This window comes from Durio zibethinus, chromosome 16 (assembly GCF_047325235.1).
Source record: "Durio zibethinus cultivar Kanyao isolate XHJ-2024 chromosome 16, ASM4732523v1, whole genome shotgun sequence".
Lineage (NCBI taxonomy): Eukaryota > Viridiplantae > Streptophyta > Magnoliopsida > Malvales > Malvaceae > Durio > Durio zibethinus.
In genome coordinates, this window is record NC_143177.1 from 12,176,269 (window position 1) to 12,248,357 (window position 72,089).

The window sequence follows — 72,089 nt, forward strand, 5'->3', positions numbered from 1 at the left end:
AGGTTTGCTGCCAGTAGCCATTAAAGTGTCTGAAAGGGGAAAATACTTTTTTCAAATGGTCACAAAATCTTGTACACTTCGAGTTTTTAGCTGAATTTTTTTGTGCATGCCAACAAAAATACAAGGATCACGTCTATCAAGTTTGTGGCCAAAACTCCTTCCAAAAAAAATTTAAAAAATCTCGAACCGTAAAAAGTTTTAAAAATCGTGAAAAATAGAAAACAAGTCATCTTGCCATGAAACTTCATGTGAGGGCTTAAAGGACCATTGTATGAATTTACAAGCCATAGAAATGGCATTGGCATGTAGAAATATGAAGATGTGCCTAAACCCACCTACCACCCTACCGAGCCACGGCTTACGCATCCCGTCTCTCTGGATGGAGTAGTACCCGCCCACCTGCCCGCTCATTTTGTCGGTTCGCTTAGGCATACAGAGTCCATTCCCAGTCTAAGATCGGACCGGATCGAGGGTTGCGGCAGCAGGATCGGTAGCATGTAAATGGGGATCCGATCGATCCCCGGCTTGTGCATCTCGCCCCTCTGGCTGACTGAGCGCCCGCACGCTCGTTTCGTGGGTTGACTTAGGCATATGGAGTTCATTCCCAGTCTAACCACATGGAGTTCATTCCCAGTCTAAGATCAGACCGGACCGAGGGTTGCGGCAACAAATGCTGGGCTCAGGCATGTGCTGGTGTCATATTTTTCTTCGTCGGGGCACCATTACCGGAGCATCGTCGGAGAACCTGACCGGTGGCATTGGGGTTCCAACGATCGGGAAGCCTGGAGGGGTGTGCACACATGGCATTGGCACACAGAAATATCAAGATGTCCCTAAACCCACCTACCACCCTATCGATCCACGGCTTCCACATCCCGTCTCTCTGGCCGGCATATGCCCGTCCGCTCGTTTCGTCGGTTGGCTTAGGCATGCGGAGTTCATTCCCAGTCTAAGATCAGATCGAACTGAGGGTTACGATAGCAGGATCGACAGCACACAGAGGGGGATCCGACTGATCCCCGGCTTGTGCATCCTACCCCTCTGGCCGCTGAGCGCCCGTAAGCTCGTTTCGTGGGTTGACTTAGGCATACGGAATTCATTCCCAGTCTAAGCATACGGAGTTGATTCCCATTCTAAGATCGGACCAGACCGAGGGTTGCGGCAGCACATGCTGGGCTCAGGCATGTGCTGGTGCCACATTTTTCTTCGTCGAGGCACCATCGCCGGAGCATCGCCGGAGCATCGCCGGAGAACTTGACCGACGGCATTGGGGTTTCGATGATCGGGGGGGCCGGGGGGTGTGCGCACATGATGTGCGATAGGTGCTGGTACTTGGCCCTTATATTGGCCCCCTATCCTTCATCAAACCTCAAAAACTTACACCCCCTTAAAGAGCATTTTAGAATTTACAGGTTTGCTCCCAATAGCCATTAAAGTGTCTGAAATGGGGACACTTTTTTCAAATGGTCACAAAATCTTGTACACTTCGAGTTTTTAGCTAAATTTTTTTGTGCATGCCAAAAAAAATAAAAGGATCACGTCCACGAAGTTTGGGGCCAAAACTCCTTTTGAAATAATTTTACAAAATCTTGAACCGTAAAAAGTTTTAAAAATCATGAAAGATAAAAAACGAGTCATCTCACCATGAAACTTCACGTGAAGGCTTAAGGGACCATTGTATGAATTTAGAAGCCATAAAAATGGCATTGGCGTGCAGAAATATAAAGATGTGCCTAAACCAACCTACCACCCTATCGATCTACGGCTTGCGCATCACATCTCTTTGGCCCACGTAGTGCCCGCCCGCTCATTTCGTCGGTTGGCTTAGGCATACGGAGTTCATTCCTAGTCTATGATCGAACCAGACTAAGGGTTACGCTAGCAGAATCTGCAGCACATAGAGGGGGACCCGGTCGATCCCCGACATGCGCATCCCTCCCGCACGCTCGTTTCGTGGGTTAACTTAGGCATACGGGGTTCATTCCCAGTCTAAGCATACGGAGTTCATTCCCAGTCTGAGATCGGACTGGACCGAGGGTTGCGGCAGCACATGCTGGGCTCGGGCATGTGCTGGTGCCACATTTTTCTTCGTCGGGGCACCATCGTCGGAGCATCACCGGAGAACCTGACCGACAGCATTGGGGTTCCGGCGATCGGGGGGGCCGGGAGGTGTGCGCACATGATGTGCGATTGGTGCTGGTACTTGGCCCTTATATTGGCCCCCTATCCCTCATCAAACCTCGAGAACTCACACCCCCTTAAAGAGCATTTGAGATGTTACAGGTTTGCTGCCAGTAGCCATTAAAGTGTCTGAAATGGGGACACTTTTTTCAAATGGTCACAAAATCTTCTACACTTCGAGTTTTTAGCTGAATTTATTTGTGCATGCCAAAAAAAAGACAAGGATCATGTCTACCAAGTTTGGGGCCAAAACTCCTTTCGGAAAAATTTGAAAAAATCTCGGACCGCAAAAAGTTTCAAAAATCGTGAAAAATAGAAAACGAGTCGTCTTGCCATGAAACTTCACGTGAAGGCTTAAGGGACCATTGTATGAATTTACAAGCCATAAAAATGGCATTGGCACGCAGAAATAAGAAGATGTGCCTAAACCCACCTACCACCCTATCGATCAAGGCTTGCGCTACCCGCCTCTCTGGCTGACGTAGTGCCCACCCACCCGCCCGCCCGCTCGCCCGCTTGTTTGATCGGTTGGCTTAGGCATACCGAGTTCATTCCCAGTCTAAGATTGGACCAGACCAAGGGTTTCAGTAGAAGGATCGGTAGCACGTAGAGGGGGACCCAGTCGATCCCCGACTTGGGCATCCTGCCCCTCTGGCCTGCTGAGCGCCCGCACGCTCGTTTCGTGAGTTGACTTAGGCATACGGAGTTCATTCCCAGTCTAAGCATACGGAGTTCTTTCCCAGTCTAAGATCGAACTGGACCGAGGATTACGATAGCACAGACTGGGCTCGGGCATGTGCTGGTGCCGCATTTTTCTTCGTCGGGGCACCATCGTCGGAGCATCGTTAGAGAACCTGACTAACGACATTGGGGTTCCGGCGATCGACGAGGCCAGGGGGTGTGCGCACATGATGTGCGATGGGTGCTGGTACTTGGCCCTTTTAGTGGCCCCCTATCCCTCATCAAACCTCGAGAACTCACACCCCCTTAAAGAGCATTTGAGATTTTATAGGTTTGCTGCCAGTAGCCATTAAACTGTTTGAAATGGGGACACTTTTTTCAAATGGTCTCAAAATCTTGTACACTTCGTGTTTTTAGCTGAATTTTTTTGTGCAAGCCAACAAAAATACAAGGATCACGTCTACCAAGTTTGGGGCCTTCCCAAAAAATTTTAAAAAATCGTGAAAAACAGAAAACGAGTCGTCTTGCCATGAAACTTCACATGAAGGCTCAAGGGACCATTGTATGAATTTACAAGCCACAAAAATGGTATTGGCACATAGAAGTACGAAGATTTGCCTAAACCCACCTACCACCCTATCGATCTACGGCTTGCGCATCCCGTCTCTCTGGTCGGCGTAGTGCCCACCCGCCCGCTCATTTCATTGGTTGGCTTAGGCAAACGGAGTTCATTCCCTGTCTAAGATAGAACCAGACCAAGGGTTGCGATAGCAGGATCGACAACAGGCAGAAGGGGACCCGACCGATGCCCAGCTTGCTCATCCCGCCCCTCTGGCCGACTGAGCGCCTGCATGCTTGTTTCGTGGGTTGACTTAGGCATACGGAGTTCCTTCCCAGTCTAAGATCGGACCGGTTCGAGGGTTGCGGCAGTACATGCTGGGCTCAGGCATGTGCTGGTGCCATATTTTTCTTCATCGGGGCACCATCACCGGAGCATCATCGGAGAACCTGACCGGCTGCATTGGGGTTCCGACGATCGAGGGGGCTCGGGGGGGTGTGCGCAAAAGATGTGTGATGGGTGCTGGTACTTGGCCCTTATATTGGCCCCCTATCCCTCATCAAACCTCGAGAACTCACACCCCCTTAAAGAGCATTTGAGATTTTACAGGTTTGCTGCCAGTAGCCATTAAAGTGTCTGAAATGGGGACACTTTTTTCAAAGGGTCACAAAATCTTGTACACTTTGAGTTTTTAGCTGAATTGTTTTATGCATGCCAACAAAAATACAAGGATCACGTCTACCAAGTTTGGGGCCAAAACTCCTTTTGAAAAAATTTAAAAAAATCCCGAACCGTAAAAAGTTTCGAAAATCATGAAAAATAGAAAAGGAGTCGTCTTGCCATGAAACTTCACGTGAAGGCTTAGGGGACCATTGTATGAATTTACAAGCCATAAAAATGGCATTGGCATGCAGAAATATGAAGATGTGCCTAATCCCGCTTACCACCCTATCGATCCACGGCTTGCGCATCCTGTCTCTATGGCTGACGTAGTGCTCGCCCGCCCGCCTGCTCGTTTCATCGGTTGGCTTAGGCATACGAGGGTTGTGGCAGCAGGATTGGTAGCATGCAGAGAGGGATCCGACCGATCCTCGGCTTGCGATTCTGCCCCTCTGGCCGGCTGAGCGCTCGCACACTCGTTTCATGGGTTGACGTAGGCATACGGAGTTCATTCCCAATCTAACTATACGGAGTTCATTCTCAGTCTAAGATCAGATTGGACCGAGGGTTGTGACAGTAGATGCTGGGCTCGGACATGTGCTGGTGCCGTATTTTTTTTCACCAGGGCCCCATCACCAGAGCATCGCCGGAGAACCTGACCGACGGCATTGGGGTTCCCGCGATCGGGGGGCCGGGGGGGTGTGCACACATGATGTGCGATGGGTGCTGGTACTTGGCCCTTATATTGGCCCCCTATCCCTCATCAAACCTCAAGAACTCACACCCCCTTAAAGAGCATTTGAGATTTTACAGGTTTGCTGCCAGTAGCCTTTAAAGTGTCTGAAATGGGGACAGTTTTTTCAAATGGTCACAAAATCTTGTACACTTCGAGTTTTTAGCTGAATTTTTTTGTGCATGCCAACAAAAATACAAGGATCATGTCTACCTAGTTTGGGGCCAAAAATACTTTCGAAAAAATTTTAAAAAATCTCGAACCATAAAAAGTTTCAAAAATCATGAAAAATAGAAAATGAGTCGTCTTGCCATAAAAATGGCATTGGCACGCAGAATTATGAAGTTGTGCCAAAACCCACCTACCACCCTATCGATCCATGGCTTGCGTACCCCTTCTTTCTGGCCGGCGTAGTGCCCACCCGCCAGCCCGCCCGTCCGTTCATTTTATCGGTTGGCTTAGGCATACGGAGTTCATTCCCAGTCTAAGATTAGACCGGATTGAGGGTTGTGGCAGCAGGATTGGCTGCACGTAGAGGGGGACCCGACCAATCCCCGGCTTACGCACCTCGCCCCTCTGGCTGGCTGAGCACCCGCACGCTCCTTTCGTGGGTTGACTTAGAAATACGGAGTTCATTCCCTGTCTAAGCATATGGAGTTCATTCCCAGTCTAAGATCAGACCAGACCGAGGGTTGTGGCAGCACATTCTGGGCTCGAGCATGTGTTGGTGTCGTATTTTTCTTCGTCGGGGCACCATCGCCAGAGAACCTCACCGACGGCATTGGGGTTCCGACGATCGGGGGGGCCGGTGTGGTGTGTTGACATGATGTATGATGGGTGCTAGTACTTGGCCCTTATATTGGCCCCCTATCCCTCATCAAACCTCGAGAACTCACACCCCCTTAAAGAGCATTTGAGATTTTACAGCTTTTTTGCCAGTAGCCATTAAAGTGTCTGAAATGGGGACACTTTTTTCAAAGGGTCACAAAATCATGTACACTTCGAGTTTTTAGCTGAATTTGTTTGTGCATGCCAACAAAATTAGAAGGATCACGTCTACCAAGCTTGGGGCCAAAACTCCTTATGAAAAAATTTTAAAAAATCCTAACAAGCAAAAAGTTTCAAAAATTATGAAAAATAGAAAACGAGTCGTCTTGCCATGAAACTTCACGTGAAGGCTTAAGGGACCATTGTATGAATTTACAAGCCATAAAAATGGCATTCACACACAAAAATATGAAGATGTGCCTAAACCCACCACCACCCTATCGATCCACGGCTTGCGCATCCCGTCTCTCTGGTCGGCATAGTGCCCGCCCGCCCGCCCATCCGCTTGTTTCGTCGGTTGGCTTATGTATATGGAGTCATTCCCAATCTAAGATCAGACCAGACCGAGGGTTGTGGTAGCAAGATCGACAGCATGCAGAAGGGGTCCCGGCCGATCCCCAGCTTGCGCATCCTGCCCCTCTGGTTGGCTGAGAACCCGCACGCTCGTTTTGTGGGTTGACTTAGGCATACGAAGTTCATTCCTAGTCTAAGCATACGGAGTTAATTCCCAGTCTAAGATCGGACCAAACCGAGGGTTGCAGCAGCACATGCTGGGCTCGAGCAAGTGCTGGTGCCGCACTTTTCTTTGCCGGGGCACCATCATCGGAGCATCGCCAAAGAACTTGACTGACGGCATTGGGGTTCCGACGATCGGGGGGGCCAGGAGGGGTGTCCGCACATGATGTGCGATGGTTGCTGGTACTTGGCCCTTATATTGGCCCCCTATCCCTCATCAAACTTTGAGAACTCACACCCCCTTAAAGAGCATTTGAGATTTTACAGGTTTGCTGCCAGTAGCCATTAAAGAGTCTGAAATGGGGACACTTTTTTCAAATGGTCACAAAATCTTGGTCCTCTTCGATATTTTAGCTGAATTTTTTTATGCATGCCAAAAAAAAGACAGGGATCACGTCTACCAAGTTTGGGGCCAAAACTCTTTCCCAAAAAATTTTAAAAAATCCCGAACCGCAAAAAGTTTCAAAAATCCTGAAAAATAGAAAATGAGTCATCTTGCCATGAAACTTCACGTGAAGGCTTAAGGGACCACTGTATGAATTTACAAGCCATAAAAATGGCATTGGCACGTAGAAATCTGAAGATGTGATTAAACCCACCTACCACCCTATCGAACCACAGCTTGCGCATCCCGTCTCTTCGACTGGCATAGTGCCCGCCCACCCGTCTGTTTTGTCGGTTGGCTTGGGCATACAGAGTTCATTCCCAGTCTAAGATTAGATCACACCGAGGGTTGTGGTAGCAGGATCGATAGCACGCAGAGGGGGACCCGACCGATCCCTGACTTGCGCATCCCGCCCCTCTGGCCGGCTGAGCGTCCGCACGCTCGTTTCGTGGGTTGACTTAGACATACGGAGCTCATTCCTAGTCTAAGATCGGACCGGACCGAGGGTTGCGGTAGCACATGCTGCGCTCGGGCATGTGCTGGTGCCGCACTTTTCTTTGCCGGGGCACCATCGTTGGAGCATCGCCGAAGAACCTGACCGGCGGCATTGGGGTTCCGACGATCGGGGTGGCCGGGGGGTGTGCGCACATGATGTGCGATGGGTGCCGGTACTTGGCCCTTATATTGGCCCCCTATCCCTCATCAAACCTCATGAACTCACACCTCCTTAAAGAGCATTTGAGATTTTACACGTTTGCTGCTAGTAGCCATTAAAGTGTCTGAAATGGGGACACTTTTTTCAAATGGTCACAAAATCTTCCACACTTCGAGTTTTTAGCTGAATTTTTTGTGCATGCCAACAAAAATACAAGGATCACGTCTACCAAGTTTGGGGCCAAAACTCCATCCGAAAAAATTTTAAAAAATCTGAAACCGTAAAAAGTTTCGAAGATCGTGAAAAATAGAAAATGAGTCGTCTTGCCATGAAACATCACGTGAAGGCTTAAGGGACCATTGTATGAATTTACAAGCCATAAAAATGGCATTGGCATGCAAAAATATGAAGATGTGCCTAAACCCACCTACCACCCTATCGATCCATGGCTTGCGCATCCCGCCTCTCTAGCCGACGTAGTTCCCGCCCGCCCTTCCGCCCGCTCATTTCGTCGGCTGGCTTAGGCATACAGAGTTCATTCTCAGTCTAAGATCAGACCAGACCTATATTTACGGTAGCAGGATCGACAGCACACAGAGGTGGACCCAGCCGATCCCCAACTTGCACATCTCGCCCCTCTGGCCGACTAAGCGCCCGCACGCTCGTTTCGTGGGTTGACTTAGGCATACAGAGTTCATTCCCAGTCTAAGCAAACAGAGTTCATTCCCAATCTAAGATCGGACGAGACCGAGGGTTACAACAGCACATGTTAGGCTCAGGCATGTGCTGGTGCTGTATTTTTTTCATCGGGGCACCATCGTCGGAGCATCACCGGAGAACCTGACCGGCGGCATTTGGGTTCCGACGATCGGGGGGGCCGAGGGGGGTGTGCTTACATGATGTGTGATGGGTACTGGTACTTGGCCCTTATATTGGCCCCTTATCCCTCATCAAACCTCGAGAACTCACACCCCCTTATAGAGCATTTGAGATTTTACAGAGCATTTGAGAAATATGAAGATGTGGCTAAACCAACCTACCACCCTATCGATCCATGGCTTGCGTATCCCGTCTCTCTGGCCGGCGTAGTGCCCGCCCGCCCGTCCACCCTCTCGTTTCGTCGGTTGGCTTAGGCATACGGAGTTCATTCCCAGTCTAAGATTAGACCAGACTGAAGGTTGCTGCAGCAAGATTTGTAGCACGCAAAGGGGGACCCGACCGATCTCGGGCTTGCGCATCCCGCCCCTCTGGTCGGCTGAATGCCCGCACGCTCATTTCATGGGTTGACTTAGGCGTACAGAGTTCATTCCTAGTCTAGCATACAGAGTTCATTCCCAGTCTAAGATCGGACCAGACCGAGGGTTGCAGCAGCACATGCTGGGCTCGAGCATGTGCTAGTAACACATTTTTCTCCGTCGGGGCACCATTGTCGGAGCATCACCGGAGAACCTGACCAGAGGCATTGGGGTTCCGACGATCGGGGGGGTGTGCGCACGTTATGTGCAATGGGTGCTGGTACGTGGCCCTTATATTGGCCCCCTATCCCTCATTAAGCCTCGAGAACTCACACCCCCTTAAAAAGCATTTGAGATTTTACAGGTTTGCTGCCAGTAGCCATTAGAGTGTCTGAAATGGGGACACTTTTTTCAAATGGTCACAAAATCTTGTACACTTCGAGTTTTTAGCCAAATTTTTTTGTGCATGCCAACAAAAATAAAAGGATCACGTCTACCAAGTTTGGAGCCAAAACTCCTTCCAAAAAAATTTTAAAAAATCCCGAACCGAAAAAAGTTTTGAAAATCGTGAAAAATAGAAAACGAGTCGTCTTCCCATGAAACATCACGTGAAGGCTTAAGGGACCATTGTATGACTTTACAAGCCATAAAAATGGCATTGGCACATAGAAATATGAAGATGTGCCTAAACCCACCTACCACCCTATCGATCCACGACTTGCGCATCCCGTCCCTTTGGCCGGCGTAGTGCCCGCCCGCTCGTTTTGTCAGTTGGCTTAGGCATACGGTGTTCATTCCTAGTCTAAGATCAAACCGCGTCGAGGGTTATGGCAGCAGGATCGGTAGCATGTAGAGGGGGACCCGGCCGATCCCTGGCTTGTGCATCCCGCCCCTCTGGCTGACTGAGCGCCCGTACGCTCGTTTCGTGGGTTGACTTAGGCATACGGAGTTCATTCCCAGTCTAAGCATACGAAGTTCATTCCCAATCTAAGATTGGACACCGAGGGTTACGGCAGCACATGCTGGGCTCGGGCATGTGCTGGTGCCACATTTTTCTTTATCGGAGCATCGTCGGAGAACCTGACCGGCGACATTGAGGTTCCAACATTCGGGGGGGCCAGGGGGGTGTGCGCACATGATGTGCGATGGGTGCTGGTACTTGGCCCTTATATTGGCCCCCTATCCCTCATCAAACCTTGAGAACTCACACCCCCTTAAAGAGCATTTGAGATTTTACGGGTTTGCTGCCAGTAGCCATTAAAGTGTCTGAAATGGGGACACTTTTTTCAAATGGTCACAAAATCTTGTACACTTCGAATTTTTTGCTGATTTTGTTTGTGCATGCCAACAAAAATACAAGGATCATGTCTACCAATTTTGGGGCCAAAACTCCTTCTGAAAAAATTTTAAAAAATCTCGACCCGTAAAAAGTTTCAAAAATCGTGAAAAATAGAAAACGAGTCGTCTTGCCATGAAACTTCACGTGAAGGCTTAAGGGACCATTGTATGAATTTACAAGCCATAAAAATGGAATTGGCATGCTGAAATATGAAGATGTGCCTAAACCCACCTGCCACCCTATCGATCCACGGCTTGCGCATCCCGTCTCTCTGGCTGGCATAGTGCTCGCCTGCCCGTCCACCTACTCATTCCGTCGGTTGGCTTAGGCATATGGAGTTCATTCCCAGTCTAAGATTGGACCAGACCGAGGGTTGCGGCAGCACATGCTGGGCTCGGGCATGTGCTGGTGCCGTATTTTTCTTCGCCGGGGCACCATCGTCGGAGCATCGCGGAGAACCTGACCGGCGGCATTTGGGTTCCCGCGATCGGAGGGGCCGGGGGGTGTGCGCACATGATGTGCGATGGGTGCTGGTACTTGGCCCTTTTATTGGCCCCCTATCCCTCATCAAACCTCGAGAACTCACACCCCTTTAAAGAGCATTTGAGTTTTACAGGTTTGCTGCTAGTAGCCATTAAAATATCTAAAATGGGGACACTTTTTTCAAATGGTCACAAAATCTTGTAACTTCGAGTTTTTACCAGAATTTTTTTGTGCACGCCAACAAAAATACAAGGATCACTTCTACCAAGTTGGGGCCAAAACTCCTTTCGAAAAAATTTAAAAAAATCTCGAACCGTAAAAAGTTTTGAAAATCGTGAAAAATAGAAAACGCGTCGTCTTGCCATGAAACTTCATGTGAAGGCTTAAGGGACCATTGTATGAATTTACAAGCCATAAAAATGGCATTGGCATGCAGAAATATGAAGATGTGGCTAAACCCACCTACCACCCTATCGATCCATGGCTTACGCATCCCATCTCTCTGGCCGGCGTAGTGCCCGCCTGCCTGCCCACCCGTTCGTTTCGTCAGTTGGCTTAGGCATACGGAGTTCATTCCCAGTCTAAGATTAGACCAAACTGAAGCTTGTGGCAGCAGGATTGGCAGCACACAGAGCGGGACCCGATCGATCCCCGGCTTGCGCATCCCGCCCCTCTGGTCGGCTGAGCGCCCGCACGCTTATTTCATGGGTTGACTTAGGCGTACGGAGTTCATTCCTAGTCTCGCATACAGAGTTCATTCCCAGTATAAGATCGGACCAAACCGAGGGTTACGGCAGCACATGCTGGGCTCGAGCATGTGCTGGTGCCACATTTTTCTTCGTTGGGGCACCATCGTCGGAGCATCGTCGGAGAACCTGACCGACGGCATTAGGGTTCCGACGATCTGGGGGGCCTGGGGGTGTGCGCACATGATGTGCGATGGGTGCTGGTGCTTGGCCCTTATATTGGCTCCCTACCCCTCATCAAACCTCAAGAAGTCACACCCCCTTAAAGAGCGTTTGGGATTTTATAGGTTTGCTGCCAGTAGCAATTAAAGTGTCTGAAATGGGGATACTTTTTTCAAATGGTCACAAAATCATGTACACTTCTAGTTTTTAGCTGAATTTTTTTGTGCATGCCAACAAAAATACAAGGATCACGTCTACCAAGTTTGGGGCCAAAACTCCTTCAAAAAAAATTTTAAAAAATCCAGAACCGTAAAAAGTTTCAAAAATCGTGAAATATAGAAAAAAGTCCGTCTTGCCATGAAACTTCACGTGAAGGCTTAAGGGACCATTGTATGAATTTACAAGCCATAAAAATGGCATTGGCACGCAGAAATATGAAGATGTTCCTAAACCCACCTACCGCCCTATCGATCCATGGCTTGCGCATCTCATCTCTCTGGCCGGTGTAGTGCCCGCCCTCCCGCCCGCTTGTTGCGTCAGTTGGCTTAAGCATACAGAGTTCATTCCCAATCTAAGATCAGATCAGACCGAAGGTTGCGGCACCAGGATCAGCAACACGCAGAGGGGGACCCGGCCAATCCCCAGGTTGCGCATCCCGCCCCTCTGGTCGGTTGAGTGCCCGTACACTCATTTCATGGGTTGACTTAGGCATACGGAGATCATTCCCAGTATAAGCATACGGAGTTCATTCCCAGTCTAAGATCGGACCGGACTGAGGGTTACGACAGCACATGCTGGGCTCGGGGATGTGCTGGTGCCGCATTTTTGTTCGCCGGGGCACCATCGTTGGAGCATCATCGGAGAACCTGACCGACGGCATTGGGGTTTTGGCGATCGGGGGGGCCGGGGGGTGTGCACACATGATGTGCGATGGGTGCTAGTACTTGGCCCTTATATTGGCCTCCTATCCCTCATAAAACCTTGAGAACTCACACCCCCTTAAAGAGCATTTGAGATTTTACAGGTTTGCTGCCAGTAGCCATTAAAGTGTCTGAAATGGGGACACTTTTTTCAAATGGTCACAAAATCTTGGTCCTCTTTGATATTTTAGCTGAATTTTTTTATGTATGCCAACAAAAAGACAAGGATCACGTCTACCAAGTTTGGGGCCAAAACTTTTTCCCAAAAAAATACAAGGATCATGTCTACCAAGTTTGGGGCCAAAACCCCTTCAGAAAAATTTTAAAAAATCCCGAACTGTAAAAAGTTTCAAAAATCGTGAAAAATAAAAAACGAGTCGTCTTGCCATGAAACTTCACGTGAAGGCTTAAGGGACCATTGTATGAATTTACAAGCCATAAAAATGGCATTGGCACGTAGAAATATGAAGATGTGCCTAAACCCACCTACCACCCTACCGATCCACGCCTTACGCATCCGTTTCTCTGGCTGGCGTAGTGCCCGCCTGTCCGCCCGCCCGCCCGCTTGTTTTGTCGGTTGGCTTAGGCATACGGAGTTCATTCCCAGTCTACGATCTGATCGGACCGAGGGTTGCGGCAGCACATGCTGGGCTCGGGCATGTGCTGGTGCCGTATTTTTTTTCATCGGGGCACCATCAACGGAGCATCACCGAAGAACCTGACCGACGGCATTGGGGTTCCGACGATCGGGGGGTCGGGGTGTGTGCGCACATGATGTGCGATGGGTGCTGGTACTTGGCCCTTATATTGGCCTCCTATCCCTCATCAAACCTTGAGAACTCACACCCCCTTAAAGAGCATTTGAGATTTTATAGGTTTGCTACCAGTTGCCATTAAAGTGTCTGAAATGGGGACACTTTTTTCAAATGGTCACAAAATCTGGTACACTTCGATTTTTTAGCATAATTGTTTTATGCATGCCAACAAAAATACTAGGATCATGTCTGCCAAGTTTGGGTCCAAAACACCTTCCAAAAAAATTTTAAAAAATCCTGAACCGCAAAAAGTTTTGAAAATCATGAAAAATAGAAAACGAGTCGTCTTGCCATGAAACTTCACGTGAAGGCTTAAGAGACCATTGTATAAATTTACAAGCCATAAAAATGGCATTGGCACATAGAAATATGATGATGTGCCTAAACCCACCTACCACCCTATCGATCCACGGCTTGCACATCCCATCTCTCTGGCCGGCGTGGTGCCCGCTCGCCCGCCCACCCGCTCATTTCGTTGGTTGGCTTAGGCATACGGAGTTCATTCCTAGTCTAAGATTGGACCGGACCGAGGGTTGCGGCAGTAGGATCTGCAGCACGTAGAGGGGGACCCCGCCAATCCCTGGCTTGCGCATCCCGCCCCTCTGGCCGACTGAACACCCGCATGCTCATTTCATTGGTTGACTTAGGCATATGAAATTCATTCTCAGTCTAACAAGTTTGGGGCTAAAACTCCTTCTGAAAAAATTTTAAAAAATCCCGAACCGCAAAAGATTTTAAAAATCATGAAAAATAGAATGCGAGTTGTCTTGCCATTAAACTTCACGTGAAGGCTTAAGGGACCATTGTATGAATTTACAATTCATAAAAATGGAATTGGCACGTAGAAATATGAAGATGTGCCTAAACCCACCTACGACCCTATCGATCCACGACTTGCGCATCCTGTCTCTCTGGCCAGCGTAGTACCCGCCCGCCCGCCCGCTCGCTCGTTTCGTCGGTTGGCTTAAGCAAACGGAGTTCGTTCCCAGTCTAAGATCAGACCGGACCGAGGGTTGCAGTAGCAGGATCGGCAGCACGCAGAGGGGGACCCTTTCGATCCCCGACTTGCACGCTCGTTTCATGGGTTGACTTAGGCATACAGAGTTCATTCCCAGTCTAAGCATATGGAGTTCATTCCTAGTCTAAGATCAGATCGGACCGAGGGTTGCGCAGCACATGCTGGGTTCGGGCATGTGCTGGTGTCGCATTTTTCTTCGCCGAGGCACCATTGCCAAGGCACCATCGCCAAGGCACCATCGCCAAAGAACATGATGTGCGATGTGTGCTAGTACTTGGCCCTTATGTTGGCCCCCTATCCCTCATCAAACCTCGAGAACTCACAACCCCTTAAAGAGCATTTGAGATTTTACAGGTTTGCTGCCAGTAGCCATTAAAGTGTCTAAAATGGGGACACTTTTTTCAAACGGTCACAAAATCTTGTACACTTCGAGTTTTTAGCTGAATTTTTTTGTGTAAGCCAAAAAAAAATACAAGGATCACGTCTACCAAGTTTAGGGCCAAAACTCCTTCCAAAAAAATTTTAAAAAATCTCGAACCGTAAAAAGTTTTAAAAATCATGAAAAATAGAAAACAAGTCATCTTGCCATGAAACTCCACGCGAAGGCTTAAGGGACCATTGTATGAATTTATAATCCATAAAAATGGCATTGGCACGTAGAAATATGAAGATAAGCCTAAACCCACCTACCACCCTATCGATCCATAGCTTGATCATCCCATCTCTCTGGCCGGCGTAGTGCCCGCCCACCTTTCCCAGTCTAAAATCAGACTGGACTGAGGGTTGCAGCAGCACCTGCTGGGCTCGAGCATGTGCTGGTGCTACATTTTTCTTCACAGGGGCACCATCGTTGGAGCATCGTCGAAAAACCTGACCGGTGGCATTAGGGTTCTGGCGATCGGGGGGTCGAGGGGGGTGTGCGCACATGATGTGCGATGGGTGCTGGTACTTGGCCCTTATATTGGCCCCATATCCCTCATCAAACCTCGAGAACTCACACCCCCTTAAAGAGCATTTGAGATTTTACATGTTTGCTGCCAGTAGCCATTAGAGTGTCTAAAATGGATTGCGATAGCACATGCTGGGCTCGGGCATGTGCTGGTGCCGCATTTTTCTTCGTCGGAGCATCGCCGGAGAACCTGACCGACGACATTTAGGTTTCGACGATCAGGGAGGCCGGGGGGTTGTGAGCACATGATGTGCGATGGGTGCTGGTACTTGGCCCTTATATTGGCCCCCTATCCCTCATCAAACTTGGAGAACTCACACCCCCTTAAAGAGCTTTTGAGATTTTACAGGTTTGCTGCCAGTAGCCATTAAAGTGTCTGAAATGGGGATACTTTTTTCAAATGGTCACAAAATCTTGTACACTTCGAGTTTTTAGCTGAATTTTTTTATGCATGCCAAAAAAATACAAGGATCACGTCTACCAAGTTTGGGGCCAAAACTCCTTCCAAAAAAATTTTAAAAAATCCCGAACCGCATAAAGTTTCAAAAATCGTGAAAAATATAAAACGAGTCGTCTTGCCATGAAACTTCACGTGAAGGCTTAAGAGACCATTGTATGAATTTACAAGCCATAAAAATGGCATTGGCACCCAGAAATATGAAGGTGTGCCTAAACACACCTACCACGCTATCGATCCACGGCTTGCACATCCCGTCTCTCTGGCCGACGTAGTGCCCGCCCGTCCGCCCTTCCGCTCGTTTCGTCGGTTGGCATAGGCATACGGAGTTCATTCCTAGTCTAAGATCAGACCAGACTAAGGGTTGTGGTAGCAGGATCGACAGTACGCAGCGAGGGACCTGGTCGATCCCCGGCTTGTGCATCCCGCCCCTCTAGCCAGCTAAGCACCCGCACGCTCGTTTTGTGTGTTGACTTAGGCATACAGAGTTCATTGCCAGTCTAAGCATACGGAGTTCATTTCCAGTCTAAGATCGGACCGGACCGAGGGTTGCGGCAGGACATGCTGGGCTCGGGCATGTGCTGGTGCCGCATTTTTCTTCGTCGGAGAATCACCGGAGAACCTGACCGGCGGCATTGGGGTTCCGGTGGTCGGGGGGGCCGGGGGGATGTGCGCACATGATGTGTGATGGGTGCTGGTACTTGGCCCTCATATTGGCCCCCTATCCCTAATCAAACCTTGAGAACTCACACCCCCTTAAAGAGCATTTGAGATTTTACAGGTTTGCTGCCAGTAGCCATCAAAGTGTCTGAAATGGGGACATTTTTTTCAAATGGTCACAAAATCTTGTACGCTTCGAGTTTTTAGCTGAATTTTTGTGTGCATGCCAACAAAAATACAAGGATCACGTCTACCAAGCTTGGGGCCAAAACTTCTTTCAAAAAAGTTTTAAAAAATCTCGAACCGTAAAAATTTTTGAAAATCGTGAAAAATAGAAAACGAGTCGTCTTGCCATGAAACTTCACGTGAAGGCTTAAGGCATGCAGAAAGATGAAGATGTGCCAAAACCCACCTTCCACCCTATCGATCCACGGCTTGCACATCCCGTCTCTCTGGCCGTCGTAGTGCCCGCCTACCCGCCTGTCGGCTCGTTTCATCGGTTGGCTTAGGCATACGAAGTTCATTCCCAGTGTAAGATCGGACAGGACTGAGGGTTGCGGCAGCATGATTGGTAGCATGCAGAGGGGGACCCGACCGATCCCTGGCTTGCGCATCCCACCTCTGTAGCCGGCTGAGCGCCCGTACGCTCATTTCGTGGGTTGAATTAGGCATACAGAGTTCATTCCCAATCCAAGAATACGGAGTTCATTCCCAGTCTAAGATTGGATCAGATCAAGGGTTACGACGGAGCATCGCCAGAGAACCTGACCGGCGGCATTGGGGTTTCAACGATCGGGGGGGCCGGGGGGGTGTGCGCACATGATGTGCGTTGGGTGCTGGTACTTGGCCCTTATATTGGCCCCCTATCCCTAATCAAACCTCAAGAACTCACACCCCGTTAAAGAGCATTTGAGATTTTACAGGTTTGCTGCCAGTAGCCATTAAAGTGTCTGAAATGTTGACACTTTTTTCAAATGGTCACAAAATCTTGTACACTTCGAGTTTTTGGCTGAATTTTTTTGTGCATGCCAAAAAAAATACAAGGATCACCTCTACCAAGTTTAGGGCCAAAACTCCTTCTGAAAAAATTTTAAAAAATCCTGAACCGCAAAAAGTTTTGAAAATCGTGAAAAATAGAAAATGAGTCGTCTTGCCATGAAACTTAACGTGAAGGCTTAAGGGACCATTGAATGAATTTACAAGCCATAAAAATGGCATTGGCACACAGAAATATGAAGATGTGCCTAAACCCACCTACCACCCTATCGATCCACGGCTTCTGCATCCTGTCTCTCTAGCCAGGTAGTGCCCGCCCGCCCGCTCGCTTCGTTGATTGGCTTAGGCATATGGAGTTCATTCCCAGTCTAAGATCAGATCAGACTGAGGGTTGCGACAGCAAGATCGGCAGCACGTAGAGGGGGACCCGACCGATCCCCAGCTTGCACATCCCGCCCCTCTGGCTGGTTGGGCGCCTGCACGCTCATTTCATGGGTTGACTTAGGCATACAGAGTTTATTCCTAGTCTAAGCATACGGAGTTCATTCCCAGTCTCAGATCAGATTGGACCGAGGGTTACAATAGCACATGCTGGGCTCAGGCATGTGCTAGTGCCACATTTTTTTTCATCAGGGCACCATCACCGAAGCATCGCCAGAGAACCTGACCAATGGCATTGGGGTTCTGGCGATCGGGGGGGCTGGGGGGTGTGCGATGGGTGCTGGTACTTGGCCCTTATATTGGCCCCCTATCCCTCATCAAACCTCAAGAACTCACACCCCCTTAAAGAGCATTTGAGATTTTACAGGTTTGTTGCCAGAAGCCATTAAAGTGACTAAAATGGGGACACTTTTTTCAAATGGTCACAAAATCTTGTATACTTCGAGTTTTTAGCTGAATTTTTTTGTGCATGTCAACAAAAATACAATGATCATGTCTACCAAGTTTGGGGCCAAAAATCCTTCCGAAAAAATTTTAAAAAATCCCGAACCGTAAAAAGTTTCAAAAATTGTAAAAAATAGAAAACGATTCGTCTTGCCATGAAACTTCATGTGAAGGCTTAAGGGACCATTGTATGAATTTGCAAGCCATAAAAATGGCATGGGTATGCAGAAATATGAAGATGAGCCTAAACCCACCTACCACCCTATCGATACACGGCTTGCGCATCCCGCCCCTCTGGCCGGCTGAGCACCTGCATGCTCGTTTCGTGGGTTGACTTAGGCATACGGAGTTCATTTCCAGTCTAAGCATACGTAGTTCATTCCCAGTCTAAGATCGGATCGGACCGAGGGTTGCGGCAGCACATTCTGGGCTCGGGCATGTGCTGGTGCCACATTTTTCTTCGTCGGAGCATCGTCAGAGAACCTGACCGACGGCATTGGGGATCCCATGATCGGGGGGTGTGCGCACATGATGTACGATGGGTGCTAGTACCTGGCCCTTATATTGTTCCCCTATCCCTCATCAAACCGCGAGAACTCACACCCCCTTAAAGAGAATTTGAGATTTTACAGGTTTGCTGTCAGTAGCCATTAAAGTGTCTGAAATGGGGACACTTTTTTCAAATGGTCACAAAATCTTGTACACTTCGAATTTTTAGCTGAATTTTTTTGTGCATGCCAAAAAAAATACAAGGATCATGTCTACCAAGTTTGGGGCCAAAAATCCTTCCAAAAAAATTTTAAAAAATCCCGAAACGCAAAAAGTTTCAAAAATCACAAAAAATAAAAAACGAGTCGTCTTGCCATGAAACTTCACGTGAAGGCTTAAAAGACCATTGTATGAATTTACAAGCCATAAAAATGGCATTGGCACACAGAAATATGAAGATGTGCCTAAACCCACCTACCACCCTATCGATCCATGGCTTACGCATCCCGTTTCTCTGGCCGGCATAGTGCCTGCCCACCCGCTCGTTTCGTCGGTTGGCTTAAGCGTATGGAGTTTATTCCCAGTCTAAGATCGGACTGGACCGAGGGTTGCAGCAGCAGGATCGGCAGCACACAAAGGGGGACCCGATCGATCCCCGACTTGCGCATCCCGCCCCTCTGGCCGGCTAGCGGCCGCACGCTCGTTTCGTGGGTTGACTTAGGCATACGAAGTTCATTCTCAGTCTAAGCATACGGAGTCCTTTCCCAGTCTAAGATCGAATCGGATCGAGGGTTGCGGTAGCACATGCTGGGCTCGGGCATGTGCTGGTGCCGCATTTTTCTTCGCCGGGGCACCATCGTTGGAGCATCGTTGGAGAACCTGACCGGCGGCATTGGGGTTCCGACGATCGGGGGGCCGGGGGGTGTTCGCACATGATGTGCAATGGGTGCTGGTACTTGGCCCTTATATTGGCCCCCTATTCCTCATCCAACCTCGAGAACTCACACTCCCTTAAAGAGCATTTGTGATTTTACAGGTTTTCTGCCAGTAGCCATTAAAGTGTCTGTAGTGGGGACACTTTTTTCAAAAGGTCACAAAATCTTGTACACTTCGAGTTTTTAGCTGAATTTTTTTATGCATGCCAACAAAAATACAAGGATCATGTCTACCAAGTTTGGGGCCAAAAATCCTTCCAAAAAAATTAAAAAAAATCTCAAACCGTAAAAAGTTTCAAAAATCGTGAAAAATAGAAAACGAGTCATCTTGCCATGAACTTCACGTGAAGGTTTAAGGGACCATTGTATGAATTTACAAGCCATAAAAATGGAATTGGCATGCAAAAATATGGAGATGTGCCTAAACCCACGTACCACCTTATCGATCTACGGCTTCCGCATCCCATCTCTCTGGCCGTCGTAGTGCCCGCCCGCCCACCCGCTTGTTTCGTCAGTTGGCTTAGGCATACGGAGTTCATTCCTAGTCTAAGATCAGACTGCATCGAGGGTTGTTGCAGCTGGATCGGTAGCACATAGATTGACCCGACCGATAACTAGCTTGTGCATCCCACCCCACTGGCCGGCTGAGCGCCCGCACGATCGTTTCGTGGGTTGACTTAGGCATATGGAGTTCATTCCTAGTCTAAGCATACGGAGTTCATTCCCAGTCTAAGATTTGACTGGACTGAAGGTTGCGGTAGCACATGCTGGGCTCGGGAATGTGCTGGTGCCGTATTTTTCTTTGCCGAGGCACCATCACTGGAGCATCATCGGAGAACCTGACCTGCGGCATTGGGGTTCCGGTGATCGGGGGGCTGGGGGTGGTGTGCGCACATGATGTGCCATGGTTGCTGGTACGTGGCCCTTATATTTCCCCCCCATCCCTCATCAAACCTTGAGAACTCACACCCCCTTAAAAAGCATTTGAGATTTTACAGGTTTGCTGCCAGTAGCCATTAAAGGGTCCGAAATTGGGACATTTTTTTCAAATGGTCACAAAATCTTGTACACTTCGAGTTTTTAGCTGAATTTTTTTGTGCATGCCAACAAAAATACAAGGATCACGTCTACCAAGTTTGGGACCAAAACTCCTTCCGAAAAAATTTTAAAAAATCCCAAACCGTAAAAAGTTTTGAAAATCGTGAAAAATAAAAAACGAGTCCTCTTGCCACGAAACGTCACGTGAAAGTTTTAGGGACCATTGTATTAATTTACAAGCCATAAAAATGGCATTGCCATGGAGAAATATGAAGATGTGCCTAAACCCACCCACCACCCTATCGATCCACGGCTTGTGCATCCCGTCTCTCTGGCCGGCGTAGTGCCCGCCCGCCCACCCGCTCATTCCGTCGGTTGGCTTAGTCTTACGAAGTTCATTCCCAGTCTAAGCATACGGAGTTCATTCCTAGTCTAAGATTGGACCAGACTGAGGGTTGCGGCAGCACATGTAGGGCTCGGGCATGTGCTAGTGCCGCATTTTTCTTCGCCGGGGCACCATCGCAGGAGCATCGTCGGAGAACCTGACCGGCGGCATTGGGGTTCCGACGATCGGGGGGGCTGGGGGGGTGTGTGAACATGATGTGCGATGGGTGCTGGTACTTGGCCCTTATATTGGCCCCCTATCCCTCATCAAACCTTGAGAACTCACACCCCTTTAAAGAGCATTTGAGATTTTACATGTTTGCTGCCAGTAGCCATTAAAGTGTCCGCAATGGAGACACTTTTTTCAAATGGTCACAAAATCTTGTACACTTCGAGTTTTTAGCTGAATTTTTTTATGCATGCCAACAAAAATACAAGGATCACGTCTACCAAGTTTGGGACCAAAACTCCTTCCGAAAAAATTTTAAAAAATCCCAAACCGTAAAAAGTTTTCAAAATCGTGAAAAATAAAAAACGAGTCGTCTTGCCACGAAACTTCACGTGAAAGTTTTAGGGACCATTGTATGAATTTACAAGCCATAAAAATGGAATTGCCATGGAGAAATATGAAGATGTGCCTAAACCCACCCACCACCCTATCGATCCACGGCTTGCGCATCCCGTCTCTCTGGCCGGCGTAGTGCCCGCCCGCCCGCCCGCTCGTTCGGTCGGTTGGCTTGGTCTTACGAAGTTCATTCCCAGTCTAAGCATACGGAGTTCATTCCCAGTCTAGCATTGGATCGGACCGAGGGTTGCGGCAGCACATGCTGGGCTCGGGCATGTGCTAGTGCCGCATTTTTCTTCGTCGGGGCACCATCGCAGGACCATCGTCGGAGAACCTGACCGGCGGCATTGGGGTTCCGACGATCGGGGCGGCTGGGGGGGTGTGTGCACATGATGTGCGATGGGTGCTGGTACTTGGCCCTTATATTGGCCCCCTATCCCTAATCAAACCTCGAGAACTCACACCCCCTTAAAGAGCATTTGAGATTTTACAAGTTTGCTGCCAGTAGCCATTAAAGTGTCCGAAATGGAGACACTTTTTTCAAATGGTCACAAAATCTTGTACACTTCGAGTTTTTAGCTGATTTTTTTGTGCATGCCAACAAAAATACAAGGATCATGTCTACCAGGTTTGGGGCTGAAACTCCTTCCGAAAAAATTTTAAAAAATCCCGAACCGTAAAAAGTTTCCAAAATCATGAAAATTAGAAAACGAGTCGTCTTGCCATGAAACTTCACATGAAGGCTTAAGGGACCATTGCATGAATTTACAAGCCATAAAAATGGCATTGGCAAGCAGAAATATGAAGATGTTCCTAAACTCACCTACCACCCTATCGATCAACGGCTTGCGCATCTCGTCTCTCTCGCCGGCGTAGTGCCCGCCCGCCCGCCCACTCGTTTCGTCAGTTGGCTTAGGCATACGGAGTTCATTCCCAGTCTAAGATCGAACCGGACCGAGGGTTACAGGAGCACATGCGGGCCTCGAGCATGTGCTGGTGCCACATTTTTCTTCACCGGGGCACCATTGCCAGAGCATCGCCGGACAACCTGACCGGCGACATTTGGGTTTCAACGCTCTAGGGGGCCGGAGATGGGTGTGCGCACATGATGTGTGATGGGTGCTGGTACTTGGCCCTTATTTTAGCCCCCTATCCCTCATCAAACCTTGAGAACTCGCACCCCCTTAAAGAGCATTTGAGATTTTACAGGTTTGCTGCCAGTAGCCATTAAAGAGTCTGAAATGGGGACACTTTTTTCAAATGGTCACAAAATCTTGTACACTTCGAGTTTTTAGCTGAATTTTTTTAAGCATGCCAAAAGAAGTACAAGGATCACGACTACCAAGTTTGGGGCAAAAATTCCTTCCAAAAAAATTTTAAAAAATCCAGAACAGTAAAAAGTTTTGGAAATCATGAAAAATAGAAAACGAGTCATCTTACCATGAAACTGCACATGAAGGCTTAAGGGACCATTGTATGAATTTACAAGCCATAAAAATGGCATTGGCATGCAGAAATATGAAGATGTGCCTAAGCCCACCTACCACCCTATCGATCCACGACTTGCGCATCCCGTCTCTCTAGCCGCGTAGTGCCCGCCCCCCCGCCCGCCCACTCGTTTTGTCGGTTCGCTTAGGCATACGGAGTTCATTCCCAATCTAAGATCGGACCAGACCGAGGGTTTTGGCAGCACATGCTGGGCTCGAGCATGTACTGGTGCCGTATTTTTCTTCGCTGGGGCACCATCGTATGAGCATCGTCGGAGAACCTAACCGGCGGCGTTAGGGTTCCGGCGATCGGGGGGTCAGGGGGTCGGGGAGGTGTGCGCACATGATGTGCGATGGGTGCTGGTACTTGGCCTTTATATTGGCCCCCTATCCCTCATCAAACCTCGAGAACTCACACCCCTTTAAAGAGCATTTGAGATTTTACAGGTTTGCTGCCAGTAGCCATTAAAGAGTCTAAAATGGGGACACTTTATTCAAATGGTCACAAAATCTTGTACACATCGAGTTTTTAGCTGATTTTTTTTGTGCATGCCGACAAAAATACAAGGATCACGTCTACCAAGTTTGGGGCCAAAACTCCTTCTGAAAAAATTTTAAAAAATCCCGAACCGTAAAAAGTTTTGAAAATCGTGAAAAATAGAAAACGAGTCGTCTTGCCATGAATGTTCACGTGAAGGCTTAAGGGACCATTTTATGAATTTACAAGCCATAAAAATGGCATTGGCACGCAAAAATTTGAAGATGTGCCTAAACCCACCTACCACCCTATCGATCCACGGCTTACGCATCCCGTCTCTCTGGCTGACGTAGTGCTCGCCCGCCTGCCTGCTCGTTTTGTCGGTTGGATTAGGCATACGGAGTTAATTCCCAATCTAAGATCAAACCAGAATGAGGGTTGTGGCAGCAGGATCGATAACAAGTAGAGGGGGGCCTGGCCGATCCCCGGCTTGCGCATTCCGCCCCTCTGGCCCATTAAGCGCCCGCACGCTCGTTTCGTGGGTTGACTTAGGGATACGGAGTTCATCCCCAGTCTAAGTATACGGAGTTCATTCCCAGTCTAAGATCAGGTTAGACCGAGGGTTGCGGCAGCACATGCTCGTCTCGGGCATGTGCAGGTGCCGCATTTTTCTTCACCAGGGTACCATCGCCAGAGCATCGTCGGAGAACCTGACCGGCGGCATTGGGGTTCCGACGATCAGGGGGGCCGAGGGGCATGGCACATGATGTGCGATGGGTGCTGGTACTTGGCCCTTGTATTGGGCCCCAATCCCTCATCAAACCTTGAGAACTCACACCCCCTTAAAGAGCATTTGAGATGTTACAGGTTTGCTGCAGTAGCCATTAAAGTGCCAGAAATGGGGACACTTTTTTCAAATGGTCACAGAATCTTGTACTCTTCGAGTTTTTGGCTGAATTTTTTGGTGCATGCCAACAAAAATAAAAGGATCACGTATACCAAGTTTGGGGCCAAAACTCCTTCTGAAAATTTTTTAAAAAATCCCGAACCGCAAAAAGTTTTGAAAATCATGAAAAATAGAAAACGAGTCATCTTGCCATGAAACTTCACGTGAAGGCTTAAGGGAGAATTGTATGAATTTACAAGCCATAAAAATGGTATTGGCATGGAGAAATATAAAGATGTGCCTAAACGCACCTACCACCTTATCGATCCACGGCTTGCGCATCTCGTCTCTTTGGTGGGCGTAGTGCCCGCCCACCTACCCGCTCGCTCATTTCGTCATTTGGCTTAGGCATACGGAGTTCATTCCCAGTCTAAGATCAGGCCAAAATGAGGGTTGCGGTAGCAGGATCGGTAGCATGCAGAGGGAGACCCGACCGATCCTCAGCTTACGCATCTCGCCCCTTTGGCTGGTTGAGCGCCCGCACGCTCGTTTCGTGGGTTGACTTAGGCATACAAAGTTCATTCCCAATCTAAGCATACAGAGTCCATTCCCAGTCCAAGATCGGAATGGACCGAGGGTTGCGACAGCACATGCTGGGCTCGGGCATGTGCTGGTGCCGCATTTTTCTTAACCGGGGCACCATCAAGTGAGCATCACTGGAGAACCTGACCGGTGGCATTAGGGTTCCGACGATCGGGGGGCCGGGGGGATGTGCACACATGTTTTGTGGGTTAACTTAGGCAAACGGAGTTCATTCCCAGTCTAAGCATATGGAGTTCATTCCCAGTTTAAGATCTGACTAGACCGAGGGTTGCGGTAGCACATGTTGGGCTCGGGCATGTGCTGGTGTTGCATTTTTCTCCGTCAGGGCACCATCACCGAAGCATCGCCGTAGAACCTGACCGACGGCATTGGGGTTCCGACGATCGGGGGGACCGGGGGGGTGTGCGCACAAGATCTGCGATGGGTGCTGGTACTTGGCCCTTATATTGGCCCCCTATCCCTCATCAAACCTCGAGAACTCATACCCCCTTAAAGAGCATTTGAGATTTTACAGGTTTGCTGCTAGTAGCAATTAAGGTGTCTGAAATAGGGACACTTTTTTCAAATGGTCACCGAATCTTGTACACTTCGTGTTTTTAGCTGAATTTTTTTGTGCTTGCCAACAAAAATAAAGGGATCATGTTTACCAAGATTGTAACCAAAATTTATTTCGAAAAAATTTTAAAAAATCTCGAACCACAAAAAGTTTTGAAAATCGTGAAAAATAGAAAACGAGTCGTCTTGCCATGAAACTTCACGTGAAGGCTTAAGGGACCATTGTATGAATTTACAAGCCATAAAAATGGCATTGGCACGCAAAAATATGAAGATGTGCCTAAACCCACCTACCACCCTATCAATCCACGGCTTGCGCATCCCGTCTCTCTGGCCAGCGTAGTGCCCGCCAGCCCGGCCGCCCGCTTGTTTCATTGGTTGGCTTAGGCATACGGAGTTCACTCCCAGTCTAAGATCGGATCAGACTGAGGGTTACGATAGCAAGATCGGCAGCACATAGAGGGGGACCCAATCGATCGCCGGCTTGCGCATCCCGCCCCTCTGGCCGACTGAGCGCACGTACGCTCGTTTCGTGGGTTGACTTACACATACGAAGTTCATTCCCTGTCTAAGCATATGGAGTTCATTCCCAGTCTAAGATCTGATCGGACCAAGTGTTGTGGCAGCACATGCTGGGCTCAGGCATGTGCTGGTGCCGTATTTTTCTTCACCAGGGCACCATCGCCGGAGCATCGTCGGAGAACCTGACCAGCGGCATTGAGGTTCCGACGATCGAGGGGGTCGGGGGGTGTGCGCACATGATTTGAGATGGGTGCTGGTACTTGGCCCTTATATTGGCCCCCTATCCCTTATCAAACCTCGAGGACTCATACCCCCTTAAAGAGCATTTGAGATTTTACAGGTTTGCTGCCAGTAGCCATTAAAGTGTATGAAATGGGGACAAAATCTTGTATACTTTTTTCAAATGGTCACAAAATCTTGTACACTTCGAGTTTTTAGCTGAATTGTTTTGTGCTTGCGAACAAAAATACAAGGATCACGTCTACCAAGTTTTGGGGAAAAACTCCTTCCGAAAAAATTTTGAAAAATCTCGAACCGTAAAAAGTTTTGAAAATCATGAAAAATAGAAAACGAGTCGTCTTGCCATGAAACTTCACGTGAAGGCCTAAGGGACCATTGCATGAATTTACAAGCCATAAAAATGGCATTGGCACGCAAAAATATGAAGGTGAGCCTAAACCCACCTACCAGCCTATCGATCCACGGCTTGCCCATCCCGTCTCTCTGGCCAGCGTAGTGCCCACCTGCTTGCCTGCCCACTCGTTTCGTCGGTTGGCTTAGGCATACGGAGTTCATTCCCAGTCTAAGATTGGACCGGACTGAGGGTTACGGCAGCAGGATCGGCAGCATGCAGAGGGGGACCCGGTTGATGCACGGCTTACGCATCCCACCCCTCTGGCGGACTGAGCGCCCGCACGCTCATTTCGTGGGTTGACTTAGGCATACGGAGTTCATTCCCAGTCTAAGCATATAGAGTTCTTTCCTAGTCTAAGATCAGACTGGACCGAGGGTTACGGCAGTACATGCTGGGCTCGGCCATGTGCAGGTGCCGCATTTTTCTTCGTCGGGGCACCATCGCCAGAGCATCACCGGAGAACCTGACCGGCGACATTGGGGTTCCAACGATCGAGGGGTCCAGGGGGGTGTGTGCACATGACGTGCGATGGGTGCTAGTACTTGGCCCTTATATTGGCCCCCTATCCCTCATCAAACCTCGAGAACTCACACCCCCTTAAAGAGCATTTGAGATTTTACAGGTTTGCTGCCAGTAGCCATTAAAGTGTCTGAAATGGGGACACTTTTTTCAAATGGTCACAAAATCTTGTACACTTCGAGTTTTTAGCTGAATTTTTTTTTGCTTGCCAAAAAAAATACAAGGTTCACATCTACTAAGTTTGTTGCCAAAACTCGTTCCAAAAAAATTTAAAAAAATCATGAACCATACAAAGTTTCAAAAATCGTGATCCACGGTTTGCGCATCCCGTCACTCTGGCCGACGTAGTGCCCGCATGCCCACCCGCCCGTTCGTTTCGTCGGTTGGCTTAGGCATATGGAGTTCATTCCCAGTCTAAGATCAGAATGGATTGAGGGTTGCGGTAGTAGGATCGGTAGCATGCAGAGGGGGACCCGACCGATCCCCGGCTTGTGCATCCTGCCCCTTTGGCCGACTGAACGCCCGCACGCTCATTTCGTGGGTTGACTTAGGCATACGGAGTTCATTCCCAGTCTAAGATCGATCGGACCGAGGGTTACGGTAGCACATGCTGGGCTCGGGGATGTGCTGGTGCCGTATTTTTCATCACCGGGGGACCATCGCCGGAGCATCATCGAAGAACCTGACTGGCGGTATTGGGGTTTCGGCGATCGGAGGGGCCGGGGGGGTGTGCGCAGATGATGTGCGATGGGTGCTGGTACTTGGCCATTACATTGACCCTCTATCCCTCATCAAACCTCGAGAACTCACACCCCCTTAAAGAGCATTTGAGATTTTACAGGTTTGCTGCCAGTAGCCATTAAAGTGTCTGAAATGGGGACACTTTTTTCAAATGGTCACAAAATCTTGTACACTTCGAGTTTTTAGCTGAATTTTTTTTTGCTTGCCAAAAAAAATACAAGGTTCACATCTACTAAGTTTGTTGCCAAAACTCGTTCCAAAAAAATTTAAAAAAATCATGAACCGTACAAAGTTTCAAAAATCGTGAAAAATAGAGAACGAGTCGTCTTGTCATGAAACTTCACGTGAAGGCTTAAGGGACCATTGTATGAATTTACAAGCCATAAAAAAGGCATTGGCATGCAGAAATATGAAGATGTGCCTAAACCCACCTACCACCCTATCGATACACGGCTTCTAACTGACGTAGTGCCCGCCCGCCCGCTCGTTTCGTCAGTTGGCTTAGCCATATGGAGTTCATTTCCAGTCTAAGATCGGTCCAGATCGAGGGTTGTCCAACAGGATCGGCAAAACGCAGAGGGGGACCCGATCGATCCCCGGCTTACGCATCCCGCCCCTCTGGCCGGCTGAGCGCGTGCATGCTTGTTTCATGGGTTGACTTAGGCATACGGAGTTGATTCCCAGTGTAAGCATATGGAGTTCGATCCCAATCGAAGATCGGACCAGATCGAGGGTTGCGGCAGCACGTGCTGGGCTCGGGCATGTGCTAGTGCCCCTTTTTTCTTCGCCAGAGCACCATCACCGGAGCATCGCAGGAGAACCTGACCGACGGCATTGGGGTTTCAGCGGTCGGGGGGCCGGGGGGTGTGCGCACATGATGTGCGATGGGTGCTGGTACTTGGCCCTTATATTGGCCCCCTATCCCTCGTCAAACCTCGAGAACTCACACCCCCTTAAAGAGCATTTGAGATTTTACAGGTTTGCTACTAGTAGCCATTAAAGTGTCTGAAATGGGGACACTTTTTTCAAATGGTCACAAAATCTTATACACTTCGAGTTTTTAGCTGAATTTTTTTGTTCATGCCAACAAAAGTACAAGGATCATGTCTACCAAGTTTGGGGCTAAAACTCCTTTCAAAAAAATTTTAAAAAATCTTGAATCATAAAAAGTTTCAAAAATCATGAAAAATAGAAAACGAGTCTCTTGCCATGAAACTTCACGCGAAGGCTTAAGGGATCATTGTATGAATTTACAAGCCATAAAAATGGCATTGGCACACAGAAATAAGAAGATGTGCCTAAACCCACCTACCACCATATCGATCCACGGCTTGCGCATCCCGTCTCTCTGGCCAGCGTAGTGCCCGCCCGCCCGCTCGATCGTTCCATCGGTTGGCTTAGGCATACGGAGTTCATTCCCAGTCTAAGATCAGACCGGACTGAGGGTTGCAGAAGCAGGATTGGCAGTACGCAGAAGGGGACCCGGTCGATCCCCGGTTGTGCATCCCGCCCTTCTGGCCGGCTGAACGCCCACACACTCATTTCGTGGGTTGACTTAGGCATACGGAGTTCTTTCCTAGTCTAAGATCAGACCGGATCGAGGGTTGCGGTAGCACATGCTGGGCTCGCGCATGTGCTGGTGCCACATTTTTCTTCACTGAGGCACCATCGTCGGAGCATCGTAAGAGAACCTGACCGGCGGCGTTGTGGTTCCGATGATCTGGGGGACGGACCGAGGGTTACGGCATCACCTGCTTGGCACAGGCATGTGCTGGTGCCGTATTTTTCTTCGCCATCATCGGAGCATCGCCGGAGAACCTGACCGACGACATTGGGGTTCTGGCGATTGAGGGAGCCGGGGGGGTGTGCGCACATGATGTGTGATGGGTGCTGGTACTTGGCCCTTATATTGGCCCCCCATCCCTCATCAAACCTCAAGAACTCACACCCCCTTTAAGAGCATTTGAGATTTTACAGGTTTGCTACCAGTAGCCATTAAAGTGTCTGAAATGGGGACACTTTTTTCAAATGGTCACAAAATCTTGTACACTTCGAGTTTTTTGCTGAATTGTTTTTTGCATGCCAACAAAAATACAAGGATCACGTCTACTAGGTTTGGGGCTAAAACTCTTTCCGAAAAAATTTTAAAAAATCTCGAATCGTAAAAGGTTTCAAAAATCATGAAAAATGGAAAACGAGTCGTCTTGCCATGAAACTTCAGGTGAAGGCTTAAGGGACCATTGTATGAATTTACAAGCCCTAAAAATGGCATTGGCATGCAGAATTATGAAGATGTGCCAAAACCCACCTACCACCCTATTGATCCACGGTTTGCGCATCCCGTCACTCTGGTCGACGTAGTGCCCGCACACCCGCCCGCCCGTTCGTTTCGTCGGTTGGCTTAGGCATATGGAGTTCATTCCCAGTCTAAGATCAGAATGGATTGAGGGTTGCGGTAGTAGGATCGGTAGCATGCAGAGGGGGACCCGACCGATCCCCGGCTTGTGCATCCTGCCCCTTTGGCCGACTGAACGCCCCCACGCTCATTTCGTGGGTTGACTTAGGCATACGGAGTTCATTCCCAGTCTAAGATCGATCGGACCGAGGGTTACGGTAGCACATGCTGGGCTCGGGGATGTGCTGGTGCCGTATTTTTCATCACCGGGGGACCATCGTCGGAGCATCATCGAAGAACCTGACTGGCGGTATTGGGGTTTCGACGATCGGAGGGGCCGGGGGGGTGTGCGCAGATGATGTGCGATGGGTGCTGGTACTTGGCCATTACATTGACCCTCTATCCCTCATCAAACCTCGAGAACTCACACCCCCTTAAAGAGCATTTGAGATTTCACAGGTTTGCTGCTAGTAGCGATTAAAGTGTCTGAAATGGGGAGTCTTTTTTCAAATGGTCACAAAATCTTGTACACTTCGAGTTTTTAGCTGAGTTTTTTTGGGCATGCCAAAAAAAATACAAGGATCACGTCTACCAAGTTTGGGGCCAAAACTTTTTTCGAAAAAATTTAAAAAAATCCCAAAACGAAAAAATTTTCAAAAATCGTGAAAAATAGAAAACGAGTCGTCTTGCCATGAAACTTCACGTGAAGGCTTAAGGGACCATTGTATGAATTTACGAGCCATAAAAATGGCATTTGCACATAGAAATATGAAGATGTGCCTAGACCCACCTACCACCCTATCGATCCACGGCTTGCCCATCCCGTCTCTCTAGCCGACGTAGTGCCCGCCTACCCGCCCGTCCGCTCGCTTCGTCGGTTGGCTTAGGCATACTGAGTTCATTCCCAGTCTAAGATCAGACCAGACCGAGGGTTGCAATAGCAGGATCGGCAGCACGCAGAGGGGGACCCGACCGATCCCCGGCTTGCACATCCCACGCCTCTGGTCGGCTGAGCGCCCACACGCTCGTTTCGTGGGTTGACTTAGGCATACGAAGTCCATTCCCAGTCTAAGCATACGGAGTTCATTCCCAGTCTCAGATCGGATCAGACCGAGGGTTGCGGTAGCACATGCTGGGCTCGAGCATGTGCTAGTGCCGCATTTTTCTTCGCCAAGGCACCATCGTCGGAGCATCGTCGAAGAACCTGACCGACGACATTGGGGTTCTGGATTTCGGGGGGGCCGAGGGGGGTGTTCGCACATGATGTGCGATGGGTGTTGGTACTTGGACCTTATATTGGCCCCCTATCCCTCATCAAACCTCGAGAACTCACACCCCCTTAAAGAGCATTTGAGATTTTCTAGGTTTGCTACCAGTAGCCATTAAAGTGTCTGAAATGGGGACACTTTTTTCAAATGGTCACAAAATCTTGTACACTTCGAGTTTTTAGCTGAATTTTTTTTTGCATGCCAATAATAATATAGGGATCAAGTCTACCAAGTTTGGGGCCAAATCTCCTTCCAAAAAAATTTTAAAAAATCCTGAACCGTAAAAAGTTTGAAAATTGTGAAAAATAGAAAACGAGTCATCTTGCCATGAAACTTCACATGAAGGCTTAAGTGACCATTGTATGAATTTACAAGCCATAAAAATGGCATTGGCATGCAGAAATATGAAGATGTGCCTGAACCCACCTGCCGCCTTATCGATCCATGGCTTGCGCATCCTGTCTCTTTGGCCGGCATGGTGCCCGCCCGCCCGCTCGTTTCGTCGGTTGGCTTAGGCATTCGGAGTTCATTCCCAGTCTAAGATAGGACCGTACTGAGCTTTGCAGCAACAGGATCTGCAGCACGCAGAGGGGGACCCGACCGATCCCCGGCTTGCGTATCCCACCCCTCTGGCCGACTGAACACCCGCACGCTTGTTTCGTGGGTTGACTTAGGCATACAGAGTTCATTCACAGTCTAAGCATACAGAGTTCATTCCCAGTCTCAAATCAAACCAGACCGAGGGTTACAGCAGCACATGCTGGGCTCGGGCATGTGCTGGTGCCGCATTTTTCTTCGTCGGGGCAGCATCGTCGGAGCATAATCGGAGAACCTGACCGACGGCATTGGGGTTCCGGAGATCGGGGGGGCCAGGGGGTGTGCGCACATGATGTGCGATGGGTGCTGGTACTTGGCCCTTATATTGGCCCCCCTTCCCTCATCAAACCTTGAGAACTCACTCCCCCTTGAAGAGCATTTGAGGTTTTACAGGTTTGCTGCCAGTAGCCATTAAAGTGTCTGAAATGGGGACACTTTTTTCAAATGGTCACAAAATCCTGTACACCTCGAGTTTTTAGCTGAATTTTTTTGTGCATGCCAAAAAAAATACAAGGATCACGTCTACCAAGTTTGAGGCCAAAACTCCTTCCGAAAAAATTTTAAAAAATCATAACTACAAAAAGTTTCAAAAATCATGAAAAATAGAAAACGAGTCGTGTTGCCATGAAACTTCACGTGAAGGCTTAAGGGACCATTGTATGAATTTACAAGCCATAAAAATGGCATTGGCATGCATAAATATGAAGATGTGCCTAAACCCACCTACCACACTATCGATCCACGCTTGCGCATCCCGTCTCTCTGGCCGGCGTAGTGCCTGCCCGCCCGTCCACCCACTCGTTTCGTCGGTTGGCTTAGGCATACGGAGTTCATTCCCAGCCTAAGATCAGACAGGATCGAGGGTTGCGACAGCAGGATTGAAAACATGCAGAGCGGGACCCGGGCGATCCTCGGCTTGCACATCCCGCCCCTCTGGCCGGTTGAGCGCCCGCACGCTCGTTCCGTGAGTTGACTTAGGCATACAGAGTTCATTCCCAGTCTAAGCATACGGAGTTAATTCCCAGTCTCACATCAGATTGGATTGAGGGTTGTGACAGCACATGCTAGGCTCGGGCATGTGCTGGTGCCACATTTTTCTTCGTCGAGGCACCATCGTCGGAGCATCACCGAGAACCTGACCGGCGGCATTGGGGTTCCACGATCGAGGGACCCGGGGGGTGTGCACACATGATGTACGATGGGTGCTGGTACTTGGCCCTTATATTGGCCCCCTATCCCTCATCAAACCTCAAGAACTCACACCCCCTTAAAGAGCATTTGAGTTTTACAGGTTTGCTGCCAGTAGCCATTAAAGTGTCTGAAATGGGGACACTTTTTTCGAGTGGTCACAAAATCTTGTACACTTCGAGTTTTTAGCCGAAATTATTAGTGCATGCCAACAAAAATACAAGGATCACGTCTACCAAGTTTGGGGCCGAAACTCCTTCCGAAAAAAGTTTAAAACATCCCGAATCGTAAAAAGTTTCAAAAATCATGAAAAATAGAAAACGAGTCGTCTTGCCATGAAACTTCATGTGAAGGCTTAAGGGATCATTGTATGAATTTACAAGCCATAAAAATGGCATTGGGATTCTCAAATATGAAGATGTGCCTAAACCCACCTACCACCCTATCGACCCACGATTGCGCATCCCGTCTCTTTGGCCGGCGTAGTGCCCGCCCGCCCGCCCGCTCATTTCATCAGTTGGCTTAGGCATACGGAGTTCATTCTCAGTCTAAGATCGAACCAGAACGAGGGTTGTGGCAGCAGGATTGGCAGCACGCAGAGGGGGACCCGACCGATCCTCGGCTTGTGCATCCCGCCCCTCTGGCCGACTGAGCGCCCGCATACTCGTTTCGTGGGTTGACTTAGGCATACGGAGTTCAATCTCAGTCTAAGCATATGGAGTTCATTCCCAGTCTAAGATCGGACTGGATCGAGGGTTACGGCAGCACATGCTGGGCTCGGGCATGTGCTGGTGCCGTATTTTTCTTCGCTGGGGCACCATCGCCGGAGCATCGTCAGAGAACCTAACCGACGGCATTGGGGTTCCGACGATTGGGGCGGCCAGGGGGGATTACACGCACATGATGTGCGTTGGGTGCTGGTACTTGGCCCTTATATTGGCCCCCTATCCCTCATCAAACCTCGAGAACTCACACCCCCTTAAAGAGCAATTGAGATTTTACAGGTTTGCTGCCAGTAGCCATTAAAGTGTCTGAAATAGGGACACTTTTTTCAAATGGTCACAAAATCTTGTACACTTCGAGTTTTTAGCTAAATTTTTTTTTGCATGCCAAAAAAAATACAAGGATCAAGTCTACCAAGTTTGGGGCCAAAACGCCTTCCAAAAAAATTTAAAAAATCCCGAACCGCAAAAAGTTTCAAAAATCATAAAAAATAGAAAACGAGTCGTCATGCCATGAAACTTCACGTGAAGGCTTAAAAGACCATTGTATGAATTTACAAGACATAAAAATGGCATTGGCACGCTGAAATATGAAGATGTGCCTAAACCCACCTACCACCCTATAGATCCACGGCTTGCGCATCCTGTCTCTCTGGCCGACGTAGTGCCCGCCCGCCCGCCCACACGCTCGTTTCGTCAGTTGGCTTAGGCATACAGAGTTCATTCCCAGTCTAAGATCAGACCGGACTGAGGGTTGCAGTAGTAGGATTGGCAACATGCAGAGGGAGACACGATCGATCCCCGGCTTGCGCATCCCGCCTCTCTGGTCAACTGAGCGCCCGCGCGCTCGTTTCGTGGGTTGACTTAGGCATACGGAGTTCATTCCCAGTCTAAGCAAACAGAGTTCATTCCCAGTCTAAGATCGGACCGGACCGAGGGTTGCGACAGCACATGCTGGGCTCCGGCATGTGCTGGTGCCACATTTTTCTTCGTCGGGGCACCATCACCGGAGCATCGTCGGAGAACCTGACTGGTGGCATTAGGGTTCCGACGATCGGGGGGGCCAGTGGGGTGTGCGCACATGATGTGCGATGGGTGCTGGTACTTGGCCCTTATATTGGCCCCCTATCCCTCATCAAACCTCGATAACTCACACCCCCTTAAAGAGCATTTGAGATTTTATAGTTTTACTGCCAGTAGCCATTAAAGTGTCTGAAATGGGGACACTTTTTTCAAATGGTCACATAATCTTGTACACTTCAAGTTTTTAGCTGAATGTTTTTATGCATGCCAAGAAAAATAGAAGGATCAAGTCTACCAAGTTTGGGGCCAAAACTCCTTCCGAAAAAATTTTAAAAAATCTCGAACCGCAAAAAGTTTTGAAAATCGTGAAAAATAGAAAACGAGTCATCTTGCCATGAAACTTCACATGAAGGATTAAGGGACCATTGTATGAATTTACAAGCCATAAAAATGGCATTGGCATGCAGAAATATGAAGATGTGCCTAAACCCACCTACCACCCTATCGATCCACGGCTTGCGCATCCTGTCTCTGGCCAGCGTAGTGCCCGCCCGTCCGCCCGCCCGCTCATTTCGTCGATTGGCTTAGGCATACGGAGTTCATTCTTAGTCTAAGATTAGATCGGACTAAGGGTTGCGGCTGTTGGATCCCCAGCACACAGAGGGGGACCCGATCAATCCCCGGGTTGCGTATCCCGCCCCTCTGGCCGGTTGAGCACCCGCACGCTCGTTCCATGGGTTGACTTCAGCATATGGAGTTCATTACCAGTCTAAGCATACAGAGTTCATTGCCAGTCTAAGATCAGATCAGACCGAGGGTTACGGCAGCACATGCTGGGCTCGGGCATGTGCTGGTGCCGCATTTTTCTTCGCCTGGGCACCATCGCCGGAGCATCGTCGGAGAACCTGACCGACGGCATTTGGGCTTCAGCAATCGGGGGGGCCGGGGGGGGTGTCCGCACTTGATGTGCGATGGGTGCTGGTATTTGGCCTTATATTGGCCCCCTATCCCTCATTAAACCTCGAGAACTCACACCCCCTTAAAGAGCATTTGAGATTTTACAGGTTTGCTGCCAGTAGCTATTAAAGTGTCTGAAATGGGGACACTTTTTTCAAATGGTCACAAAATCTTGTACACTTCAAGGTTTTAGCTGAATTTTTTTGTGCGTGCCAACAAAAATACAAGGATCACGTCTACCAAGTTTGGGGCCAAAACTCCTTCCAAAAAAATTTAAAAAATCTCAAACCGCAAAAAGTTTTGAGAATCATGAAAAATAGAAAACGAGTCGTCTTGCCATGAAACTTCACGTGAAGGCTTAAGGGGCCATTGTATGAATTTACAAGCCATAAAAATGGCATTGGCATGCAGAAATATGAAGATGTGCCTAAACCCACCTACAATCCTATCAATCCACGGCTTGCACATCCCGTCTCTCTGGCTGGCGTAGTACCCACCCGCCCTCCCTCCCGCTTATTTCGTTGGTTGGCTTAGGCATACGGAGTTCATTCCTAGTCTAACCATATGGAGTTCATTCCCAGCCAAAGATCGGACCGGACCGAGGGTTGCGACAACACATGCTGGGCTCGGGCATGTGCTGGTGCCGTATTTTTCTTCATCGGGGCACCATCACCGGAGCATCGCCAGAGAACCTGACCGGCGGCATTAGGGTTCCGGTGATCGGGGGGGCCGGAGGGGGTGTGTACTCATGATGTGCGATGGGTGCTGGTACTTGGCCCTTATATTGGCCCCCTATCCCTCATCAAACCTCGAGAACTCACACCCCCTTAAAGAGCATTTGAGATTTTACAGGTTTGCTGCCAGTAGCCATTAAAGTGTTTGAAATAGGGACACTTTTTTCAAATGGTCACAAAATCTTGTACACTTCGAGTTTTTAGCTGAATTTTTTTGTGCATGTCAACAAAAATACAAGGATCACGTCTACCAAGTTTGGGCCCAAAACTCTTTCGAAAAAATTTTAAAAAATCCTGAACCACAAAAAGTTTTGAAAATCATGAAAAATGAAAAACGAGTTGTCTTGCCATGAAACTTCACGTGAAGGCTTAAGGGACCATTGTATGAATTTACAAGCCATAAAAATGGCATTGGTACACAAAAATATGAAGATGTGCCTAAAGCCACCTACCACCCTATCGATCCACGGCTTGCGCATCCCGTCTCTCTGGCCGGCGTAGTGCCCGCCTGCCCACCCGCCCACCCGCTCGTTTCGTCGGTTGGCTTAGGCATACGGAGTTCATTCCCAGTCTAAGATCGGACTGAACCAAGGGTTGCGAAAGCAGGATTGGAAAAACACAGAGGGGGACCTGGCCGATCCCCGACTTGGGCATCCTGCCCCTCTGGTCGGCTGAGCTCCCGCACGCTCGTTCCGTGTGTTGACTTAGGCATACGCAGTTCATTCCCAATCTAAGCATACGGAGTTCATTCCCAGTCTAAGATTGGATCAGACTGAGGGTTGCAACAGCACATGCTGGGCTAGGGCATGTGCTGGTGCCGCATTTTTCTTTGCCGGGGCACCATCACCGGAGCATCACCGGAGAACCTGACTGGCGGCATTAGGGTTTCGATGATCAGGGGTTCTGGGTGGGTGTGCACACATGATGTGCGATGGGTGCTGGTACTTGGCCCTTATATTCGCCCCCTATCCCTCATCAAACCTTGAGAACTCACACCCCCTTAAAGAGCATTTGAGATTTTACAGGTTTGCTGCCAGTAGCCACTAAAGTATCTGAAATTGGGACACTTTTTTCAAATGCTCAGAAAATCTTGTACACTTCGAGTTTTTAGCTGAAATTTTTGGTGCATGCCAACAAAAATACAAGGATCATGTCTAACAAGTTTGGAGCCAAAACTCCTTTCGAAAAAATTTTAAAAAATCTTGAACCGCAGAAAGTTTTGAAAATCGTTAAAAATAGAAAACGAGTCGTCTTGCCATGAAACCTCACGTGAAGGCTTAAGGGACCATTGTATGAATTTACAAGCCATAAAAATGGCATTGGCATGCAGAAATATGAAGATGAGCCTAAACCCACCTACCGCCCTATCGATCCACGGCTTGCGCATCCCGTCTCTCTGGTCGACGTAGTGCCCGCCCGCTCGTTTCGTCGGTTGGATTAGGCATACTGAGTTCATTCCCAGTCTAAGATCAGACCAGATGGAGGGTTACGGCAGCAAGATCGGTAGCACGCAGAGGTGGACCCGATCGATCCCCGGCTTGCGCATCCCGCCCCTCTGGCCGGTTGAGTGCCTGCATGCTCGTTTCGTGGGTTGACTTAGGCATACGGAGTTCATTCCCAGTCTAAGCATACGGAGTTCATTCCCAGTCTAAGATCAGATCAGACCGAGGTTTGTTGCAGCACATGTTGGGCTCGGGCATGTGCTGGTGCCGTCTTTTTCTCCACCGAGGCACCATCATCGGAGCATCATCGGAGAACCTGACCGGCGACATTAGGGTTCTGGCGATCGGGGGGGCCGGGGGGTGTGCACACATGATGTGCGATAGGTGCTGGTTCTTGGCCCTTATATTGGTCCCCTATCCCTCATCAAACCTCGCGAACTCACACCCCCTTAAAGAGCATTTGAGATTTTACAGGTTTACTGCCAGTAGTGTCTGAAATTGGGACACGTTTTTCAAATGGTCACAAAATCTTGTACACTTTGAGTTTTTAGCTGATTTTTTTTGTGCATGCCAAGAAAAGTACAAGGATCACGTCTACCAAGTTTGGGCCCAAAACTCCGTTCAAAAACAATTTCAAAAATCCTGACCCCAAAAAGTTTCAAAAACCTTGAAAAATAGAAAACGAGTCGTCTTGCCATGAAACTTCACGTGAAGGCTTAAGGACCATTGGATGAATTTACAAGCCATAAAAATGGCATTCGCATGCAGAAATATGAAGATGTGCCTAAACCCACCTACCACCCTATCGATCCACGGCTTGCGCATCTCGTCTCTCTGGCTGGCATAGTGCCCGCCCGCCCGCTCGTTTCGTCGGTTGGCTTAGGCATACGGAGTTCATTCCCAGTCTAAGATCAGAGCGGATCGAGGGTTACGGCAAAAGAATCGGTAGCACGTAGAGGGGGACCCGACCGATCCCTAACTTGCGCATCCCCCTCTCTGGCTGGCTGAGTGCCCGCACGCTCATTTTGTGGGTTGACTTAGGCATACGGTGTTAATTCCCAGTGTAAGATTGGACCAGACCGAGGGATGCGGCAGCACATGCTGGGCTCGGGCATGTGCTGGTGCCACATTTTTCTTCGGCGGGGCACCATCACTGGAGCATCATCGGAGAACCTGACCGACGGCATTTGGGTTTCGACGATCGGGGAGGCCGGAGGGGGTGTGCACACCTGATGTGCGATGGGTGCTGGTACAGGGCCCTTATATTGGCCCCCCCATCTTTCATCAAACCTTGAGAACTCACACTCCCTTAAAGGGCATTTGAGATTTTACAGGTTTGCTGACAGTAGCCATTAAAGTGTCTGAAATGGGGACACTTTTTTCAAATTGTCACAAAATCTTGTACACTTCGATTTTTTAGCTGAATTTTTTTGTGCAAGCGAACAAAAATACAAGGATCATGTCTACCAAGTTTGGGGCCAAAACTCCTTCTGAAAAAAGTTTAAAAAATCCCGAGCCGCAAAAAGTTTTGAAAATCATGAAAAATAGAAAATAAGTCGTCTTGCCATGAAACTTCACGTGAAGGCTTAAGGGACAATTGTATGAATTTACAAGCCATAAAAATGGCATTGGCATGCAGAAATATGAAGATGCGCCTAAACCCACCAACCACCCTATTGATCCACGGCTTGCGCATCCTGTCTCTTTGGCCGACGTATTGCCCGCCCGCCCACCTGCCCGTCCGCTCGTTTCGTCGATTGGCTTAGGCATACGGAGTTCATTCCCAGTCTAAGATTGGACCGGACCGAGGGTTGCGGTATCAGGATTGGTAGCACGCAGAGGGGGACTTGGCCGATCCTCGGTTTACGCATCCCGCCCCTCTGGCCGGTTGAGCGCCCGTACGCTCGTTTCATGAGTTGACTTAGGCATACAAAGTTCATTCCCAATTTAAGCATGCGGAGTTCATTCCCAGTCTAAGATCGGACCGGACTGTGGGTTACGACAGCACATGCTAGGCTCGGGCATGTGCTGGTGCCGTATTTTTCTTCGTCGGGGCACCATTGTCGGAGCATCACCGGAGAACCTGACCGGCGGCATTGGGGTTCTGACGATCGGGGTGGCCGGGGGGGTGTGCGCACATGATGAGTGATGGGTGCTGGAACGTGGCCCTTATATTGGCCCCATATCCCTCATCAAACCTCGAGAACTCACACCCCCTTAAAGAGCATTTGAGATTTTACAGGTTTGCTGCCAGTAGCCATTAAAGTGTCTGAAATGGGGACACTTTTTTCAAATGATCACAAAATCTTGTACACTTCGAGTTTTTAGCTGAATTTTTTTGTGCATACCAAAAAAAATACAATGATCACGTCTACCAGGTTTGGGACCAAAACACCTTCCGAAAAAATTTTAAAAAATCCTTAACCGCAAAAAGTTTTGTAAATCGTGAAAAATAGAAAACGAGTCGTCCTGCCATGAAACTTCTCGTGAAGGCTTAATGGACCATTGTATGAATTTACAAGCCATAAAAATGGTATTGGCACATAGAAATATGAAGATGTGCCTAAACCCACCTTCCACCCTATCGATCCACGGCTTGCGCATCCTGTCTCTTTGGTCGACGTATTGCCCGCCCGCCCGCCTGCCCGTCCGCTCGTTTCATCGATTTGCTTAGGCATACGGAGTTCATTCCCAGTCTAAGATTGGACTGGATCGAGGGTTGCGGTATCAGGATTGGTAGCACGCAGAAGGGGACCTGGCCGATCCACGGCTTGCGCATCCCGCCCTTCTGGCCGACTGAACGCCCGCACGCTCATTTCATGTGTTGACTTAGGCATACGGAGTTCATTCCCAGTTTAAGCATACGGAGTTCATTCCCAGTCTAAGATCGGACCGGACTGAGGGTTGTGACAGTACATGCTAGGCTCGGGCATGTGCTGGTGCCGCATTTTTCTTCGCTGGGGCACCATCGTCAGAGCATCGCTGGAGAACCTGACCGACGGCATTGGGGTTCCGACGATCGGGGGGGCCGGGGGGTGTGCGCACATGATGTGCGACGGGTGCTGGTACTTGGCCCTTATATTTGCCCCCTGTCCCTCATCAAACCTCGAGAACTCACACCCCCTTAAAGAGCATTTGAGATTTTACAGGTTTGCTGCCAGTAGCCATTAAAGTGTCTGAAATGGGGACACTTTTTTCAAATGATCACAAAATCTTGTACACTTCGAGTTTTAAGCTGAATTTTTTTATGCATGCCAACAAAAATACAAGGACCACGTCTACCAGGTTTGGGGCCAAAATGCCTTCCGAAAAAATTTTAAAAATCTCGAACCGCAAAAAGTTTTGAAAATCGTGAAAGATAGAAAACGAGTTGCCTTGCCATGAAACTTCACGTGAAGGCTTAAGGGACCATTGTATGAATTTACAAGCCATAAAAATGGCATTGGCATGTAGAAATATGAAGATTTACCTAAACCCACCTACCACCCTATCGATCCACGGCTTGCGCATCCCATCTCTCTGGCTGGCGTAATGCCCGCCCCCCCGCCCGTCCGCTCGTTTCGTCGGTTGGCTTAGGCATACGGAGTTCATTCCCAGTCTAAGATCAGCCTAGACCGAGGGTTACGGTAGCAGGATCAACAGCACGAAGAGGGGGACCTGATCGATCCCCGACTTGCGCATCCCGCCCCTCTGCCCGGCTGAGCACCCGCACACTCGTTTCATGGGTTGACTTAGGTGTATGGAGTTCATTCCGAGTCTAAGCATATGGAGTTCACTCTCAGTCTAAGATTGGACCGGACAAAGGGTTACGGTAGCACATGCTGGGCTCGGGCATGTGCTGGTGCCACATTTTTCTTCATCGGGGCAGCATCGCCAGAGAACCTGAACGACGACATTGGGGTTTCGGCGATCGGGAGGGCCGAGGGGTGTGCAGACATGATGTACGATGGGTGCTGGTTCTTGGCCCTTATATTGGCCCCCTATCCCTCATCAAACCTCGACAACTCACACCTCCTGAAAGAGCATTTGAGATTTTATAGGTTTGCTGCCAGTAGCCATTAAAGTGTCTGGAATGGGTACACTTTTTTCAAATGGTCACAAAATCTTGTACACTTTGAGTTTTTAGCTGAATTTTTTTGTTCCTGCCAAAAAAAATACAAGGATCACGTCTACCAAGTTTGGGGCCAAAACACCTTCCAAAAAAATTTAAAAAAATCTCGATCCGCAAAAAATTTCAAAAATCGTGAAAAATAGAAAACGACTGGTCTTGCCATGAAACTTCACGTGAAGGCTTAAGGGACTATTGTATGAATTTACAAGCCATAAAAATGGCATTGGCACGTAGAAATATGAAGATGTGCCTAAACCCACCTACCACCCTATCGATCCACGGCTTGCGCATCCCGTCTCTCTGGCCGGCGTAGTGCCCGCCCGTCCGCCCGTCCGCCTGCTCGTTTCGTCGGTTGGCTTACGCATACGGAGTTGATTCCCAGTCTAAGATCAGACTGGACCGAGGGTTGCGGTAGCAGGATAGGAAGCACGCAGAGGGGGACCCGACCGATCCCCGGCTTGCTCCTCCCGCCCCTTTGGCCGGTTGAGCACCCGCATGCTCATTTCATGGGCTGACTTAGCCATACAGAGTTCATTCCCAGTCTAAGCATAGGGAGTTCATTCCGAGTCTAAGATCGGACCAGATCGAGGGTTGCGATAGCACATGCTAGGCTCGGGCATGTGCTGGTGTCGTATTTTTCTTCGTCGGGTCACCATCGCCAGAGCTTCGTCGGAGAACTCGACCAGGGCATTGGGATTCCGGTGATCGAGGGGGCCGGGGGGTGTGCGCACATGATGTGCGACATGTGCTGGTACTTGGCCCTTATATTGGCCCCCTATCCCTCATCAAACCTCGAGAACTAACAACCCCTTAAAGAGCATTTGAGATTTTACAGGTTTGCTGCTAGTAGCCATTAAAGTGTCTGAAATGGGGACACTTTTTCAAATGGTCACAAAATATTGTACACTTCCAGTTTCTAGCTGAATTTTTTTGTGATTGCCAACAAAAATACAAGGATCACGTCTACCAAGTTTGGGGCCAAAACTCCTTTCGAAAAAATTTTAAAAAATCCTCGGCCGTAAAAAGTTTCCAAAATCGTGAAAAATAAAAAACGAGTCGTCTTGCCATGAAACTTCACGTGAAGGCTTAAGGGACCATTTTATGAATTTACAAGCCATAAAAATGGAATTGGCACGCACAAATATGAAGATAAGCCTAAACCCACCTACCACCCTATCGATCCATGGTTTGCGTATCCCGTCTCTCTGCCCGCCTACCCGCTCATTTCGTCGGTTGGCTTAGGCATACGAAATTCATTCCCAGTCTAAGATTGGATCGGATCAAGGGTTGCGGCAGCAGGATTGGCAACATACAGAGAGGGACCGGGTCGATCCCCAGCTTGCGAATCCCGCCCCTTTGGCCGGTTGAGCGCCCACACGCTCATTTTGTGGGTTGACTTAGGCATACAGAGTTCATTCCCAGTCTAAGCATACGAAGTCCATTCCCAGTCTAAGATCATACCAGACCGAGGGTTGCGACAGCACATGCTGGCTCAGGCATCTGCTGGTGCTGCATTTTTCTTCATCGGGGCACCATCGTCGGAGCATCACTGGAGAACCTAACCAGCGGCATTGGGGTTCTGGCGATCGGGGGGGCCAGGGGGGGTGTACACACATGATTTGCGGTGGGTACTGGAACTTGGCCCTTATATTGGCCCCCTATCCCTCATCAAACCTCGAGAACTCACACCCCCTTAAAGAGCATTTGAGATTTTACAGGTTTGCTGCCAGTAGCCATTAAAGTGTCTGAAATGGGGGCACTTTTTTGAAATGGTCACAAAATCTTGAACACTTCGAGTTTTTAGGTGAATTTTTTTGTGCATGCCAAAAAAAATACAAGGATCATGTTTACCAAGTTTGGGGTGAAAACTCCTTCCGAAAAAATTTTAAAAAATTCAGAACTGCAAAAAGTTTCAAAATTTGTGAAAAATAGAAAACGAGTCGTCTTGCCATGAAACTTCACGTGAAGGTTTAAGGGACCATTGTATGAATTTACAAGGCATAAAAATTTCATTGGCACATAGAAATATGATGATGTGCCTAAACCCACCTACCACCCTATCGATCCTCGGCTTGTGCATCCCGTCAGTCTGGCCGACGTTGTGCCCGCCCGCCCGCTCGCTCATTTCGTCGGTTGGCTTAGGCATACAGAGTTCATTCCCAGTCTAAGATCGGATCAGACTGAGGGTTGCAGTAGTAGGATCGGCAGCACCCAGAGGGGGACCCGATCGATCCCCGGCTTGCGCATCGAGCCCTTCTAGTCGGCTGAGCACCCGCACGCTCCTTTTGTGGGTTGAATTAGGCATACGGAGTTCATTCCCAGTCTAAGATCAGATCAGACCGAGGGTTGCAATAGCACATACTAGGCTCGGGCATGTGCTGGTGCCACATTTTTCTTCACCGGGGCACCATCGCAGGAGCATCGTCGGAGAAGCTGACCGGCGGCATTGTGGTTCCGACGATCGGGGGGGCCGGTGGGGGTGTACGCACATGATGTACGATGGGTGCTGGTACTTGGCCCTTATATTGGCCCCCTATCCCTCATCAAACCTTGAGAACTCACACCCCCTTAAAGAGCATTTGAGATTTTACAAGTTTGTTGCCAGTAGCCATTAAAGTGTCTGAAATGGGGACACTTTTTTCAAATGGTCACAAAATCTTGTACACTTCGAGTTTTTAGCTGAATTTTTTTGTGCATGCCAACAAAAATACAAGGATCACGTCTACCAAGTTTGGGGCCAAAACTTCTTCCGAAAAAATTTTAAAAAATCTCGAACCGTAAAAAGTTTTGAAGATCGTAAAAAATAGAAAACGAGTCGTCTTGCCATGAAACTTCACGTGAAGGCTTAAGGGACCATTGTATGAATTTAAAAGCCATAAAAATGGCATTGGCACCTAGAAATATGAAGATGTGCCTAAACCCACCTACCACCCTATCGATCCACGGATTGCGCATCCTGCCTCTCTAGCCGACGTAGTGCCCGCCCGCTCATTTCGTCGGTTGGCTTAGGCATACGGAGGTCATTCCCAGTCTAAGATTGGATTGGACCAAGGGTTGCGGTAGTAGGATTGACAGCACATAGAGGGGGATCCGATCGATCCCGGGCTTGCCCATCCCGCCCCTCTGGCCTGCTGAGCGCCCGCACGCTCGTTTCGTGCGTTGACTTAGGCATACGGAGTTCATTCCAAGTCTAAGCATACGGAGTTCATTCCCAGTCTAAGATCGGATTGGGCCGAGGGTTACAACAGCAAATGCTGGGCTTGGGCATGTGCTGGTGTTGCATTTTTCTTCGTCGGGGCACCATCGCCGGAGAACCTTACCGGCGGCATTGGGGTTCCGGCGATCGAGGGGGTCGGGGGGTGTGCGCACATGATGTCCGAGGGGTGCTGGTACTTGGCCCTTATATTGGCCCCCTATCCCTCATCAAACCTCGAGAACTCACACCCCCTTAATGAGCATTTAAGATTTTACAGGTTTGCTGCCAGTAGCCATTAAAGTGTCTAAAATGGGAACACTTTTTTCAAATGGTCACAAAATATTGTACACTTCAAGTTTCTAGCTGAATTTTTTTGTGCATGCCAAAAAAAATTCAAGGATCACATCTACCAAGTTTGGGGCCAAAAATCCTTCCGAAAAAATTTTAAAAAATCTCGAATCGTAAAAAGTTTCAAAAATCATGAAAAATAGAAAATGAGTCATCTTGCCATGAAACTTCATGTGAAGGCTTAAGGGACAATTGTATGAATTTACAAGCCATAAAAATGGCATTGGCATGCAGAATTATGAAGATGTGCCTAAACCCACCTACCACCCTATCGATCCACGGCTTGCATATCCCGTCTCTTAATCGACATAGTGCCCGCCCGCCCGTCCGCCCGCTCGTTTCGTTGGTTGGCTTAGGCATACGGAGTTCATTCTCAGTCTAAGATTGGACCAGACTGAGGGTTCCAGCAGCAGGATCGACAGCACGTAGAGGGAGATCCAGTCGATCCTCGGCTTGCGTATCCCGCACCTCTAGCCGACTGGGCGCCCGCACGCTCATTTTTAGGCATACGAAGTTCATTCCCAGTCTAAGCATACGAAGTTACTTTTGAGTCTAAGATCGGACTGGACCGAGGGTTGTGGCAGCCCATGCTGGGCTTGGGTAGGTGCTGGTGCCGCATTTTTCTTCATCGGGCACCATCGTCGAAGCATCATCGGAGAACCTGACCGACGGCATTGGGGTTCCGACGATCGGGGGGGCCAGGGGGTGTGCGCACATGATGTGCGATGGGTGCCAGTACTTGGCCCTTATATTGGCCCCCTATCCCTCATCAAACCTTGAGAACTCACACCCCCTTAAAGAGCATTTGAGATTTTACAGGTTTGCTACCAGTAGCCATTAAAGTGTCTGAAATGGGGACACTTTTTTCGAATGGTCACAAAATCTTGTACACTACGAGTTTTTAGCTGAATTTTTTTGTACATGCCAAAAAAAATACAAGGATCACGTCTACCAAGTTTGGGGCCAAAAATCCTTTCGAAAAAATTTTAAAAAATCTCAAACTGCAAAAAGTTTTGAAAATCATGAAAAATAGAAAACGAGTCGTCTAGCCATGAAACATCACGTGAAGGCTTAAGGGACCATTGTATGAATTTACAAGCCATAAAAATGGCATTGGCATGCAGAAATATGAAGATGTGCCTAAACCCACCTACCACCCTATCGATCCACGGCTTGCGCATCTCGCCTCTCTGGCCAGCGTAATGCCCGCCTGCTCGTTTCGTCGATTGGCTTAGGCATACGGAGTTCATTCCCAGTCTAAAATCAGACCGGACCAAGGGTTACAGTAGGAAGATTGGCAGCACGCAGAGGGGGACCCGGCCGATCCTCGGCTTACGCATCCTGCCCCGTTGGCCGGTTGAGCGCCCGCACGCTCATTTCATGGGTTGACTTAGGCATATGGAGTTCATTCCCAGTCTAAGCATACGGAGTTCATTCCCAGTCTAAGATCGGACCAGACCGATGGTTGTAGTAGCACATGCTGGGCTCGGGCATGTGCTGGTGCCGCATTTTTCTTCATCGGGGCACCATCGCCGGAGAACCTGACCGACAGCATTGGGTTCCGGCGATCGGGGGGGCTCGGGGGGGTGTGCGCACATGATGTGCAAGGGGTGCTGGCTTAGCCCTTATATTGGCCCCCTATCCCTCATCAAACCTCAATACTCACACCCCCTTAAAGAGAATTTGAGATTTTACAGATTTGCTGCCAGTAGCCATTAAAGTGTTTGAAATGGGGACACTTTTTTCAAATGGTCACAAAATCTTGTACACTTTGAGTTTTTAGTTGAATTTTTTTGTGCATGCCAAAAAAAATACAAGGATCACGTCTACCAAGTTTGGGGCCTAAACTCCTTCTGAAAAAATTTTAAAAAATTTTGAACCGCAAAAAGTTTCAAAAATCATGAAAAATAGAAAACGAGTCGTCTTGCCATGAAACTTCACGTGAAGGCTTAAGAGACCACTGTATGAATTTACAAGAAATAAAAATGGCATTGGCATGTAGAAATATGAAGATGTGCCTAAACCCACCTACCACCCTATCGATCCATGGCTTGCGCATCTCGTCTCTCTGGCCAGCGTAGTGCCCGCCCGCCTATCCGCCCCTCATTTCATCGGTTGGTTTAGGCATACCGAGTTCATTCCTAGTCTAAGATCAGACCAGACCGAGGGTTGCGGCAGCAGGATCGATAGCACGTAGAGGAGGACCTGGTCGATCTCTAGCTTGGGCATCCCGCCCCTCTAGTCGGTTGAGCACCCGCATGCTCGTTTCATGGGTTGACTTAGGCAAATGGAGTTCATTCCCAATCTAAGCATACGGAGTGCATTCCCAGTCTAAGTTCGAACTGGACCGAGGGTTGCGACAGCACATGCTGGGCTCGGGCATGTGCTGGTGCTGTATTTTTCTTCGTCGGGGCACCATCGCTGGAGCATCGTCGGAGAACCTGACTAGCAGCATTGGGGTTCCGATGATCGGGGGGGTCGGGGGGTGTGCGTATGCGTTGGGTGCTGGTACTTGGCCCTTATATTGGGCCCTTATCCCTCATCAAATCCTAAGAACTCACACCCCCTTAAAGAGCATTTGAGATTTTACAGGTTTGCTGCCAGTAGCCATTAAAGTGTCTGAAATAGAGACACTTTTTTCAAATGGTCACAAAATCTTGTACGCTTCAAGTTTTAGGTGAATTTTTTTGTGCAAGCTAACAAAATTACGATGATGATGTCTACCAATTTTGGGGCCAAAACTTCTTCAAAAAAATTTAAAAAAATCTCGAACCATAAAAAGTTTTGAAAATCGTGAAAAATAGAAAACGAGTCACCTTGCCATGAAACGTGAAGGCTTGAGGGACCATTGTATGAATTTACAAGCCATAAAAATGGCATTGCCACGTAGAAATATGAAGATGTGCCTAAACCCACCTACCACCCTATCGATCCATGGCTTGCACATCCCGTCTCTCTGGCCGACGTAGTGCCCGCCCGCTCGCCCACCCACTCGTTTCGTCGGTTGGCTTAGGCATACAGAGTTCATTCCCAGTCTAAGATTGGACCGGATCGAGGGTTGCGGCAGCAGGATCGACAGCACGCAGAGGGGGACCCGACCGATCCGTGGCTTGCGCATCCCGCCCCTCTGGCCGGCTGAGCGCCTGCACGCTCATTTTATGGGTTGACTTAGGCATACGGAGTTTATTCCAAGTCTAAGATCAGACCGGACCGAGGGTTATGGCAGCACATGCTGGGCTAGGGCATATGCTGGAAATGCAGTTTTCTTCGTTGGGGCACCATCGCCGGAGCATCGTCGAAGAAACTGACCGGCGGCATTGGGGTTCCGACGATCAGGGGGGCCGGGGGGTGTGCGCTCATGATGTGCAATGGGTGCTGGTACTTGGCCCTTATATTGTCCCCGTATCCCTCATGAAACCTCAAGAACTCACACCCCCTTAAAGGGCATTTGAGATTTTACAGGTTTGCTGCCAGTAGCCAATAAAGTGTCTGAAATGGGGACACTTTTCTCAAATGGTCACACAATCTTGTACAGTCTGAGTTTTTAGTTGAAGTTTTTTGTGCATGTGAAAAAAAATACAGGGATCACATCCACCAAGTTTGGGGCCAAAACTCCTTCTGAAAAAATTTAAAAAAATCCCAAACCGCAAAAAGTTTTGAAAATCGATAAAAATAGAAAACGAGTCGTCTTGCCATGAAACTTCACGAGAAGGCTTAAGGGACCATTGTATGAATTTACAAGCCATAAACCACTGACCACCGTATCGATCCATGGCTTGCTCATCCCGTCTCTCTGGCCGACGCAATTCCCGCCCGGCTGTTCGCCCGCCTGCTCGTTTCGTCGGTTGGCTTAGGATACGGAGATCATTCCCAGTCTAAGATCGGATCAGACCGAGGGTTACGGCAGTAGAATCGACAGCATGCAGAAGGGGCCCTGGCCGATCCCTGGCTTGCGCATCCCACCCCTCTAGTTGGCTGAGCGCCCGCACGCTCTTTTCGTGGATTGACTTAGGCATACGGAGTTCATTCCTAGTCTAAGCATACAGAGTTCATTCCCAGTCAAAGATCGGATTGGACCGAGGGTTGTGGCAGCACATGCTGGGCTCGGGCATGTGCTGGTGTCATATTTTTCTTCATCGGGGCACCATCGTCGGAGCATCGTCGGAGAACCTGACCGACAGCATTGGTGTTCCGACGATCGGGGGGGGCGGTGGGGGGTTTGCGCACATGATGTGCGATGGGTGCTGGTACTTGGCCCTTATATTGGCCCCCTATCCCTCATCAAACCTCGAGAACTCACACCCCCTTAAAGAGCATTTGAGATTTTACAGGTTTGCTGCCGGTAGCCATTAAAGTGTCTTAAATGGGGACACTTTTTCCAAATGGTCACAAAATGTTGTAAACTTCAAGTTTTTAGCTAAATGTTTTTGTGCATGCCAACAAAAATAAAAGGATGACGTCTACCAAGTTTGGGGCCAAATCTCCTTTCAAAGAAATTTTAAAAAATCCCGAACCGTAAAAATTTTCAAAAATCATGAAAAATAGAAAACGAGTCGTCTTGCCATGAAACTTCATGTGAAGGCTTAAGGGACCATTGTATGAATTTACAAGCCATAAAAATGGCATTGGCACGTAGAAATAGGAAGATGTGCCCAAACCCACCTACTACCCTATCAATCCATTGCTTGCACATCCCGTCTCTCTGGCCGGTGTAGTGCCCGCCCGTCTGCTCGTTTCGTCGGTTGGCTTAGGCATACGGAGTTCATTCCTAGTCTAAGATTGGACCGGACCGAAGGTTCCAGTAGCAAGATCGACAGCACGCAGATGGGGACTCGACTGATCCTCGGCTTACGCATCCCACCCCTCTGGCCGGCTAAGGGCCCGCACGCTCGTTTCATGGGTTGACTTAGGCATATGGAGTTCATTCCCAGTCTAAGCATACGGAGTTCATTCCCAATCTAAGATCGAACTAGACTGAGGGTTGCGACAGCACATGCTGGCCTCGAGCATGTGCTGGTGCCATATTTTTCTTCACCGGCGCACCATCGTCGGAGCATCGCCGGAGAACCTGACCGGCGGCATTGGGGTTCCGGTGATCGGGGGGCTGGGGGGTGTGTGCACATGATGTGCGATGGGTGCTGCTACTTGGCCCTTATATTGGCCCCCTATCCCTTATCAAACCTCAAGAACTCACACCCCCTTAAAGAGCATTTAAAATTTTACAGGTTTTCTGACAGTAGCCATTAAAGTGTCTGAATTGGGGACACTTTTTTCAAATGGTCACAAAATCTTGTACACTTCGAGTTTTTAGCTGAATTTTTTTGTGCAAGCCAACAAAAATATGAGGATCACGTCTAACAAGTTTGGGGCCAAAAATTCTTCAAAAAAATTTAAAAAAATCTTGAACCGCAAAAAGTTTTGAAAATCATGAAAAATAGAAAACGAGTCATCTTGCCATGAAACGTGAAGGCTTAAGGGACCATTGTATGAATTTACAAGCCATAAAAATGGCATTGGCACATAGAAATATGAAGATGTGCCTAAACCCACCTACCACCCTATCGATCCACGACTTTTGCATCCCGTCTCTCTGGACGGCGTAGTGCCCGCCCGCCTACCCACTCGTTTCGTCGGTTGGCTAAGGCATACGGAGTTCATTCCCAGTCTAAGATCAGACCGGATCGAGGGTTACGGTAGCAGGATCGATAGCACGTAGAAGGGGACCTGACCGATCTCCGGCTTGCACATTTCGCCCCTCTGGTCGGCTAAGCGCTCGCACGCTCGTTTCGTGGGTTGACTTAGGGATACGGAGTTCATTCCTGGTCTAACAATACGGAGTTCAATCCTAGTCTAAGATCGGATCGGACGGAGGGTTACGACAGCACATGTTGGGCTTGAGCATGTGCTGGTGCCGTATTTTTCTTAGCTGAGGCACCATCGCTGGAGCATCGTCAGAGAACCTGACCGGCGGCATTGGGGTTCCGGCGATCGGAGGGGTCGGGGGAGGTGTGCGCACATGATGTGCGATGGGTGCTAGTACTTGGCCCTTATATTGGCCCCCTATCCCTCATCAAACCTTGAGAACTCACACCCCCTTAAAGAGCATTTGAGATTTTACAGGTTTGCTGCCAGTAGCCATTAAAGTGTTTGAAATGCGGACATTTTTTTCAAATGGTCACAAAATCTTGTACACTTCGTGTTTTTAGCTGAATTATTTTTTGCATGCCAAGAAAAATACAAGGATCATGTCTACCATGTTTGGGCCAAAAATCCTTTCGAAAAAATTTTAAAAAATCCCGAACCGCAAAAAGTTTCCAAAATCATGAAAAATAGAAAATGAGTCGTCTTGCCGTGAAACGTGATGGCTTAAGGGACAATTGTATGAATTAACAAGCCATAAAAATGGCATTGCACGTAGAAATATGAAGATGTGCCTAAACGCACCTACCACCCTATCGATCCACGGCTTGCGCATCCCGTCTCTCTGTCCGACGTAGTACCCGCCCACCCGCTCGTTTCGTCGGTTGGCTTAGGCATACGGAGTTCATTCCCAGTCTAAGATCAAACCGGACTGAAGGTTGCGACAGCAGGATCGGTAGCACGTAGAGGGTGACCCGACCGATTCCCAGCTTTCGCATCCTGCCCCTTTGGTCGATTGAGCACCCGCACACTCGGTTCGTGGGTTGACTTAGGCATATAGAGTTCATTCCCAGTCTAAGCATACGGAGTTCATTCCCAGTCTAAGATCAGATCGGATCGAGGGTTACGGCAGCACATGCTGGGCTCGGGCATGTGCTGGTGCCGCATTTTTCTTCATCGGGGCACCATCGTCGGAGCATCACCGGAGAACCTGACCGGTGGCATTGGGGTTCCGACGATCGAGGAGGCCAGGGGTGGGGTGTGCGCACATGATGTGCGATGGGTGCTGGTACTTGGCCCTTATATTGGCCCCCTATCCCTCATCAAACCTTGAGAACTCACACCCCCTTAAAGAGAATTTGAGATTTTACAAGTTTACTGCCAGTAGCCTTTAAAGTGTCTGAAATGGGGACACTTCTTTCAAATGGTCACAAAATCTTGTACACTTTGAGTTTTTAGCTGAATTTTTTTGGCAAGCCAACAAAAATACAAGGATCACGTCTACCAAGTTTTGGGCCAAAACGCCTTCCGAAAAAATTTTAAAAAATCTTGAACCGAAAAAAGTTTCAAAAATCGTGACAAATAGAAATCGAGTCGTCTTGCCATGAAACTTCACATGAAGGCTTAAGGGACCATTGTATGAATTTACAAGCCATAGAAATGCCATTGGCACGCAGAAATATGAAGATATGCCTAAACCCACCTACCACCCTATCGATCCACGCCTTGCGCATCCCGCCTCTCTGGCCCGCGTAGTGCCTGCCTGCCTGCCCGCTGGCTCATTTCGTCAGTTGGCTTTGGCATACAGAGTTCATTCCTAGTCTACGATCGAACCGGATCGAGGGTCGCGATAGTAGGATCGACAGCATGCAGAGGGGGACCCAACCGTTCCCCGACTTGCGAATCCCGTCCCTCTAGTCGACTGAGCGCCCGCACGCTCGTTTCATGGGTTGACTTAGGCATAAGGAGTTCATTCCCAGTCTAAGATCGGACCGGACCAAGGGTTGTGGCAGCACATACTGGGGTTGGGCATGTACTGGTGCCGTATTTTTCTTGGCCGGGGCACCATCAACGGAGCATCGTCGGAGAACCTGACCGGCGGCATTGGGGTTCCGACGATCGGGGGGTGTGCGCACATGATGTGCGGTGGGTACTGGTACTTGGCCCTTCTATTGGCCCCTTATCCCTCATCAAACCTCTAGAACTCACACCCCCTTAAAGAGCATTTGAAATTTTACAGGTTTGCTGCCAGTAGCCATTAAAGTGTCTAAAATGGGGACACTTTTTTCAAATGGTCACAAAATCTTGTACACTTCGAGTTTTTAGCTGAAATGTTTTGTGCTTACCAACAAAAATACAAGGATCACGTTTACCAAGTTTGGGGCTAAAACACCTTCCGAAAAAATTTTAAAAAATCTTGAACCGTAAAAAGTTTTGAAAATCTTGAAAAGTAGAAAACGAGTCGTCTTGCCATGAAACTTGACGTGAAGGCTTAAGGGACCAATGTATGAATTTACAAGCCATAAAAATGGCATTGGCACGTAGAAATATGAAGATGTGCCTAAACCCACCTACCACCCTATCGATCCACGGCTTGCGCATCCCGTCTCTCTGGTCGACGTAGTGCCCGTCCGCCCGCTCGCTCGCTCGTTTTGTCGGTTCGCTTAGGTATATGGAGTTCATTCCCAGTCTATGATCGGATCAGACCGAGGGTCACGGTAGTAGGATCGGCAGCACGTAAAGGGGGACCCAGCCGATCCCCGACTTGCGCATCCCACCCCTCTGGCCGGCTGACCGCCCGTACGCTCGTTTCCTGGGTTGGCTTAGGCATACGGAGTTCATTCCCAGTCGAAGCATATGGAGTTCATTCCCAGTCTAAGATCGGACCCGACCGAGGTTTGCGGCAGCACATGCTGGGCTTGGGGATGTACTGGTGCCGCATTTTTCTTCGTCGAGGCACCATCACCGAAGCATCGTCGGAGAACCTGACCGACGGCATTGGGGTTCTGACGATCGGGGGGGCTGGGGGGTGTGCACACATGATGTGCGATGGGTGCTGGTACTTGGCCCTTATATTGGCCCCTTATCCCTCATCAAACCTGGTGAACTCACACCCCCTTAAAAAGCATTTGAGATTTTACAAGTTTTCTGCCAGTAGCCATTAAAGTGTTAGAAATGGGGACATTTTTTTCGAATGGTCACAAAATCTTGTACACTTCGAGTTTTTAGCTGAATTTTTTTGTGCATGCCAGTAAAAATACAAGGATCACATCTACCAAGTTTGGGGCTAAAACCCCTTCTGAAAAAATTTTAAAAAATCTCGAACCGCAAAAAGTTTTGAAAATCGTGAAAAATGAAAAACGAGTCGTCTTCCCATGAAACTTCACGTGAAGGCTTAAGGGACCATTGTATAATTTTCAAGCCATAAAAATGGCATTGGCATGGAGAAATATGAAGATGTGCCTAAACCCACCGACCACCCTATCGATCCACGGCTTGCGCATCCCGCCTCTCTGGCCCGCGTTGTGCCCGCCCGCCCGCTCGCCCGCTCTTTTCGTCGGTTGGCTTAGACATACGGAGTTCATTCCCAGTCTAAGATCAGACCGAATCGATGGTTGTGGTAGCAGGATCGGCAGCACACAGAGGGGGACCCAGCCGATCCCCGACTTGCACATCCCGCCCCTCTAACCAGCTGACGGCCCGCACGCTCGTTTCCTAGGTTGACTTAGGCATACGGAGTTCATTCCCAGTCGAAGCATACGGAGTTCATTCCCAGTCTAAGATCAGACCCGACCGAGGTTTGCGGCGGCACATGCTGGGCTTGGGGATGTACTGGTGCCGCATTTTTCTTCGTCGGGGCACCATCACCGAAGCATCGTCGGAGAACCTGACCGACGGCACTAGGGTTTCGACGATCGGGGGGGCCGGGGGGTGTGCACACATGATGTGCGATGGGTGCTGGTACTTCTCCCTTCTATTGGCCCCTTATCCCTCATCAAACCTCGAGAACTCACACCTCCTTAAAGAACATTTGAAATTTTACAGGTTTGCTGCCAGTAGCCATTAAAGTGTCTAAAATGGGGACACTTTTTTCAAATGGTCACAAAATCTTGTACACTTTGAGTTTTTAGCTGAATTTTTTTGTGCATGCCAGCAAAAATAAAAGGATCACGTCTACCAGGTTTGGGGCCAAAACTCCTGAAAAAATTTTAAAAAATCCCAAACCGCAAAAAGTTTCTAAAATCGTGAAAAATAGAAAACGAGTCGTCTTGCCATGAAACTTCACGTGAAGGCTTAAGGGACCATTGTATGAATTTACAAGCCATAAAAATGGCATTGGCATGCAGAAATATGAAGATGTGCCTAAACCCACCTACCAGCCTATCGATCCACGGCTTGCGCATCCCGTCTCTCTGGTCGGCGTAGTGCCTGCCTGCCCGCCCGCCCGCTCGTTTGGTCGGTTGGCTTAGGCATACGGAGTTCATTCCCAGTCTAAGATCAAATCGGACCGAGGGTTGTGGCAGCACATGCCCGGGTCGGGCATGTGCTGGTGCCATATTTTTCTTCGTCGGGGCATGTTCGCCAGAGCATCATTGGAGAACCTGACCGGCGGTATTGGGGTTCCGACGATCTGGGGGCCGGGGGGGTGTGCGCACATGATGTGCGATGGGTGCTGGTACTTCACCCTTATATTGGCCCCCTATCCTGCATCAAACCTCGAGAACTCACAACCCCTTAAAGAGCATTTGAGATTTTACAAGTTTGCTGCCAATAACCATTAAAGTGTTTGAAATGGAGACTCTTTTCTCAAATGGTCACAAAATCTTGTACACTTCGAGTTTTTAGCTAAGTTTTTTTGTGCATGCCAACAAAAATACAAGGATCATGTTTTCCAAGTTTGGGGCCAGAATGCCTTCCAAAAAAATTTTAAAAAATCTCGAACCGTAAAATGTTTCAAAAATCACGAAAAATAGAAAACGAGTCGTCTTGCCATGAAACTTCACGTGAAGGCTTAAAGGACAATTGTATGAATTTACAGGCCATAAAAATGGCATTGGCATACAGAAATATGAAGATGTGCCAGAACCCACCTACTACCCTATCGATCCACGGCTTGAGCATCCCGTCTCTCTGGTCGGCATAGTGCCCGCCCGCCTACTCGTTTCTTCGGTTGGCTTAGGCATACGAAGTTCATTCCCAGTCTAAGATCGGACTGGATCAAGGGTGACGGTAGCAGGATCGGCAGCACGTAGAGGGGGACTCGACCGATCCCCGACTTGCTCATCCCGTACCTCTGGTCGGCTGAGCGCCGCACGCTCGTTTCGTGGGCTGATTTAGGCATACGGAGTTCATTCCCAGTCTAAGATCAGACTGGACTGAGGGTTACGACAGCACATGCTGGGCTCGGACATGTGCTGGTGCCGCATTTTTCTTCGTCGGGGCACCATTGTCGGAGAACCTGACCGGCGGTATTAGGGTTCCAATGATCGGGGGTGCCGGGAGGGTGTGCGCACATGATGTGCGATGGGTGCTGGTACTTGGCCCTTATATTGGGCCCCTATCCCTCATCAAACCTCGAGAACTCACACCCCCTTAAAGAGCATTTGAGATTTTACAGGTTTGCTACCAGTAGCCATTAAAGTGTCCGAAATGGGGACACTTTTTTCAAATGGTCACAAAATCTTGTACACATTGAGTTTTTTTCTGAATTTTTTTGTGCATGCCAACAAAAATATAGGGATCACGTCTACCAAGTTTGGGACCAAAAATCCTTCCGAAAACATTTTAGAAAATCTCGAACCTTAAAAAGTTTCAAAAATCGTGAAAAATAGAAAACGAGTCGCTTGCCATGAAACTTCACGTGAAGGGTTAAGGGGCCATTATATGAATTTACAAGCCATAAAAATGGCATTGGCACGCAGAAATATGAAGATGTGCCTAAACCAACCTACCACCCTATCGATCCACGGCTTGCGCATCCCGTCTCTCTGGCCGGCGTAGTGCCCGCCCGCCCGCCCGCTCGCTCATTTCGTGGGTTGGCTTAGGCATAGGGAGTTCATTCCCAGTCTAAGATTGGACTGAACCGAGGGCTGCGGCAGTAGGATGGGTAACACGTAGAGGGGGACCCGGTCGATCCCTAACTTACGCATCACGCCCCTCTGTCCGACTGAGCGCCCGCACACTCGTTTCGTGGGTTGACTTAGGCATACGGAGTTCATTCCCAGTCTCAGCATACGAAGTTCATTCCCAGTCTAAGATCAGACTAGACCGAGGGTTGCAGCAGCACATGCTGGGCTCGAGCATGTGCTGGTGCCGTATTTTTATTCCTCGGGGCACCATCGTCGGAGCATCGCCGAAAAACTTGACCGGCGGCATTAGGGTTCCGGCGATCGAGGGGGGCGGGGGGTTGTGCGCACATGATGTGCGATGGGTGCTGGTACTTGACCCTTATATTGGCCCCCTATCCCTCATCAAACCTCACGAACCCACACCCCCTTAAAGTGCATTTGAGATTTTACAGGTTTGCTACCAGTAGCCATTAAAGTGTCTGAAATGGGGACACTTTTTTCAAATGGTCACAAAATCTTGTACACTTCGAGTTTTTGGCTGATTTTTTTTATGCACGCCAAAAAAAATACAAGGATCACCTCTACCAAGTTTGGGGCCAAAACTCCTTCTGAAAAAATTTTAAAAAATCCCGAACTGCAAAAACTTTCTAAAATCGTGAAAAATAGAAAACGAGTCATCTTGCCATGAAACTTCACGTGAAGGCTTAAGGGACCGTTGTATGAATTTACAAGGCATAAAAATGGCATTGGCACATAGAAATATGATGATGTGCCTCAACCCACCTACCACCCTATCGATCCTTGGCTTGTGCATCCCGTCAGTCTGGCCGGCGTTGTGCCCGCCCGCCCGCTCGCTCATTTCGTCGGTTGGCTTAGGCATACAGAGTTCATTTCCAGTCTAAGATTGGATCAGACTGAGGGTTGCGATAGTAGGATCGGCAGCACCCAGAGGGGGACCCGATCGATCCCCGGTTTGTGCATCACGCCCTTCTAGTCAGCTGAGCACCCGCACGCTCGTTTTGTGGGTTGACTTAGGCATACGGAGTTCATTCCCAGTCTAAGATCAGACTGTATCGAGGGTTACAATAGCACATATTGGGCTCGGGCATGTGCTGGTGCCACATTTTTCTTCACCGGGGCACCATCGCTGGAGCATCGCCGGAGAACCTGACCGGCAGAATTGGGGTTCCGGCGATCGGGGCGGCCGGGGGGGATGGGCGCACATAATGTGGGATGGATGCTGGTACTTGGCCCTTATGCTGGCCCCCTATCCCTCATCAAACCTTGAGAACTCACACCCCCTTAAAGAGCATTTGAGATTTTACAGGTTTGCTGCCAGTAGCCATTAAAGTGTCTGAAATGGGGACACTTTTTTCAAATGGTCACAAAATCTTGTACACTTCGAGTTTTTGGCTGAATTTTTTTGTGCATGCCAACAAAAATACAAGGATCACGTCTACCAAGTTAGGGGCAAAAACTCCTTCCGAAAAAATTTTAAAAATCTCGAACCGTAAAAAGTTTTGAAAATCATGAAAAATAGAAAACGAGTCGTCTTGCCATGAAACTTAACATGAAGCCTTAGGGGACCATTGTATGGATTTACAAGAAATAAAAATGGCATTGTCATGCAGAAATATGAAGATGTGCCAAAACCCACCTACCACCCTATCGATCCACAGATTGTGAATCCTGTCTCTCTGGCCGGCGTAGTGCCCGCCCGCACGCCTGCCCGCTCGTTTCGTCGGTTGGCTTAGGCATACGAAGTTCATTCCTAGTCTAAGATCAGACTAGACCGAGGGTTACGGTAACAGGATCGGCAGCACGCAGAGGGGGACCCGACCAATCCCCGGCTTGCGCATCCCGCCCCTCTAGCCGACTGAGCGCCTGCACGCTCATTTCGTGGGTTGACTTAAGCATACGAAGTTCATTTCCATTCTAAGCAGACAAAGTTCATTCCCAGTCTAAGATCGGACCGGACTGGGGGTTGCGGCAGCACATGCTGGGCTTGGGCATGTGCTAGTGCCATATTTTTCTTCACCGGGGCACCATCACCGGAGAACTTGACCAGCGGCATTGGCGTTCCAACGATTGGGGGGGCCGGGGGGTGTGCGCACATGATGTGCGATGGGTGCTGGTACTTGGCCCTTATATTGGCCCCTTATCCCTCATCAAACCTCCAGAACTCGCACCCCCTTAAAGAGCATTTGAGATTTTACAGGCTTGCTGCCAGTAGCTATTAAAGTGTCTGAAATGGGGACACCCTTTTGAAATGGTCACAAAATCTTATACACTTCGTGTTTCCAGCTTAATGTTTTTGTGCATGCCAACAAAAATACAAGGATCACGTCTACCAAGTTTGGGGCCAAAACTCCTTCCGAAAAAATTTTAAAAAATCTTGAACCACAAAAAGTTTAGAAAATCGTGAAAAATAGAAAATGAGTCGCCTTGGCATGAAACTTCACGTGAAGGCTTAAGGGACCATTGTATGAATTTACAAGCCATAAAAATGGCATTGGCACACAAAAATATGAAGATGTGCCTAAACCCACCTACCACCCTATCAATCCACGGCTTGCGCATCCCGTCTCTCTGGCCAGCGTAGTGCCCGCCCGCCCGCTCGTTTTTTCGGTCGGCTTAGGCATACGGAGTTCATTCCCAGTCTAAGATAGGACTGGATTGAGGGTTGTGTCAGTAAGATCGGCAGCACTTAGAGGGGGACCCGACCTATCCCCAGCTTGCGCATCCTGCCCCTCTGGCCGATTGAGTGCCCGCACGCTAGTTTCATGGGATGATTTAGGCATACGGAGTTCATTCCCAGACTAAGCATAGGGAGTTCATTCCCAGTCTAAGATCAGACCAGACCGAGGGTTACGATAGCACATGCTGAGCTCGGGCATGTGCTGGTGCCGTATTTTTCTTCGTCGGGGCACCATCGCCCGGAGCATCGCTGGAGAACCTAACCGACGGCATTGGGGTTCCGACGATCGGGGGGGCAGGGGGTGTGCGCACATGATGTGCGATGGGTGCTGGTACTTGGCCCTTATATTGGCCCCCTATCCCTCATCACACCTCAAGAACTCACACCCCCTTAAAGAGCATTTGAGATTTTACAGGTTTGTTGCCGGTAGCCATTAAAGTGTCTGAAATGGGGACACTTTTTTCAAATGGTCCCAAAATCTTGTACACTTCGAGTTTTTAGATGAATTTTTTTGTGAATGCCAAAAAAAATACAAGGATCACTTCTACCATTGGAAAAAATTTTAAAAAATCCCGGACCGCAAAAAGTTTCAAAAATTGTGAAAAATAGAAAACGAGTCGTCTTACCATGAAACTTCACGTGAAGGCTTAAGGGACCATTGTATGAATTTAAAAGCCTAAAAATGGCATTGGCATGCAGAAAAATGAAGATGTGCCTAAACCCACCTACCACCATATTGATCCACGGCTTGCGCATCCCGTCTCTCTGGCCGACGTAGTGCCCGCACGCCCGCCCGCTCATTTTGTCGGTTGGCTTAGGCATACGGAGTTCATTCCCAGTCTAAGATTGGACCGGACTGAGGGTTGCGGTAGTAGGATGGGCAGCACGCAGAGGGTGACCCGACCGATCCCTGGGTTGCACATCCCGCCCCTCTAGCCGACTAAGCGCCCGCACGCTCGTTCCGTGGGTTGACTTAGGCATACGGAGTTCATTCCCAGTCTAAGATCAGACCGGATCGAGGGTTGTGGCAGGACATGCTGGGCTCGGGCATGTGCTAGTGCCGCATTTTTATTCGTCAGGGCACCATCGTCGGAGCATCACCGTAGAACCTGACTGACGGCATTAGTTTTCCGGCGATCGGGGGGGCCAGGGGGTTGACTTAGGCTTCACGTGAAGGCCTAAGGGACCATTGTATGAATTTACAAGCCATAAAAATGGCATTGGCATGTAGAAATATGAAGATGTGCCTAAACCCACCTACCACCCTATTGATCCACGACTTGCACATCCCGTCTCTCAGGCTGGCGTAGTGCCCGCCCGCCCGTCCGCCTGTCCGCCCGCTCATTTTGTGGGTTGACTTAGGCCTACGGAGTTCATTCCCAGTCTAAGATCGGACTGGACCGAGGGTTGCAACAACACATGTTGCACTCGGGTATGTGCTGGTGCCACATTTTTATTCACCGGGGTGCCATCGCCGATGCATTGGGGTTCCGACGATCGAGGGGGCCGGGGGGGTGTGCGCACAAGATGTGCGATAGGTGCTGGTAATTGGCCCTTATATTGGCCCCCTATCCCTCATCAAACCTCGAGAACTCACACCCCCTTAAAGAGCATTTGAGATTTTACAGGTTTGCTACTAGTAGCCATTAAAGTGTCTGAAATGGGGACACTTTTTTCAAATGGTCACAAAATCTTGTACACTTTGAGTTTTTAGCTGATTTGTTTTGTGCATGCCAACAAAAATACAAGGATCACGTCTACCAAGTTTGGGGCCAAAACTCCTTCCGAAAAAATTTTAAGAAATCTCGAACTGCAAAAAGTTTCAAAAATCATGAAAAATAGAAAATGAGTTGCCTTGCCACGAAACTTCACGTGAAGGCTTAAGGGACCATTGTAAGAATTTACAAGCCATAAAAATGGCATTGGCATGCAGAAATATGAAGATGTGCCTAAACCCACCTACCACCCTATCGATCCACGACTTGCACATCCTGTCTCTCTGGCTGGGCTCGGGCATGTGCTGGTGCCTCATTTTTCTTCGTCGAGGCACCATCACTGGAGCATCGCTGGAGAACCTGACCGACGGCATTGGGGTTCCAGCGATCGGAGGGTTCAGGGGCTGTGTGCACATGATGTGCGATGGGTGCTGGTACTTGGCCCTTATATTGGCCCCTTATCCCTCATCAAACCTCAAGAACTCACACCTCCTTAAAGAGCATTTGAGATTTTACAGGTTTGCTGCCAGTGGCCATTAAAGTGTCTGAAATGGGGACACTTTTTTCAAATGGTCACAAAATCTTGTACACTTTGAGTTTTTAGCTGAATTTTTTTGTTCCTACCAACAAAAATACAAGGATCACGTCTACCAAGTTTGGGGCCAAAACTCCATCCAAAAAAATTTTAAAAAATCCTGAACCGAAAAAAATTTTGAAAATCATGAAAAATAGAAAATGACTGGTCTTGCCATGAAACTTCTCGTGAAGGCTTAAGGGACCATTGTATGAATTTACAAGCCATAAAAATGGCATTGGCATGTAGAAATATGAAGATGTGCCTAAACCCACCTACTACCCTATCGATCCACGGCTTGCGCATCCTGTCTCTCTGGTCGACGTAGTGCCCGCCCGCCTGCCCGCCCGTCCGCTCGTTTCGTCGGTTGGCTTAGGCATACGGAGTTCATTCCCAGTCTAAGATCGGGCCGGACTAAGGGTTGCGGCAGTAGGATCGGCAGCATGCAGATGGGGACCCGATCGATCCCCAACTTGCGCATCCCGCCCCTCTGGCTGACTGAGCCCCCGCACGCTCGTTTCGTGGGTTGACTTAGGCATACGGAGTTCATTCCCAGTCTAAGCATATGGAGTTCATTCCTAGTCTAAGATCGGATTGGACCGAGGGTTGCGGCAGGACATGCTGGGCTCATGCAAGTACTGGTGCCACATTTTTCTTCATCGGGGCACCATCATCGGAGCATAGCCGGAGAACCTAACCGGCGGCATTAAGGTTCCAACGATTAGGGGGGTCGGGGGGGTGTGTGATGTGCGATGGTTAAGGAGTTCATTCCCAGTCTAAGATCGGACTGGACCGAGGGTTGCGGCCGCACATGCTGGGCTCGGGCATGTTCTGGTATCACATTTTTCCTCATCGGGGCAGCATCATCGGAGAACCTGACCGACAGCATTGGGGTTCCAGCGATCATGGGGGTCGGGGGCTGTGCGCACATGATGTGCGATGGGTGCTGGTTCTTGTCCCTTATATTGGCCCCCTATCCCTCATCAAACCTCGAGAACTCACACCCCCTTAAAGAGCATTTGAGATTTTTCAAGTTTGCTACCAGTAGCCATTAAAGTGTCTGAAATAGAGACACTTTTTTCAAATGGTCACAAAATCTTGTACACTTCGAGTTTGTAGCTGAATTTTTTTGTGCATGCCAATAAAATACAGGGATCACGTCTACCAAGTTTAGGGCCAAAACTCCTTTCGAAAAAATTTTAAAAAATCTCGAACTGCAAAAAGTTTCAAAAATCATGAAAATAGAAAACGAGTCGTCTTGCCATGAAACTTCACGTGAAGGCTTAAGGGACCATTGTATGAATTTACAAGCCATAAAAAAGGCATTGGCACACAGAAATATGAAGATGTGACTAAACCCACCTACCACCCTATCGAGTCATGGCTTGCGCATCCCGTCTCTCAGGCCGACGTAGTGCCCGCCCTCCCGCTCATTTAATCGGTTGGCTTAGGCATACGGAGTTCATTCCTAGTCTAAGATCAGACCAGACTGAGGGTTGTGGTAGCAGGATCGACAGCACGTAGAGGGGGACCCGGTCGATCCTCGGCTTGTGCATCTTGCCCCTCTGGCTGGCTGAGCGCCCGCACGATCGTTTCGTGGGTTGACTTAGGAATACGGAGTTCATTCCCAGTCTAAGAATATGGAGTTCATTCCCAGTCTAAGATCGGACTGGACCGAGGCTTGTGGTAGCACATCCTGGGCTCGGACATGTGCTGGTGCCACATTTTTCTTCACCGGGGCACCATCACCGGAGCATCGCCGGAGAACCTGACCGACGGCATTGGGGTTCCGACGATCGGGGGGCCGGAAGGGTGTGTGCGCACATGATGTGCGATGGGTGCTGGTACTTGGCCCTTATATTGGCCCCCTATCCTTCATCAAACCACGAGAACTCACACCCCCTTAAAGAGCATTTGAGATTTTACAGGTTTGCTACCAGTAGGCATTAAAGTGTCTAACATGGGGACACTTTTTTCAAATGATCACAAAATATTGTACACTTCAAGTTTTTAGCTGAATTTTTCTGTGCATGCCAACAAAAATACAAGGATCACGTCTACCAAGTTTGGGGCCAAAACTCCTTCCGAAAAAATTTTCAAAAATCTCGAATTGTAAAAAGTTTCAAAAATCATGAAAAATAGAAAACGAGTCGTTTTGCCATGAAACTTCACGTGAAGGCTTAAGGGACCATTGTATGAATTTACAAGCCATAAAAATGGCATTGGCACGCAGAAATACGAAAATGTGCCTAAACCCACCTACCACCCTATCGATCGATGGCTTGCGCATCCCGTCTCTCTGGCCGACGTAGTGCCCGCCCGCCTGCCCGTCCGCTCGTTTCGTCGGTTGGCTTAGGCATATGGAGTTCATTCGTAGTCTAAGATCAGACTGAACCAAGGGTTACGGTAGTAGGATTGGCAGCACACAGAGGGGGACCCAGTCGATCCCCAACTTGTGCATCCCGCCCCTCTGGTCGGCTGAGCGTCGGCACTCTCGTTTCGTGGGTTGACTTAAGCATACGAAGTTCATTCCCAGTCTAAGCATACGGAGTTCAATCCCAGTCTAAGATCAGACCAGACCGAGGGTTGCGGCAGCACATGCTGGGCTCGGGCATGTGCTGGTGCCGCATTTTTCTTCGTCGGGGCACCATCATCGGAGCATCGTAAGAGAACCTGACCGATGGCATTGGGGTTCTGACGATCGCGGGGGCCGGGTGGGGTATGCGCACATGATGTGTGATGGGTGCTGGTACTTGGCCCTTATATTGGCCCCCTATCACTCATCAAACCTCGAGAACTCACACCCCCTTAAATAGCATTTGAGATTTTACAGGTTTGCTACTAGTAGCCATTAAAGTGTTTGAAATGGGGACATTCTTTTCAAATGGTCACAAAATCTTGTACACTTCAAGATTTTAGCTGAATTTTTTTGTGCATGCCAACAAAAATACAATGATCACGTCTATCAAGTTTGGGGTCAAAACTCATTCCGAAAAAATTTTAAAAAATCCTGAACCGTAAAAAGTTTCAAAATTTGTGACAAATAGAAAACGAGTCGTCTTGCCATGAAACTTCACGTGAAGGCTTAAGGGACCATTTTATGAATTTACAAGCCATAAAAGTGGCATTAGCATGTAGAAATATTAAGATGTACCTAAACCCACCTGCCACCCTATCGATCCACGGCTCATGCATCCCGTCTCTCTGGCCGGCATGGTGCCCGTCCGCCCGCTCATTTCATCGGTTGGCTTAGGTATACGGAGTTCATTCCCAGTCTAAGATTGAACCAGACCAAGGGATGCGGTAGCAGGATCGGCAGCACGCAGAAGGGGACCCGATCGATCCCCGGCTTGCGCATCTCGCCCCTCTGGCCAGCTGAGTGCCCGTACGCTCGTTTCATGGGTTGACTTAGGCTTACGGAGTTCATTCCCAGTCTCAGATTGGACTGGACCGAGGGTTGCGGCAGCACATGCTGGGCTCAAGCATGTGCTGGTGCCGCATTTTTCTTCACCGGGGCACCATCGTCGAAGTATCACTGTAGAACCTGACCGGCCGCATTAGGGTTCCGACGATCGGGGGGGCCGGGGGGCGTGTGCGCACATGATGTGCGATGGGTGCTGGTACTTGGCCCTTATATTGGCCCCCTATCCCTCATCAAACCTCAAGAACTCACACCCCCTTAAAGAGCATTTGAGATTTTACAGGTTTGGTGCCAGTAGCCATTAAAGTGTCTGAAATGGGGACACTTTTTTCAAATGGTCACAAAATCTTGTACACTTCGGGTTTTTAGCTGAATTTTTTTTTGCATGCCAAAAAAAATACAAGGATCATGTCTACCAAGTTTGGGACCAAAACCCCTTCCGAAAATATTTTAAAAAATCATGAATCGCAAAAAGTTTCAAAAATCATGAAAAATAGAAAACGAGTCATCTTGCCATGAAACTTCACGTGAAGGCTTAAGGGACCATTGTATGAATTTAGAAGCCATAAAAATGGCATTGGCATGTAGAAACATGAAGATGTGCCTAAACCCACCAAGCACCTTATCGATCCACGGCTTGCCCATCCCGTCTCTCTGGCCGACGTAGTGCCCTTCCGCCCGCCCGCCACTCGTTTCATCGGTTGGCTTAGGCATACTGAGTTAATTCCCAGTCTAAGATTAGACCAGACTAAGGGTTGCGACAGTATGATCCGCAACACGCAGAGGGGGTCCCAACCGATCCCCGGCTTGCGTATCCCGCCCCTCTGGCCGGTTGAGCGCCTGCACGCTCGTTTTGTGGGTTGATTTAGGCATACGGAGTTCATTCCCAGTCTAAGATCAGACTGGACTGAGGGTTATGATAGCACAAGCTAGGCTCAACAATGTGCTGGTGTTGCATTTTTCTTTGCCAGGGCACCATCGCCGGAGAATCGTCGAAGAACCTGACCGGCGGCATTGGGGTTCCTGTGATCAGGGGGCCGGGGGGTGTGCGCACATGATGTGCGATAAGTTCTGGTGCTTGGCCCTTATATTAGCCCCCTATCCCTCATCAAACCTCGAGAACTCACACTGCCTTAAAGGGCATTTGAGATTTTACAGGTTTGCTGCCAGTAGCCATGAAAGTGTCTAGAATGGGGACACTTTTTTCAACTGGTCACAAAATCTTGTACACTTTGATTTTTTAGCTGAATTTTTTTGTGCACACCAAAAAAAGTACAAGGATCATGTTTACCAAGTTTGGGGCCAAAACTCCTTCCAAAAAAATTTTAAAAAATCCCGAACGGTAAAAAGTTTCAAAAATCATGAAAAATAGAAAACGAGTCGTCTTGCCATGAAACTTCACGTGAAGGCTTAAGGGACCATTGTATGAATTTACAAGCCATAAAAATGGCATTGGCACGCAAAAATATGAAGATGTGGCTAAACCCACATACCACCCTATCGATCCACGGCTTGCGTACCCCGTCTCTCAGGCCGGCGTAGTGCCCGCCCGCTCGTTTCGTCAATTGGCTTAGGCATACGGAGTTCATTCCCAGTCTAAGATCAGACCAGACTGAGGGTTGCAGCAGCAGGATCGACAGCAAGCAGAGAGGGACCCGACCGATCCCCGGCTTGCTCATCTCGCCCCTCTAGCGGGTTGAGCGCCCGCACGCTCGTTTCATGAGTTGACATAGGCATACGGAGTTCCTTCCTCGTCTAAGCATACGGAGTTCATTCCCAGTCTAAGATCAGATCAGACCGAGGGTTGTGGCAGCACATGCTGGGCTCGGGCATGTGCTGGTGTCGTATTTTTCTTCGTCAGGGCACCATCGTCGGAGCATCGCCGGAGAACCTGACCGACGACATTGGGGTTTCGACGATCGGGGGGCCGGGGGGTGTGCGCACATGATGTGCAATGGGTACTGGTACATGGCCCTTATATTGGCCCCCTATCCCTCATCAAACATCGAGAACTCACACCCCTTAAAGAGCATTCGAGATTTTACAGGTTTGCTGCCAGTAGCCATTAAAGTGTCTGAAATGGGGACACCTTTTTCAAAATAGTCTCAAAATCTTGTACAATTCGAGTTTTTAGCTGAATTTTTTTGTGCATGCCAAAAAAAATACAAGGATCACGTCTACCAGGTTTGGGGCCAAAAATCCTGTCGAAAAATTTTTAAAAAATCTCGAACCGTAAAAAGTTTCAAAAATCGTGAAAAATAGAAAACGAGTTGTCTTGCCATGAAACTTCATGTGAACGCTTAAGGGACCATTGTATGAATTTACAAGTCATAAAAATGGTGTTGGCACATAGAAATATGAAGATGTGCCTAAACTTGCCTACCACCCTATCGATCCACGTCTTGCGCATCCCGTCTCTCTGGCCGACGTAGTGCCCACCCGCCCGCCCACCTGCTCTTTTCGTCAGTTGGCTTAGGCATACGGAGTTCATTCCCAGTCTAAGATTGGACCAGACTGAGGGTTGTAGCAGCAGCATCGACAGCATGTAGAGGGGGACCCGGTCGATCCCCGGCTTGCGCATCTCGCCCCTCTGGCCGACTGAGCGCCCGCACGATCGTTTTGTAGGTTGACTTAGGCATACGGAGTTCATACCCAATCTAAGCATACGGAGTTCATTCCCAGTCTAAGATCGGACCGGACCGAGGGTTACGGCAGCACATACTGGGCTCGGGCATGTGCTGGTGCCGTATTTTTCTTCGCCAGGGCACCATCGCCGGAGCATCATCGGAGAACCTGACCGACGGCATTGGGGTTCCTGCGATCGGGGGGGCCGGGGGTGCACACATGATGTACGATAGGTGCTGGTACTTGGCCCTTATATTGGCCCCCTATCCCTCATCAAACCTCGAGAACTCACAACCCCTTAAAGAGCATTTGAGATTTTACAGGTTTGCTGCCTGTAGCCATTAAAGTGTCTGAAATAGGGGCACTTTTTTCAAATGGTCACAAAATCTTGTACACTTCGAGTTTTTAGCTAAATTTTTTTGTGCATGCCAATAAAAGTACAAGGATCACGTCTACCAAGTTTGGGACCAAAACTCCTTCCGAAAAAATTTTAAAAACTCCAGAATCGTAAAAATTTTCAAAAATCATAAAAAATAGAAAACGAGTCGTCTTGCCATGAAACTTCACGTGAAGGCTTAAGGGACCATTCTATGAATTTAAAAGCCATAAAAATGGCATTGGCATGCAGAAATATGAAGATGTGCCTAAACCCACCTACCACCCTATCGATCCACGTCTTGCGCATCCTATCTCTCTGGCTGACATAGTGCCCGCCCGCCTGTCTGCTCGTTTCATCGGTTGGCTTAGGTATACGGAGTTCATTCCCAGTCTAAGATCAAACCGAACTAACCGTTGTGGCAGCAAGATCGGTAGCACGCTGAGGGGGACCCGATCGATCCTCGGCTTGCGCATCCCGCCCCTCTGGCCGGCTGAGCGCCCGCACGCTCATTTCATGGGTTGACTTAGGCATACGGAGTTCATTTCCAGTCTAAGCATACGGAGTTCATTCCCAGTCTAAGATCGGACCAGACCGAGGGTTACGGTAGCACATGCTTGGCTCGGGCATGTGCTGGTGCCGCATTTTGCTTCACTGGGGCACCATCGTCGGAGCATCGTTGGAGAACCTGACCGGCGGCATTGGGGTTTCGACGATCGGGGGGGCCGGGGGGTGTTCGCACGTGATGTGTGATGGGTGCTGGTACTTGGCCCTATTATTGGCCCCCTATCCATCATCAAACCTCAAGAACTCACACCCCCTTAAAGAGCATTTGAGATTTTACAGGTTTGCTGCCAATAGCAATTAAAGTGTCTGAAATGGGGACACTTTTTTCAAATGGTCACAAAATCTTATACACTTCCAGTTTTTAGCTGAATTTTTTTGTGCATGCCAACAAAAATACAAGGATCACGTCTATCAAGTTTGGGGCCAAAACCCTTTTGAAAAAATTTTAAAAAATCTCAAACCGTAACAAGTTTTGAAAATCATGAAAAATAGAAAGCGAGTCGTCTTGCCATGAAAGTTCATGTGAAGGCTTAGGGGACCATTGTATGAATTTACAAGCCATACAAATGGCATTGGCATGCAGAAATATGAAGATGTGCGTAAACCCACCTACCACCCTATCAATCCACGACTTGCACATCCCGTCTCTCTGGTCGGTATAGTGCCAACCTGTCCGTCCGCCCGCTTCTTTCGTCGGTTGGCTTAGGCATACGGAGTTCATTCCCAGTCTAAGATTGGACAAGACCAAGGGTTGTGGCAGTAGGATCGGTAGCACGCAGAGGGGGACCCAGCCGATCCCCGACTTGGGCATCCCGCCCCTCTGGCCGGCTGAGCACCCGCATGCTCGTTTCGTGGGTTGACTTAGGCATACGGAGTTCATTCCCAGTCTAAGCATATGGAGTTCATTCATAGTCTAAGATCAGACCAGACCGAGGGTTGCGACTGCACATGTTGGGCTCGGGCATGTGGTGGTGCCGCAATTTTCTTCGTCTGGGCACCATCGTCGGAGCATCGCCGGAGAACCTGACCGACGGCATTGGGTTTCCGGCGATCGAGGGCGCCAGGGGGTGTGCGCACATGATGTGAGATGGGTGCTGGTACTTGGCCCTTATATTGGCCCCCTATCCCTCATCAAGCCTCGAGAACTCACACCCCTTTAAAGAGCATTTGAGATTTTACAGGTTTGCTTCCAGTAGCCATTAAAGTGTCTGAAATGGGGACACTTTTTTCAAATGGTCACAAAATCTTGTACACTTTCAGTTTTTAGCTGAAGTTTTTTGTGCATGCCAACAAAAATGCAAGGATCACCTCTACCAAGTTTGGGGCCAAAACTCCTTCCGAAAAAATTTTAAAAAATCCCAAACCGTAAAAATTTTCCAAAATTGTGAAAAATTGAAAACGAGTCGTCTTGCCATGAAAATTCACGTGAAGGCTTAGGGGACCATTGTATGAATTTACAAGCCATAAAAATGGCATTGGCACGTAGAAAGATGAAGATGTGCCTAAACTCACCAACCACCCTATCGATCCACGGCTTGCGCATCCCGTCTCTCTGACTGGCGTAGTGCCCGCCCGCCCGCCCGCTCGTTCGTTTCGTCGATTGGCTTAGGCATACGGAGTTCATTCCCAGTCTAAGATCAGATCGAACCGAGCGTTGCAGCTGCAAGATCGATAGCACGTAGAGAGGGACCCAGCCGATCCTCGGCTTGCGCATCCCGCCACTCTCGTCGGCTGAGTGCCCGCACGCTCGTTTCGTGGGTTGACTTAGGCATATGGAGTTCATTCCCAGTCTAAGCATACCGAGTTCATTGCTAGTCTAAGATTGGACTAGATCGAGGGTTGCGGCAGCACATGCTAGGCTGGGGCATGTGCTGGTGCCGTATTTTTCTTCGCCGGGGCACCATCTCCGGAGCATCGTCGGAGAACTGGACCAACGACATTGGGGTTCCGACGATCGGGGGGGCCGTGGGGGGTATACGCACATGATGTGTGATGGGTGCTGGTACTTGGCCCTTATATTGGCCCCCTATCCCTCATCAAACCACGAGAACTCACACCCCCTTAAGGAGCATTTGAGATTTTACAGGTTAACTGCCAGTAGCCATTAAAGTGTCTGAAATGGGAACACTTTTTTCAAATGGTCACAAAATCTTGTACACTTCGATTTTTTTTGTGCATTCCAACAAAAATAAAAGGATCATGTCTACCAAGGTTGGGGCCAAAACTCCTTCCAAAAAAATTTTAAAAAATCCCGAACTGTAAAAAGTTTTAAAAATCATGAAAAATAGGAAACGAGTCATCTTGCCATGAAACTTCACGTGAAGGCTTAAGGCACCATTGTATGAATTTACTAGCCATAAAAATGTCATTGGCATGCAGAAATATGAAGATGTGCCGAAACCCACCTACCACCCTATCGATCCACGGTTGCGCATCCCGTCTCTCTGGCTGGCGTAGTGCCCGCCCGCCCGCCCGCCCGCCCGCTCGCTCGTTTCGTCGGTTGGCT